Source organism: Oncorhynchus mykiss, chromosome 24, assembly GCF_013265735.2.
Source record: "Oncorhynchus mykiss isolate Arlee chromosome 24, USDA_OmykA_1.1, whole genome shotgun sequence".
NCBI classification, from domain to species: Eukaryota; Metazoa; Chordata; class Actinopteri; order Salmoniformes; family Salmonidae; genus Oncorhynchus; species Oncorhynchus mykiss.
This window is the reverse complement of record NC_048588.1, coordinates 7,314,163-7,385,847: the sequence shown is the minus strand read 5'-3', so window position 1 is coordinate 7,385,847 and position 71,685 is coordinate 7,314,163. Positions and strand designations below refer to the sequence as shown.

At 45.0% G+C, this 71,685-nt stretch overlaps 3 protein-coding genes across 10 annotated transcripts in view; all 3 read right to left on the bottom strand.

The window, feature by feature from the left end:
• Positions 1-12,485, bottom strand: part of LOC110503631 (ubiquitin carboxyl-terminal hydrolase 2) — a 28,373-nt gene extending 15,888 nt beyond the window's left edge. For 2 of the 3 annotated variants that reach the window (XM_036961962.1, XM_036961965.1), the window contains exons 1-3: positions 11,209-11,299; positions 10,159-10,276; positions 3,971-4,767 (exon numbers count right to left, since the gene is read on the bottom strand). In XM_036961962.1, coding sequence (XP_036817857.1) covers positions 3,971-4,723 — 753 coding nt within the window. In that variant the 5' untranslated portion in view covers positions 4,724-4,767; positions 10,159-10,276; positions 11,209-11,299. Of the gene's footprint in view, positions 1-3,970; positions 4,768-10,158; positions 10,277-11,208; positions 11,300-12,246 lie in introns of those variants that run through there. The other variant, XM_036961963.1, reaches the window with a different exon arrangement.
• Positions 12,486-17,108: 4,623 nt separating this feature from the next.
• LOC110503630 (tubulin-specific chaperone cofactor E-like protein) lies at positions 17,109-24,950 on the bottom strand. Of its 3 annotated transcripts, none has more exons than XM_036961961.1 (10): positions 24,839-24,950; positions 23,212-23,330; positions 22,690-22,751; positions 20,506-20,739; positions 20,154-20,293; positions 19,772-19,953; positions 19,233-19,489; positions 18,777-18,903; positions 17,933-18,049; positions 17,109-17,697 (listed from the first exon to the last, which is right to left on the bottom strand). In XM_036961961.1, the coding sequence occupies exons 2-10, from the start codon at positions 23,214-23,216 to the stop codon at positions 17,313-17,315; spliced, it is 1,509 nt and encodes a 502-aa protein (XP_036817856.1). In that variant the 5' UTR covers positions 23,217-23,330; positions 24,839-24,950; the 3' UTR covers positions 17,109-17,312. The 3 variants fall into 3 exon arrangements, with proteins under 3 accessions (XP_036817856.1, XP_021437738.1, XP_021437737.1); XM_021582063.2 differs by having other exon boundaries at positions 20,506-22,308; positions 24,839-24,949; XM_021582062.2 differs by having other exon boundaries at positions 20,506-20,679; positions 24,839-24,949.
• A 10,138-nt stretch (positions 24,951-35,088) lies between these two features.
• Positions 35,089-68,923, bottom strand: LOC110503629 (tumor necrosis factor alpha-induced protein 2). Of its 4 annotated transcripts, none has more exons than XM_036961519.1 (13): positions 68,777-68,923; positions 58,151-58,625; positions 57,478-57,689; positions 46,257-46,932; positions 45,767-45,881; positions 43,387-43,497; positions 42,856-42,956; positions 42,413-42,526; positions 41,842-41,977; positions 40,550-40,672; positions 40,155-40,310; positions 39,140-39,261; positions 35,089-36,480 (listed from the first exon to the last, which is right to left on the bottom strand). In XM_036961519.1, the coding sequence occupies exons 2-13, from the start codon at positions 58,603-58,605 to the stop codon at positions 36,198-36,200; spliced, it is 2,604 nt and encodes an 867-aa protein (XP_036817414.1). In that variant the 5' UTR covers positions 58,606-58,625; positions 68,777-68,923; the 3' UTR covers positions 35,089-36,197. The 4 variants fall into 4 exon arrangements, with proteins under 4 accessions (XP_036817414.1, XP_036817412.1, XP_036817413.1 ...); XM_036961517.1 differs by lacking the exon at positions 68,777-68,923 and adding an exon at positions 62,540-62,882; XM_036961518.1 differs by lacking the exon at positions 68,777-68,923 and adding an exon at positions 62,461-62,615.
• Between the last annotated feature and the right edge of the window lie 2,762 nt (positions 68,924-71,685).

Genomic DNA, 71,685 nt, shown 5'->3' with positions numbered 1-71,685 from the left:
GCTGTATTCTAAATGAGAAGTTGTTTTTTAGGGGCAGTTGCTCGTTAAGTGGTGTGGGGGCTGTGATTTGGCAAAGTGGGTGGGGTTATATCGGCATTTTTTGCCCCGTCCAGGGGTAACTTTGAACGGGGCTACGGTGTCCTCCGACCATTAGCACCCCTGTTTTCAATACTCTAGCACCTTCTTCCTTGCAAGGATAACGACACTGAGCCTTTTTCTAAAATGTTTTCTGAGATTGAAAGAACACACTGGGAAGGATCTTAGACCATTCCTCCATACCTAATCTTTCCTGATCCTTGATATCCTTCGTCAGCGTCTATGGACTGCCCTCTTCAATTCAAACCACAGGTTTTCAATGCAGTTCAAGTCCGGAAACTGAGACGGCCATTGCAAAACGTCGATTTTGTGGTCTATACATTTTTGTTGTTGTTGTGGAATTTGATGTGTGCTTGGGGTTATTGTCTTGCTGGAAGGTCCACTTGTGGCCAAGTTTCAGCCTCCTGACAGAGGCAACCAGGTTTTTGGCTAAAATGTCCTGGTAAAGGGGAAAGTTCATGATGTTATTGACCTTAACAAGAGAAAAGGTCTTTAAAAAATACATTTGATTGATTGGTATCATTAGCTAGGTTTCCCTCTACTTAGCGACAGATTTTCATGTGAATATAAAACATTTTCCCACAAGAGACATTTCCAACCAACTGTGCGTGATGACGTAGTGCACATGAAAATAACTTTTGCAGTTAAGATCTCATGTACTAAATAAAAAATGCATCGCATTTTCAACTCTACCGATGGTTTTGTCACAAAAACTGTTGCGTTATATACTGGTCTTGGCACCTGCTCTCTAGCCAGGAGCTTGCAGATACAGTGTGGGTAGGCTAGCCTACATGACGATGAGATTATCACTGATAAGAGCGAGACCATTTGTATTTGTCAAACGGCAGCCAAGCATCAATCATCATGTCACCAGAATAAGACTCTCGATATTTACTGGAAAGAAGCATCATGCTCATCACCATTCACTTTCACCACCCTGTGAAGTTCTTCAAAAAAGTTCATCTGTAGCCTAATAAACTGCATGCTTTCCCAAATCGTAGTGGGAGGAACACACAACATGCCATCGCGTAACTCCAGGTTTACTTTGACATGGTGCTTATTATATCAATATTTGCGCATAAAGGTGTGTCCACCTTAATTTCTCGCATAATTCATTTTACCTGACAAAAAGGTCCCACCATGTCGGGAGAACAAATTGTTTATCGACAATTATGAAACTGTAGCGAAATGTCCTGTTTCCATCCGCACTGTCGTGACTTTTTCCATGCGTCAGGCAATTCATAAATGGAAACCTCGTTAAAGAAAGCAGCTACGCCAGTTGCCTTCTGGTGCTTGTGTCAAACACAACAGCTTGTTTATCAATGAGAGAGAGGTGAATAATCAGATGTCTTCGAGAGAAAAATCATGTCTTCCTAGAACGATCAATACCACAGTGTACTTGACCTACACAACCTCCTTTCTCCCATCCTGACCTTCCATCACTCAGCCTGGGAGAGAGCTGCTCTGATGAGAAGCTGCTGGTCCGACTGGTTTCTCCGAGGCATGACCCAACACATTCCTCCAAACATGACTCCATAAAAACTCCTCCGGATCCATACCCGAGAACAAAGGCTTGCCTTGCACCACGTGGAGTGGATGAGCTGACAAACCGTTGTGACTCAGCCCACAGGGATGCCTGACAGTCGGGACGAAGATTCAACGCAGATATTTATTGATGCTAACCTTTATTTAACCAGGAAAGACCATTGCGGTTAGAAACCTCTTTTTGCAAGAGTAAGATTGAGTTGAGCCCCTATCTCCTAAATCAACCCCCCCCCCCCCCCCCCCCCCCCCCCCCCCCCCCTTCCCATAAAGCGCAATCACAGTTCTCAGACAAAGTTGGCACACATAGTCCTTACTTCACCTGCTCTGGGCACCTGCCTACTCTCCTGTCATGGTAAGGGGATTTACTGTATAAACTCCCTGCTCTAAACCGGTCCGGGTGGAACATTATACGAATTAGGAAGGATAATTAAAATGACTTGATGAGAACATTCGAGCCCAGGGCTCAGGAAATTCTCTCGTGACATTAAGAGAAAAATCTCAACCTCTTGGCCCCAATAGGCAACGCAGTTCCAATGTTCCACGTACAGGAGAGGCATTCCCTCATTGACTGGTGACTGTTAATTACAGAGAACATTCCGTACCACTTGCGAGTGGCTTCGGTAATTCAGAGATGGTGGCAAGCAACGGTTAGTCTCGATGCATCTTTCACTGAAGAGTTTCATTACAGCACATCAACAGCCTGTTTGCCTGCCTGATGCTGATTGTGATAGATGTTGCGAAAGCAGCTTCACACCAACAACAAAACAGCCTTGTCAAAGAGATCGGCTTGCCCGGTTGTGAAACAAATGTCCTCCTACTTCTCCTTCCCACAGTGGTCAGTAATCAGGGCTAATCCCGTAAGTGGGTTCATTCACACTCCGCTCTCTAAGGACAGGGAGAGGAGGATAGCCAGGCCAGCCACTCCCCCAGATGTCATTACTCTCCATGCGTCACAGAGGGAACACAAGGAGTCTAGTCAACGGTACACCTGCCTCTCTGACAGTCAGTATGCAGGTTTCCACTGACCCAGGTTTATTCAACAAAAGCAATGTCGGGGGAAAAAAATCCTTTCCACAGGGGTGTATTTTTATTTTGTCTACCTTTCTTTATTTTCGACCAAAATGATGATTCCTGAATACTTTTGAAGGTACATGTGATGTAATCATGTAACTAACTAATAAGCTCCGGTCCGCATTTCATTTTACATGCCTACTGTTTGCAAAATCGATTCATTCAACAACAAAAAATGTGTTTCTTTGCAGGGCAATGATTGTCCTGACTTTCAAGGCCTGAATTGCTTCGCCTTGTTTTTCTGGTTGCCTGGCAAGTTTCACCATTCAACTATTTCAGATATACAGGAGCGCCAGTTTCACTGTGACATGGACCATGGCAATACGTTGGCACATGAGAATTATTAGAATATGGCAAATATTTGTAAATGACTGCATTCTATCCATGCTGGCTTTCGCAGTCTACCTGAGACATGATAGGTGGGATGGCATACTGGCTGTCGCCAATTTATTAATGCTCAATTAGCCTAAAATGGGTAATTTGTGGTTGTTTGTGTGACATCATTACACAAGATAGTTAAATGGACACGCACCCTAGTAGCCTAGTAGGCAATTGTCGCATCTATTTTCTATGCCCACTTTCTAAATGTCAACAAAAGAAATCACTGGACAAGTTCATCGAAACATATATAGTGACACACAGACAGACGCACAGCCTCTTTGTCTAGCCTGTTCCCAGGGCCTTGCCAACCCATATGGTCATTGTCACATCAAACATGCAGGACCCATAGGAGTTGGCAATGCAGCACAAACAGATCTGGGACCAGGCTATAGCTACGGCCTCACTGAGGAACTTCCTGATTCATCATCATAGGGAGAAAATAAATTGCATTTCTGAGGACCTTATGGGAGCTATGGCAACAGGCATGTTTACAATCTTACATACAGGGGCATGGAGATTTCTTTAAGCATGTTGTCTCTGTAAGATGAATTTCCTTTTTTATGGAAAATATACCTAATATAGATAGCTGACATGGCTGCATTTTATACATCAATACTGTATGAATGAATGAATACTGAAACAATTGTCAAAATACCTACTTTATACTGTGCAGTGAGTGACAGTGTTCCCATCATATGAGCCTATTGTTGCCCTAAGCCAGTGAGTGACTGTGTTCCTCAACACAGGACCTTAGTGCAGAGCAGCTGTACTGACCATGAGCCCCCCCACATGGTGGCAGTAAGTCATGTCAGTGGCCTGAGATCTAAATCGGAGAACACAGCAAAACGTTAAGCAAACAGAAGAACACTGGTCTTACCGGGGAGTCCCTGGTGGGGGAGCTGGGTCGTCCGTTGCTGCTGTCGCTCCTCTCGTAGGAGGAGGTGAAGCGGCTACCACCACCGCTCTTCAGGCTGCTGCTGCTTAAGGCCTCCTGCGTGGCGCTGTGGGACAGGCCATAGCTGGAGCTCTGCAGGCTGCTGTTGTAGGAGTCGGCCACATCGCTGGCCCTGCTCCGGTAACCCCTCAGGGCGCTCGAGGAGGAGGAGGAGGAAGGGGACGTGGGCTCGTTGAGGCCCAGGGACGACAGGTCCCGCGTCAGGTCACTCTGGCTCGACGACCTCCGGCGGCTGAGGGAGATGCTGGAGGCGCCAGGCGACGAGGAGAGGTAGCTGGAGCGGCTGGGCGTGGTGGACGAGGAGTAGCTGCTGTAGCCAGTGTAACCGGAGCCGCCGCTCAGGCCCGACGAGCCATAGGTCTTCACCGGGGTGCGGCTCAGGCTCTCGCTGCGCCGGCTGCTGCTGCTCAGGAGGTCAGTGCGGGGGATGGGCCGGCCCCGGTCGAGCTCCAAGGAGGTGCTGTAGTTGCGGGCGCGGCTGGCAGCGCTGCTCAGGTAGCTGGAGGAGGAATAGCCCGAGGAGGAGGCAGCGTTGCTCCTGTAGGAGGGCAGCCTGTCCCGGTCGGAGGTGTAGGAGCTGAGGGAGGATGGCGTCAGGGAGGAGCCATAGGAACTATAGGTACTGGTATAGGAGGAGCCGGTGTAGCGCTTGGCGGTGGTGGAGACGCGAGACATGCTGGATTCTCAGCCACGGGTGATGCGGTGGAAGACCGCATCGACTGCAAGACAAGAGAGAGAGCAGAAATCAGTGTGTTTCTGTCTTCAGACTGTGAGCCGGAACAACTTGATTTCCAAAAATGAAAACTTATTTAGCAACATTTGAATCTTTATAAGCACTAAAAGCACTAAATGAAATGGTATATTTTATATCAGATCGGCTCCATCTTAGTTTTATGGGTTAGTCTCATCTGATCACGAAACAGGTAGGATGCCATAGGTCACTAGGTCAAAGTCCAACTCTTAACATATAGGTGCACTATTTATCAAAAGGCTGAATATAGAATGGCTCATTGCTCGAGACTGAGGTTTTACTCGTGTACAGGATGCAGATATTCGACAAGCAACGGCATGTGACCCTCCTTGGAACACATTACACAATATCAGCTGTGTCATCAGTATTCAAACTGAAGTAGCACACTGAAACACTGCTCACGCAACCAACTGGAAAGTCATGCTTGGTAATGTGATGTACTGTCGTAGCGATGGGTTGCAGAGCACAACGTTGTGGCCGGCTGAACGCACCCCTGGGCATCCTGTAACGGGAGAGTCCCCGTCAACGAAGCACCGAATGTTTCTGGTGGCACAGTCTGTTCCCGAGGAGAGACAGGGCTCTTGTTCACAAGGCAGTGCAGCATCTGAATAAATAAAAGTATCTGGTGTTGTCGATCCGTGTTGGGTTCAGTGGGGGAGGCTCCTGTTTCTTTAATCTCTCTCTCTCTCTCTCTCTCTCTCTCTCTCTCTCTCCCCTCCTCCTCTCTCTCTCTCATTCCAGGCCACAGGGGCATCAATAATTCAGCATATGGATCTGGAGAAGGCAGAGCACTGAAGTCAGGCAAAGACATACAGCTCTGTGCAGCTAGCTAAACCCAGCCGGGCTGCTCAGGCTCTGGAGCACTACTGCCGGGTTAGCTTAGCAAGGCCATGCCCAACCTTGCTTAGGCTCTCACCAAAACCCCACAGTGGATATGTGGGTATAACTGGCCTACCATTTCGCCATGTATCCTGCACAAAGATGGCTGAACTGTAGAAGGAACACCGCTGTAAACATGGGCCAGTACCTCAAGTCTGCCTCACTATTGTTTTGTCTCTTTTCTTCCTCCCCGCCGTCTCTAAATAAAACAGCAGTACTATGACAAAGCCTAGGTCCCGGACTAGGTTGACATACTGTACCTTGTTTGTGGTTCTCTGTTCTCCCTGGGATTCATGTTGGAAAGTCAACCTCTCTTCGTGTGTTGTTGAAATAGGCAACCCTGATCTAACGGATGTCCACGTGAGCAGACCTGGCATGTGGCGACAGGCCGCCTACAGGAGGGTCAGAATCCACTTTGGCCACGTAGAAATGTCTTCAAATACAAAAGAGAGCGGAGGGTAACAAACACAGAGCACTACCTCCACCACACGACCAAATAACTTGCACTGCGAGGCAAATCTGGACATGTCTATTTGAATAATAACCAGAGAGAGAGTGATTGTACTTGTGACCCCTGGCAACTACTTCCACACATTCCTAATTGCCCTCCCTATTAACATACACAACATCATTTAGGCTACTGCAAGTGTCTCGTCCAATAAATGAGGGCCCTGACTGAGGCAAGTTCAGGCGTGCCTGGCGGCCACTTGAAAAGAGAGTCGCGAACAACATCCATCCATGGGGAGTACAGCCTAAATGGACATGGGATTTGTAAGATGACGGCAGCATGGCACTATTACGTTATTCACTTCTGAAACCAGAAAACACACAAATCTGCTGGTTGCCCTCCATCTCAGCATCCCCAAAGGCTCTACTAAACGGTGGTTTCCATGACTACACGGCAACTAGCATCATTTGACCGCCACACAATCTGTGTCAAAGCCGGTGTTGCACTGATCCCATTGACTTCCTGATTCCCTTGCCCTGCAGTAATATAAGGTCCATCTAGCTATAGCCTAGGGCCCAGTAGATGAGCATACAGAAAGGGCGGATTGCCTTTTCAATCTATAGGCCTAATCCAAGTTTACTCCCCAAAGACGATATATTCCTGTTACCATCATTACCTGGAAAATCCAGTGATTCCCAAGCAGGTGTAGGCTATATAATTGAATAGGGCCTACACCCTGAAACCTCACACTGAGCCACTCTTTCACACATTCGGTCCATCCCTACTTCTCCCACTGATGACAGTGTAACTGTGTTATTCTGATCTCTCAGCCTAACAGGGGTTATAGAATGTGTGACGACGCAGGAACGCTCTGTTACACCCAGCGTGACATTGCATGTTAGAATGTCAGATCAGCGTGGACTCTCTGTGGAGTGCTGGGAGGGGAGGCAGGTGAAAAGTGTTGTGCTAACGCAAATTGTGGGTTCTGTGGACAGGGCGGTACCTAGCACTGCCTACCGCAGGTCTGTAGAGGGTTTCAAAATGCTCATGCTCTCATAGCGAAGTAGATCGCCTGACACTTACAAAAAACAGTCACAAGGCCTGCGCCTCAACTGAAACAAGTGAAAAAGTCCTGTCAGAGAGGGATCAAGACAGGCCACCATAACAGGACAGTGTGGCACAGTAACTCAAACAAGCTAGCTAGCTAGCAATATAATGCTCCTCACCTACTAGCCTATATTATTATCTACCTTAGCTATGGCACGTCACCGATATAGATACTGAAAGTCTACCGTGTGTTTTTCTACCTCCTAAAATGCACAATCCCTGTGAATCTGTGCCATAACAACATTTAATCATATATAATCTCAGCAAAAAAAGAAACGTCCTCCCACTGTCAACTGTGTTTATTTTCGGCAAACTTAACATGTAAAAATATTTGTATGAACATAACAAGATTCAACAACTGAGACATAAACTGAACAAGTTCCACAGACATGTGACTAACAGAAATTATATAATGTGTCCCTGAACAAAGGGGGACCTGCAAGTTCCCGGACATTTCTGGGGGGGATGGCCCTAGCCCTCACCCTCAGATCCAACAGGTCCCATAATTGCTCAATGGGATTGAGATCCGGGCTCTTCGTTGGCCATGGCAGAACACTGACATCCCTGTCTTGCAGGAAATCACGCACAGAACGAGCAGTACGGCCCCATTTCTTCAGGGACACATTATATCATTTCTGTTCGTCACATGTCTGTGGAACTTGTTCAATTTATGTCTCAGTTGTTGAATCTTGTTATGTTCATACAAATATTTACACATGTTAAATTTGCTGAAAATAAACACAGTTGACAGTGAGAGGACGTTTCTTTTTTTGCTGAGTTCATATAAGGTCACCAAATTCTCATAGGAATACTGTTAGAAATCAGTGCACGTAATGTACCTTGTTGGTTGGATCTTAGGGGGAGCTATATTTACCCTGAAATGTGAGCAGATAAAGAGACTCGTGTCTGTGAGGGCTGCACTGACGCCAAAGCCCTAACTCGGCCCAACGGCAATCGCACCAAACTGTCCATGCCAGCCGAGTCTACATCAGAACGCAATGCACAAAAAAAACTATGTTGATTCAATGTACAATTGCAAGGCAACCAGCTGCAATAGGATTGTGAGTTTGCTCAACATTTGGGCATATAGCTTGAACCAACAGACATTCCGAATTTGAATTGTAGGTACATTTTAGCTTGAGCAAACATACAATTCAACATAATATCCAACAATTGGAGCTTTTAATCACCTGCATTTAGAATGACTGCCAGGGTAGGGAAGACTGATTATTGAGACTACCTTAGTCAAATTACTGACAGATTCAATTTGTTTATATAAATGTATGATATTTATGTTTGTGTTGCATAATATTATTCAACCAATCAATGTACATGCAAAAATACAGGTATTGAAATAAACAATTCTGAAAAGCAACCTGCAATAGAGCATGATGGGAAATATGATAATGATGGTTATGGCTTTGAGTGATTTTGAGAAAACATACATTTGTAATTTTACTCAACAAGCTTGTTCAAATTCAGCTCACTTCAAGCTGAGTTTGTTGATTCAAAGTACAATTGTAAGGCAACCAGTTGCAATAGCATTGTGAGTTTGCTAAACATTTGGGCATATAGCCAAGCTGAACCAACATACCTTCCAAAGATGAATTTGTCATTTGACTCAACAAGTTTTTATACATTGACCTCACTGTGAGCAAACTTTCACACATTAGCTCCATTTCCTGTCCTTCGGAAGTCTACCCAACTCACAGAACAATGCTGATTGAGCAAATTGGTAAAGTTGGCTTTTTTACAGTGTACCATAGGCATGTAAAGATTCTACTCTGATATCAGCTGAGAGATAGGACTATTTAGTTATATCAACCGTTTCTTCTGTTTGTACCTCAGATGAGAGCATTAGCTAAAAGTGACCCACCAAAAGGGCAATATGTGTGCGTGATTGATGCTCCAATCTCTGCTGTAAGTGAATTCATTCCTTATTCATTTATTCATTGGCCTAAAGATTAGCTCAATTAGACATCATTACTATTTTAAACACCATCAATCTGTGCTCTATGCCACTGTGTAAAATGTTGTTCTGTACTGAATACTTATGGGAAAAGAGTCAACTCAAACGTTGTGTCTCCTTTAAAGCGGTAATCAGCAGTAGAAACAATAACAAAGTGTCTTCGCCACCCCTGTTTTGACAAAAAGCTGAGAAGTGGGGTTGGTTCATTGACAAAGCTATGGATGCAAGGTGCGACCACCAATTATATCAAAATGATAGTTTTAACCATGTTTTGGGGCTATATACTGTTTGTTTACATTTAATTTGTTTACAAACAAGCTTATATTTGGGGTCCTGATGAGGTACGACTGTTGAACTAAGCTCATGAGGCATTTAAGTAATATTCTTCACCATCCCGAGTGGCGCAGAGGTCTAAGGCACTGCCTCGCAGTGCTTGAGACGTCACTACAGACCCGGGTTCGATCCCAGGCTGTGTCACAGCCAGGTGTGACCGGGAGACCCCTTGGCCTGTGCACAATTGGTCTGCGTCGTCCGGGTTAGGGGAGCGTTTGGCTACCCGAGATTTCCTTGTCCCATCACGCTCTAGCAGCGTGATGGGACAAGGTGGAGGTGTTTCCTCAGACAACTTGGTGTGTTTGGCTTCCGGGTTAAGCGAGCAGTGTGTCAAGAAGCAGTGTGGCTTGGCAGGCTTGTGTTTCGGAGGTTGAGAGCCATGTGTCCTTCTCCTCTCCTGAGTCCGTAAGGGAGTTGCAGCGATGGGACAAAGTTGCAGCGAATAACAATCATTGTTATAAGTAAAAAAAATGGATGTAGCAACTGCCTTGTGAGCCTTTGAACATGTTTTCAGTACCAATGTACTCAGTACCATCAGTCCTTAAGAAAGGATTGCCTTTCATCGCATTTGTGAGATGCATGCTGATTGCTGACAGCGCGTGTATTTGTTCATTTATGATTACCTGCTGTGTATAGAGCGGTGTCTCTCAGTCCCCGCAGGCAGCGATAGAGTGGAGCCTGCTCATCCTAATGTACCTCACAGACACATTCACAGTCACAGGGACTTCTCACTGATCAGACCTGTGGGGAGACAGAGACACAATCCAATGAGAGACACACATCACATAGCCATGCGGACATTACCTGGGCGAAAATGACTAAGGTAATGGATTTGCAGTCTAGCTAATGTGGACTTTGTTGGATACCACTGCATTGAGGCTAGCAGATCGATATTGAGCCATTAGAACATGAATTGTATAACATTACTGATTTGATAATGTCCAATTATCCTCGTCAATATACACAGAATTCAATGAGTTGCATTAAAACAACACTGCTCTATGACTGCTTTATGGGAGGAGCAAAACATCCCATAACAAAACAATCTACCGGAAGCCTAAAGTAGCCTAGGCCACATCTCATGCCTCCTCATCAACTGCATCACTTGACAGGCACAGAAATAGGTCCAAGTGATCTTTCACCACAGGCCTCCAGTCAACAAGTTCTCAGTATTTTAGGTTCAGCTATAATACAAAAAAAAATGCATAATGACTGTAGACTATTCTTCAGTGCTTGTTATCAAATCCACAAAAATGATCTTCCTTGAAAATATGGTTTCAGGAAAAAAGATTTTGCCTTCCTATTTAAAGTCCTGTTTCAGACATTCTGTACTTGTTGAGTAGTTTAATAATCCAGCACTTGCATCGCAATATGGTCCAAACACACCATACCAACAGACCTGTGTCCCCACAACACTTGCACAGCCAGAGTTCAAGGAATAGGTCTAGTAACAGTCAACAGAAAATTGCCAATGAATAAATAGGTCTCAAGATGATTTTCGGAGAAACAATATCCCTTGTCTCTTCAACAAAACAAAAGATGGATAAGCAAAATTAACAAACAGTAGGCCTAGGCTACCAACAGCCAACAAAACACAATGATTGTCAGGGAAAATAACAGAAAGGTACCCTCGTAAAAAGGGAAACAAAGTGCAAATTGGTGAAGAGGCTCACCAGTGGCGTATCAAGCGGACAGGCAGGGTAGGGTGCTGCATAGGAGGCTGTGGCTCCAGAGTGAGAGGAGCCAGGGAGGGATTGTATGAGCACAGCGATCCAGAATGCCAGAGATCAAGTTACAGAGACGGTAAATATAGCAGTTGCCTATGACCTCCACAGGTCACTCAACACTCATTGGCATTCCAATTTGCTCTTAAAGGATTAGCATTAAGGTTTTTTATAGGCCACGAATAGGCCACGCTGTGTAGGCCAGCAGCAACCACTGGGATGTGCTCTCTCTGTTATCTAAAGGGGTTTTCATTGTACACCTACAAGGAATGGAAGTCAGTGAAATGTCCAGTTTCATCCAAAAGTGGAAAAAATACTAATTTACACATTGATTATCAACAACTAACCATGGCTAGTTTATATTAAAACTAGACATTATATTTATATTATAACGGGTGTATGACACCATTAGGATACAAACAGGCAGCTATTGTCATAACTTGTTTTAGGACTGTTTTAAGAATGGGGGTAGTTCTTCCGCAATATTACACTGTCCGGTTTGAAATGCATATCACATAATAGATAGTTGAGTGATGAAAACTGAAACCCTGGGCTGATGAGCTACTTTGAGTGCAGGGAAGGGCGTGGGTGTACTGTACGGGGGCACAGTTTATGGACTAACCGCCAATACACTAGGGGCTAGCAGGCTCCCGGAGTTTCTATACCGCAGCAGTTGGCTAGAACCACATATCACTCACTACCAGTCCCAGGGCAAGCAAGTTGGCTAGCTAGGCTAGCTAACGTGTTAGCAGAGTGTGCGCGCGAACGAGTCAGAGCGCGGGCGTGTATTTTTTATTACAAGGGACGGGTTTCTTTTTAGCTAAGCATCTGATTGTGACTCAAGACCACCCGTTTTTAGCTTAGCTGCATTCATACTACGAGATTGAAGCATACACATTTTAGATAAACTATCAGAGTGGCAAGAAATCAACTGTTCCAAGGTTTGCCTGCAGCCACTGGCCAGTGGCCACTGCATTCTTCACTCACCCCCAGTCTGAGATCATCCCGTCTGTTGTCAGTCCGACTGGCAGAGCGTCCCCAAAGTGGCTTCTAGCTGGCCTATCGGCGTCGTTAGACCGCAGTTCTGAATATCGGTATGCTGAACCGATAACATTTGACATAAAATAGCTATCACTGCCTTTGCATTTCAATAGTTTTTAGCTGACCAAGTAACAGACCTTTCTCTTTAACTGTGACGTTAGTTCAGCAAATAGCTGTCGTGGATTGGTTTATTCCTGTCCACGAACGTAAAAGCAGAGGACCGCCTCCCTCACGATCACCTTGGCGACGGATGTAAACAGCACACAGAGAAAAAGACCCCCACGCTAATTCAGGTCCACACACTCACGTTCACATCTGATCTGACATAGCCCACACAACTGCTTGCAAAACAATTTTCTCTTTATCATAAATCCCATTGCGTCCGTGGGGTTCTAGACCCCACTCTGACTCTCTTTGCTTGCCTTTCCTTGATTGCTGTTCGTGGCCAAGACCACACACGGCTCGGAAAAAATAATCAAGATAAAACTCGACAATCCAGAAGAGGGCAGCGTTGTGTCATAATGAGAGCCTGTTACGTCACAACAAAGATTTTCTAGTCTCTCTGGTCACATAACCACAGACATGTTCATAGATGTCATGGTTACCGATAAGCATAGTGGTTATGACATTTCAAAATGTTAGATTTGGAATTCAGTAATACCACATAATATACACCATTAAATATTGAAAAAATGTTTAATGCAATGTTCAATGACAAACATTGGGCTTGGGCACTGCATCTCAGTGCTAGAGGCATCACTACAGACACTATGGTTCAAATCCAGGCTGTATCACAACCGGCTGTGACTGGGAATCCCATAGGGCGTCATTGCAAATAAGAATTTGTTCTTAACTGACTTACCTAGGTAACATAAAAATAAAAATGAATTTAAAAGGTGCATGTGTATCCCTTGGTTATAAATCCTTTAGTTTGTTTCACAGCTACCAAAGCGGATAAGAATAATGTAGTTATTTGCAGTCTAGTTATTCACACTGCAGCGACCAATTGTCTTTTTTTTGGAATTTAGGAGGGGGACACAGGTAATTCACATAATACAAATCATTAATATAAAATTGTGTCATTGAATGTTTTTTCACCTCTTATCAAAAGAAAGGTTTAGAAGCCAACATAATCTTTAACATTATCATAGCAGCACCTCTATAAGTCCCATGCCCTAAAAAAAATGCCCCACATTTATTTGGATTTACATTGTTGTAATGTATTTGAGCTGAAATGGGGCCATTTGTTTTTGTAACTTCCATCAAGGCAATGGAAGGTAAGACAACTGGGACTGGCAACAATACCACAGACAACTTCATAATACGTCAGCTGTACAAAACAAAAGAGAGGCTGGTAGCAATGACTGCATCGACAGCATCGGTCTTCAACATCTCAGTCAAAGTAATAGTAGAATAATTGAATACTACACTGTAGAAAGAACACCACTGTTTATTCTTGTATGCATCTTTCTCTACACAGGTGACTAATATGGAGTTCAGAGGAATTACGTCAATCTGCTCATCTGCCATTTAAATTGCATTCAATCATACAAACTCATACAGCCATCATTGAATGATACATGTTCCATACTTATATTTATGCCACACAAATATACCTTTTCTAAACATTTGCATGTACTGTAGTAAACACATTTGGACAGCATTGTTACATCCAGGAGGCAGACAGTCAGAAAACAGTCTCTATACTGGTTGAACTCATGGAACACACATATATCAGGTGTTTAGAATCATGCTAATTTCAATGTAGCTAGCTGCCCGGTTTACCTAGCCTGTAATGTGGCTGAAATCCTCAGATTCTTTTGCCACATTTAAACCATTCCCTTCAATACAACAGTAAGTGGTACATTACTTTAGTATCCCTTTCTTCTTCCCACATTTTTACACAATGATGAGAATACACAAGGTTAGGTTGAATAAGCAGAAGGATTCATACCTACAACAGAACAGCAGGAGATATATGTACTGTACCTGATTATTGTGGAGCTGCATAATGGCTTTATAAATAATTTGCGGTTCAGGATAGGCACTAACCCACAACAGCGATAAATATTTGTACTACTCCGGAAAACAAATAACACATAAATGAAGTATAAAGCATTGGCTATTAAACTCAGACTAAAGTAAGGTGGTGACCTGAAATAGATGCTAAACAAATCCTTTACCCGAAAACATACTGATCATGAAAATAACTAGTGCATCAATTCAGTGTGTGCTGACACTACTAGGGAAAGCGTCACACAAAAATAAATAAATAAATATTATACATTAAAATTGCATTAAAATGACACATTTCTGCATGTCAAACTCTAGCAGATATAAGTTGATAACTTGATTCAGAATCCTTAAATGTGCTATGTTGATGATGATGAAACGGAAATAAAAGGCATCACTGCAGTATGAACTGGATGAACGGGCTCAGATGACTGTCGCATACCATTAGCCTATAGCGGATTCAATTTTCCTTTAATTACTGTACTGTGCCACTCTCAATTCTGTCACACATTGTTAGTAGTAGTGTCTACTGCCTACACTAAAACATTATTTCAGAAATCACGGGAAGCCATTACATCTAGGCATATGACATTATCTAAATGTACATTGAGCCATGGCTCCAGAATCAGATGAATGTTTTATTCCTTTATATTTGATTACATCTTTATCCCTTTAGACAGTGCCACTCTCAATATTCACATTAATGCATTAGTGTGCCTGCCAGTGGGTGGGGTTATATCCTGCCTGGTTGGCTCTGTCCGGGGGTATAGTCGGACAGGGCCACAGTGTCTCCCGACCCCTCCTGTCTCAGCCTCCAGTAATTATGCTGCAATACTTTATGTGTCTGGGGGCTAGGGTCAGTCTGTTATGTCTGGGGTATTTCCCCTGTCTTATCTGGTGTCCTGTGTGAATTTAAGTATGCTCACTCTAATTCTCTCTCTCTTTTTCTCTCGGCGGACCTGAGCCCTAAGACCATGCCTCAGGACTACCTGGCCTGAAGACCCCTTGCTGTCTCCAGTCCACCTGGCTGTGCTGCTGCTCCAGTTTCAACTGTTCTGCCTGCGGCTATAGAACCCTGACCTGTTCACCGGACGTGCTACCTTGTCCCGGACGTGCTGTTTTTCGACCCTCTCTCTCTACCGCACCTGCTGCGTCTAACTCTGAATGATCGGCTATGAAAAGCCAACTGACATGTACTCCTGAGGTGCTGACCTGTTGCACCCTCGACAACCACTGTGATTATTATTATTTGACCCTGCTGGTCATCTATGAACGAGGACTGGCCACCCCTCAGACCCTGGTTCCTCTCTAGGTTTCTTCCTAGGTTCCTGCCTTTCTAGGGAGTTTTTCCTAGCCACCGTGCTTCTACATCTGCATTGCTTGCTGTTTGGGGTCTTAGGTCGGGTTTCTGTATAGCACTTTGTGACATCGGCTGATGTAAAAAGGGCTTTATAAATACATTTGATTGATTGATTGATTGATTGATTGATTGCCAGTGCATACTGACTACATTAAAACATGGGTTCACTAACCAAGAGAAGCTGTCTAGAGTAACCGAGTAGCCATCTAAGCGACATAGAAATATTATGCCTACCAAAAATAACGGACCCTTACTGCTCATTACAATGTTGTAATGACTAAATGAATACAACAAGCGGTATGAAATATGCTGCTATTGTCTAGTTTCCAATCTTTAGAGAGATCTAGCTCTACTAAGCGCATCTTCCAATACTTTACTGTCTTCTAAATCAGACAATGACATAGTACAACAAATTATGTAAATTAAGATCCAACAGGGAAACAAACAGCCTGTAAATTGGGATTTAAAGTGGCGGTGTCCCTTGGCTGTGAAGTACCAAGCAATGCCTTAGTTCTGCTATCTCAGACAACCGCTACTGACATCGTGACCTTTGCCCTCGCAATGACAAAAATAACACCAAGCATGAGCCTCTTCACACACAAGGAAAATGCATCAACAATGCAATGAACAGTACACAGAGTTCATACAAATCTTTGGTGAACACACAAAGCCTCTGTCTGCAATAGACCTGAGATACTTTGGCTCTGGCACCGAAGCAAACGCGTCAATAGGTGTTCAAACGTAATTTAGGCTTAACATGTACGGACGGTCCCAGACAGTGGAAGGATCCACACAAACTACATAAAAACACACATAGGAAAGAACAGTCTCATGCAGCACTCTATGGTACATCAATGATTTCAGTCAGAGGCATCAATATCCTATAAACACTATGATACAACTGGCCAAAGGAAAAACCATTTGAAAGCTCAACACGATTTGAGTTTGAATATCAAGTATCCTCCAAAAATACTAATCTTACTGAATTCAACGTAGGAGAACTAAACCTAACTTAGAATAACCCATCAAAAACTATGGCTCGGTCTTGTGAGGAAGTGGAATGACACGGCGCGATGAAGACTATCGTTAGCTACAGTACAATCAACCTAGTACACTCAAAACAGAGTCTGTGGCACAGCAGTATACCATATCCTTTCATCAACATCCTCTGCACACCACAGGGTATGCAAATGGGAGATTGTCTTAAAGATAAAAGATACTGTGGTTGTACTCCGCAATATCTCCTGTGCTCCTTCCCCAAAAGATAGCCTTTTTAGGAGTCAAGGGCAGAGGCGTTACACCAAGACAAAGAGGGGACTCAGTCACACATAATACGCACACCTTTCGAGGGCAGCATACAAGACACATTTGTTCTGATAAATTGGTGTGTGTGTGCATGTGTGGTGCTGTGAGGTGAAACGCAAGCCAGTCAGAATCAGAGTCAGAGTCGCTGTTATTCCTGATAGTGTGTCCCACACTGAATGTAAAACATAGGATGGGCGTAAGGAGGGGTGCAGGGCATTCTTCAGACAAGAATAGGATGGGGAAGGGTATGAGCATAGAAATATAATTACTAGAACTGCATTACCCATTCAAGTCAATGTGCCATGATAGGTGGACCGTTCTAGTTATTCTATTTCTAAGGCGGGGGAGTTAAGGTTTTGGAGTTAAGGTTTGATATTGGTTTGGCAGTGGTGGTAGTCCCCCGGCCAGCCTTAGGCACCACCAGGAGTTCGTCCCCGTCCTGGATACTGTAGGAGTGGAGGGCTCTGGTGTGGTACTTCATCTCCTCCGGCCCAAAGACACACTCCTTGTCGATGTAGTAAAGACGCATCTGATTGGCCGACAGCTGCACCACTGTCCTCAGCTGTTTCTTCAGCTCGGCCACAGTCTGGTCCAGGCGGATACTCACCTCCTCCACTTTGTCCTCGCAGTGCACCTCCACCTTGGCGTGGCAGCGGGGTCGAAGGTCGATCTCAGCCAAGGGTTCCAGCTTCCCGTATTTAGTCACCAGGCAGTGATACCTAGGACGGCAGGTAAAAACGGGTTTAGCAATACACAAACACACTACATTTACATTACGGTTAGGTGAGGTTATTGTAATTATTTTTAATGAATGTGAAGATTCGATTTTTAATGTACACATTTTAATAGGCACCTGATACTACAATTAAGCCAGTTAAGTATGTGCCAAATCCTTTTGAATGGATATATGCAGTCTCACTGGATCAGTGAAAGGAGAAGCACAGTGTTGTACACCTGTAAGGTAGCTCCTCCTCTGGGTAGTCGACATGGTAACGAATGAAGAACCTCTCCGAGTCCTCTCTCTCCCCGTCCGTCACCACACTGCCATTGAGCGATGATACAGAGGGCAGGCTGCGAGGATGAAGGTTGAGCTTTTCACTATCTAGATATATGGCACTGTTGAAGTATTGTGTGTGTGTCTGTGTTAATGCAATGTCACAGTGAGTATGTTTACAGGCACAGTAATTATTTGATATTAAACTGATTATGGCAGTAGGAAGATTATGCAGTAGTCATGTAAACACCTCACTCTGCTTATCATAATCGGCGTACGGTCAAAATTGAAGTCAGCACACGCCGATTAAAACACCTGGTTTTCTGAATAATCTTTCAAATTATTAGGACATGTAAACACCTTAATCTGTGTTCCAGCGGTGTATTTGATCTGTGTACGTGCCGACACCAGCCGAGCGAGTCTCCCTCTTTAGCGCGAGTGAAGTGAGTTCGGAACAACTGAATGTATCCATCTTAGAAGTAGTTTTCACAGACAAACTTTATAATGTCCGAACTCTGAAAGAAAACTGCCTCCCAAAAATAACAAGGTGGCTGTGGTAGAATGTTTATTTTGATTGTCAAAAAAAAAAATTGCCATCGGGTAACCTGTGTCTTTATAAACACGGTTGTTAGGGAAATTGTTCTTCTTGCAAAGCATGTAAACGTTTTAATCAAACTACTACATTAAATCGCATTATTGTGTGCATGCAACCGCACTCAGTGAAAAATGAGATCTTTCAACTCATTTGTGTGTTGAGGTCTGTGTGGTTGCCTCACTCACCCAGTAGCTCCCAGAGAAACTTACTGTGATACCATGAGGCTCCGACGCTCTGTGTTGGTATAGGTCTGCAGTAAGGGAATCCCCTGCAGCCTCACATCTTCCAGTTTAGGAAACTGGTTCAGCTTCTCTATGTCCTCCCATCGGTTAAGACCTGGCACACACAGAGACGCATAGCAGACCGCACACCCACACACACCTTATTAGTCAATGAGATTAAAACTCATAACTTCCATAAGCAGTCAAAAAGAAGGATCTTTACATTTGTGCCCTGGCTCTGACACAAACGGTTGAGATAACTGATGGTCAAAGAGGATGGTGGGAATGGGAGAAGAGGGGGACAGACAGACAGACAGACAGACAGACAGACAGACAGACCAAGTAGAGGGGAGTGTTAGCGATAAGGATATTGGGTGCACTTAAAATATCCAAGGACAGTTGCCAGTGAAGGACACAACCCCAATATTCTGCTCTGGTTGATACCTGAGTTGTGCAGATTGATGCTGCGTAGGTTGGGGAAGAGGCGCCGCAGCATGTCTTCGGAGTCCTGAATGGAGCTCAGGTTACAGTTGGCCATAACCAGAGTTTCCAGGCCGGGGAACATGGGCCCAATCTTGCGCACCTCGGCCCAGTCCTGCAGGTTGTTGTCGGTGATGTGCAGCAGGCGCAGTGTGGGGCAGGGCACAGTAGAGGCTGACACGGTGGTGTACTCATTAAGGCACAGGAACAGCTCTTCCAGCCTGGCGGGCAGGGCAGGGAGCAACACAGACCATTATATATAGACCATTAACTTGTCTTAATGCTTCTACTCTAATGTACTGTTGGCTGCCTGCAACCTGGACCTCATGATAGATAACCACTCACTACTCTCTCCAGTCCACAATACTTGAGAAAGACACAAAATCCCTCTTGCTGACTTAGGAAAACAACATTTTCCGTCTTGAGAAGTGAACAATCAGAAGTTGCCTTTGCTAAATAAAAAAAGGTGTTTAAAAGCAGTGTAGCATCAAGGTTGATCTTACTCAGGCATCTCCCGTGTTAGTACGAGCACCGTGTTCCAGGACACTTGAGTGTTGTTGAGGACCAGGCGTCGGACTCGGGCAAAGGCCTTAGCACCGCTAGGCTCCAAGACAACCTCACTTAGCGGGTTGGAGCTCAGGTTGAGGAAGTCCAGGTTGGGGATGTTTGACACAATCTTACTGATCTGAAAGGAGTGGCTTCAAACTTAGTGTGACGTCCTCAATATAATTATTCACACATGTAACTAGCTACAAGGATATGGGTGAGATTGCATACTGGTATAGGAATTAATGTACAAAGTTACTATAAAATGTACCCAATTCTTATACTAAATGTACTCAATGTTTCCCATCTTGACAGAGTACCCTAGTTGAGCCCACCCACCTCATGCCAGTCCTGGAGCTTGTTCTGGGACAGGTCGAGCTCCATCACGTGGGCACAGAAGGCTGCGATCTCTCTCTGCTCTCCAGCATGGCTGATTCCACAGCCAGCCAGGACGAGCACACTGGGAAGGTTCAAACGATCTGGAGAGAGAGAGAGAGAGAGAGAGAGAGAGCAGAATGACTTGAGTAAACCTGGCCTCTCTCTACCATCGCTCAATCATCATAATCCTCATCCTCATCTTCATCTTAACTGAGCTGCTGAAGAGGAAGGAACCTACTCAGGGATGCCAATGGCGTTTTTAAAACAGGGTTCAATGGGTAAAACTGTGGATGGATCATATTGAAGTCCTCACCTTTCATGGGCGAGCCCTGTGGGAGAGTTGGCACTACCACCACGCCCATGCCGGGCCATCGGCGGTACGGGAAGTTCTCCGGGCTGTACTTCTCGCTGAGAACCTGCATGAAGGTGCGGCCCTCCTCCTCTGGTGGATCCACGGCCCCACTGTCCCACATCCCCTCTGGTTCGGCTGGGACGCCGAAGTGGTAAAAGAGCCAAACACTCATAGAGGTTAGCGTGGCAGGGTCAGCTGGCCGAGACAATAGTGGAAGTCATTCACCTTCACACTCACGTCCAATCACTTGGAGGGGCTCGCCCATCACTAACACTAGCCTAACCTGTTTCACCTTCTAAACAGCTATACAATTTACATACCAGTCTTCACTGGAAAGTAGGCTATTCACATACGACACATTCTATTTTCATCTACAGTATTTCAATGGGGCATGTTAACAGTTACTCTTTCACATGGTCATTCAGTTGATGCTGCTTGATATGAATACCTTGGAGACCAAACAGACAGAGCATAATAGCACATTCAGTCGTCTGTCCCGAAGTCCTTCTCAGTAAAACACAGGGAGACTTTCCCATATAGCCCTCTGAACGCCTGAGAAAAGGGCGGGCCTCTAATCGGTGATTCTCAAACTGTTTGTCTGGATTATGTTGTCGAAACCAAAAACAAATTAATTGAAAAAGTGGATAGACTTCTGCTCTTTGGACATACTATTTCATGTTTAACCAATTGAGGAAAGATTAAGAAACCCGCACACTGCTCTTGATAGTATTCACTGATATTTGATAAGCTTTACATATCGGGCCTCACGGCCTTCCTCAAATGAATGACATTATTACGTGCTCCACCACCTTTGTTATCTACATGATTAAATGTCCATGTGGGCTGTGCTATGTAGGAAAGACCTCTCGTTCACTCAAACAGAGATTCTGTGAACGCAAAAGTTCAATCGGGAGAAACAACAGGGATTATCCAGTCGCAGTACATTTTGTGGCATAGAGAAAGTTAAGATATCAGACAGGTGAGGTGATATCAATAGTACTCTGAGTAAAAGACAATTTTGGGGGGATTTTCACCCTCCAGACATTGTTTCCTAAAGGTCTTAATGATGAAATGCATGTTATGTTGTAAATGTGAACATGAATTATGCCCCTATTCCAGATTACTCTGACGTTTTTCTTGCGCTGTACCCATTGATTTATGAAAACTTGCTTGGTAGGTCGATGTCCTCATTGTGGTTTTACAGACGTGTTTAATACGTTTTATGTGCACACTTTATTCTAATATTTATGAAATGCATATTGTTACATTTGGTAGCACTTACTTGTTTTCCCTCGACTTCAACCCCATTCGATGAGTGGAGCGGATGTGGGCGGGGCTAGGTCTACATAAGGGTGCAATTATTATTTTTTTAACTCACAAAAGCTCTGACGAAGGCCGTGAGGCCGATACGTAAAGCTTATTAAAGAGCAGTGACACTAGCAAGAACTGTTTGCGAGTTTCTTCTTTTTTTCTCATTTTATTCAACTGTACCCAGGCACCTGCAAAAAAAAGATAGCTCAGATGTGTGAGTGCCTTTTGAATGTTTAACCAACTGAACAGGCAAAGTTTGACACAATCCGGAGACACTGATGACATTATCTGGTGTGCATCAGGTGATTTTAAACAACTATGAGCAGGCAAGCGTTAGTAGTGTTGGACAACAAAACAAAGAAACCCATCCTTTTCAAATATGTTGATATTGGGATGGTGCTGGAGAGGATGAATGAGGTCGTTAAGTGGCGAAATGTCTCTTTCGATATTCAACTGCGAAAAAAACACAACACATTTTTGAACGCCTCGCAGGTTGCCCTAGATAAACCACCATCTGCTGCTGGCTATATAAATAATGTATAGGTTTTACTGAAATGAAAGTAATAGTATTATATTAAAGTACTTCACCAGAATGTGTAGGTCACAGTAAACAGGGGATATGGCCTATATTTGTTATATTACGACAACAATAAAAGGAAATGATACATTACAGTATCCATAATATCCTTATACTTATCATTGTACAAAAGTTACACGTTACTATTAGGTTATTGACTAATATGAGCAAAATTATTTCATTAACATTATATGAGTGTGAGGAAAATCATAGGTCATATAAAGTACAATGATACTACAGTAACAAGAGTGTCTTACCTCCAGCTATGTTCCTCTCCACCAGTCCACTATCACAGCTCATTGTGGGTTTCTGCAGAGGTCTGTCAGAGGGATACAGTTTTTGGAATTGAGGGACATTCATGTGCTGGTGGGACGGATTTGCAAGTAACACCAGTATAAAAGGAAGTACAAATCTCTTCTTTGAACAGTGTGCAATAACTCAATTTGCCCTTGCACTCTTTGTAAACAATGCCATTTTTTGAAATATACCAAACTTAGTGCACTCTGTTTGCAATAGATTGTAGTTTTGGGAACAGAAAACTGTATTGAGGTCGGGCTTTTCATCGATGAGAAAAATCTGCAGAATTTCGGCCCAGTTCCATCTCGCTCCATACTCTCCCACTGCCGGCCACTGGCCTTCCTCTCCTCACCATACTTGATTTATACATATGATGAAACATCTGGCTTCTTGTTCTATCTGTGATGGCGCTGGCTGTGTGCTCACAGATGCCATAATGGGACATTTATAAAGATGATATCTCTATAATTCTCAATTCTTACTCCATAGTGGCTGGCTGGGCAGGGGAAGAGAGGCTGAGCCCTCCTCCTTCAGACTTCTCTCCAGTGAGGGGCTACTAGGTGAACAGGAGGGACACGCAGGCACCACGTGAGAGTAGACACTGGAATCAAAACAAACCATATGCAGTTATGCATGATATTCAAATGACCTTAAATAAATCTACATAAATGCTTTTGTATTTTTGACCCTGTTAAAGCATAACTTTGAGGGGCAGGTAAAATAAATATCAGCATGGAAATTAATTTCGATTGTAAATAGGCCTAGGTCTACTCATTATATTCGTTTGACTAGGCTATAGCCCTGTCCAGGGACGTTCAACTAGATTCAGCCGTGGGCTGATTTATTCTTGAACAGATGGTCAGGGGACCGGAAACACCATTACAAATCATTTGTAGGCTGCAAATTGACCGCAAGAACCCAAACAGATATAATATTTGACTAAAACATAATACTTTCAAACCTTGCTTACATTATATGATCACTTATACTATATCTCTCTATTATGCGTGAGAATACTTTGGAACAGATTTCCTAAATTAAAATCACTTGGCGCTGATAATCTGGTGTTTTCAGTCTTTTATGTCCGACATTTAAAACATTTTTGGACATTTTGCTGAGAAAACTTGGGGGGGGGGGGGGGGGGGGGGTCAAATAACAAAATCACCTGCGGGACCCAAGTTGGGGAACTCTGGCTAAGTTATGTCCCCGACGTTGTATTATGTTTTGTGAATAGCTTGGCTCTGATGAACATCAATAGGCACATAAACTGACCATAATATGGTGCTGTTAACTTCAGAATAGAAGGAATAAAAGGACCAAATGAAATATATTTTTTTCCTGAGGTTCAAATATGGTCATGAGATTGTGCGAATAATTAGCCTGGTTCATATCTGTTTGTGCTATTGCCAATTACATTTCTGTCAATGTCAAGCCAAACATTGTTTGTGCAATCCATGCCAAATCCTTGTCACAGCTATCTAGCTCATTTACAGGTCAGATATTGCTCAAATTAAGTATTTGATATACTAGTTAGTGCTCCAGTACAGCAAATGCACATAATGAGTAATTTACTGCAGAGAGCTAACGTTAGCTAAACATATGGCAATCATATCAGGGACAATTACGTGCAGATCAAACCGATCAAGAAAAAGAACACAAAACAATAAAAACAGTGAACGGACAACGCTACACTGGAAAAATAAATATGTCAAGCATGACATATTTAAGTATTTTATAGGATAAACCTCGAGGCTGATTACAACGTTGTTTCATAAACATTACACGTAAACATTCTGTACAATTTGACAGTAGCTTTCAGCTGCTAGTTATCTGCAGGATCAGTGGTTTGCTAGCTTGCAATGTATTACGATTACACTAGTACGATTAGCTAGCTAGATTAGCTATCTAAAACGTTACTGTACATTGCATATACTCTTCTACGAATGGTCAGAGATTGGTCCAGACTCCACAGTCAGCATCATTGAACGACCCATGCAAAGACAATGCATCAACATGACGCAACTACTATTGTCATAATACGATTGCATTAGCTAGATATAATCTAAAGTAATATATATACATTTCATATTTTCGCATTTCCAAACTCACCTTTATTGATCTGTTCTGTGTAAATGTCTTGTTGTTGATCAAGCTGTCATTGCCTCTCTATCATCCCGGAAATGACGTAGATTTATGAAACGTCTGCATATTTTCCCGATATCCTGCATGCGCAGCTTTGTATAGTATACAATACAATAATTTGTAATAATAACCCATTTACAATCATATGTAATGCTACTATAGCTGACATGACTGGTAAAGATGCGAAAGGTTGGAAAATCAGTTTGCTGACTAAATATGTTGCACATCGATATCTCTGCTAAAACGTTTTCAGGGATATACTTCCTGCCCCTCTTGCTGTTGCATACAAATACAAATTATGAATTAAATTTGATGACATTGACTGAAGGAGTGGTGGGCAAAACCGAGTACATCCACTTATACATGACAAGTGTCACTGAAATTCCCATGACTGTACGTCACTTTAATACCATGTCCTGCAGCGTCCTCTCCCGGTAGAGAAGCTTGTTGTTTTGGTTCAATTTGAAGAGGTGCTGTCCCCGCTGGTAAACTACTGTCACTGTGCTGGCGCCCTCTACTGAACATCCCAGCCTGGTCTCATTCGAAATCAAACCAAATAAAATTGTATTGGTCACATACACATGTTTAGCAGATGTTATTGCGGGTTTAGCGAAATTATTTTGTTTCTAGCTCCGACAGTGCAGTAAAATCGAACAAATAATATCTAACAAGTTCACAACAATACCCATAATACACACAAATCTAAAGTAAAGGAATGGAATTAAGAACATATAAATATTTGGATGAGCAATGTCAGAGTGGCATTGACTTAAATACAGTAGAATATAATATAATACAGTATATACATATGAGACGAGTAATGCAAAATATGTAAACATGATTAAAGTCACTAGTGTTCCATTATTAAAGTGGCCAGTGATGTCAAGTCTCTTTATATAGGGCAGCAGCCTCTAAGGTGCTAGTGATGGCTATTTAAGTCTGATGGCCTAGAGATAGAAGCTGTTTTTCAGTCACTCGGTCCCAGCTTTGATGTGACTGCACTGACCTTGCCTTCTGGATGATAGTGGGGTGAACAGGCAGTGGCTTGGAAAGTTGTTGTCCTTGATAATTTTTGTTGGCCTTCCTGTGACTTTGGGCGCTGTAGGTGTCCTGGATGGCAGGTAGTTTGGTTGCGGGTGGTGCAGTTTCTGTACCAGGCAGTGATACAGCACGACAGGATGCTCTCAATTGTGCATTTGTAAAAGTGTGTGAGGGTTTCAGGTGGCAAGCCACATTTCTTTAGCCTCCTGAGGTTGAAAAGGCTCTGTTGAGCCTTCTTCGCCACACTGCCTGTGTGGGCGGACCATTTCAGTTTGTCAGTAATGTGTACGCAGAGGAACTTGAAACTTTCCACCTTCTCCCCTGCGTCCCGTCGATATGGATAGGGACGTAACATAGTAAACGTAAATCCGAGACACTCAAATTAGTAAGTTACTTTTCATATAGTATGTTACCGTTGGTATGGTTACATAAGACAAAACTTTACTTAAGGCAGAAATGAAAGGAGGGTGGTTGGTCGGGGTGTCAGGTAGCCTAGAGCGTTGGACCTGTAACCGAAAGGTTTCTAGATCAAATCCCCGAGCTGACAAGGCAAAAATCTGTCGTTCTGCCCCTGAACAAGGCAGTTAACCCACTGTTCCTAGGCCATCATTGTAAATAAGAACGTGTTCTTAACTGACTTGCCTAGTTAAATAAAGGTGAAATAAATTGTTAAATAGATGTATAACGTGAATGCCTAGCAATCCAAAGGTTGCATGTTCAAATCTCATCACAGACAATTTTAGCTAATTAGCAACTAACAAATACTTCCTACTTTTATTTACTTTGCAACTAGTTAGTCTGTTAGCTAACCCTTCCACTAACTCTAACCACAGATAGAATAATGAGACATACAGTTGAAGTCGGAAATTTACATACACTTAGGTTGGAGTCATTAAAACTCATTCATCAACCACTCCACACATTTCTTGTTAACAAACTATAGTTTTGCCAACTCGGTTAGGACAACTACTTCGTGCATAACATAAGTAGATTTTTCCAGTAATTGTTTACAGATTACTTCACTTATAATTCATTGTATCACAATTCCAGTGGGTCAGAAGTGTACATACACTAAGTTGACTGTGCCTTTAAACAGCTTGGAAAATTCCAGAAAATGATGTCATGGCTTTAGAAACTTCTGATCGGCTAATTGACATAATTTTAGTCAATTGGAGGTTTACCTGTGTTACGGTGCGTGAATGAGGACCCAAAAGCGAATTAACGTAAACAGAACTTCTTTAATAACAAAACATAGGTAGGCTCAGATGGACCGGCAGATTCCGACAGGACAGGACAAGGTTGCAGCAAACATGACGATAGTCTGGTTCAGGCATGAAAAACACAAACAAGAATCCGACAAAGACAGGAACAAAAACAGAGAGAGATATAGAGGACTAATCAGAGGGAAAAAGGGAACAGGTGGGAAAAGGGGTGACGAGGTAGTTAGGAGGAGACAAGGAACAGCTGGGGGAAAGAGGGGGAGAAAAGGTAACCTAATAACGACCAGCAGAGGGAGACAGGGTGAAGGGAAAGGACAGAAACAAGACACAACATGACAATACATGACAGTACCCCCCCACTCACCGAGCGCCTCCTGGCGCACTCGAGGAGGAAACCTGGCGGCAACGGAGGAAATCATCGATCAGCGCACAGTCCAGCACGTCCCGAGAGGGAACCCAACTCCTCTCCTCAGGACCGTACCCCTCCCAATCTACTAGGTACTGATGACCACGGCCCCGAGGACGCATGTCCAAAATCCTACGGACCCTGTAGATGGGTGCGCCCTCGACAAGGATGGGGGGGGGGGGAGACGAGCGGGGGCGCGAAGAACGGGCTTGACACAGGAGACATGGAAGACCGGGTGGACGCGACGAAGATATCGCGGAAGAAGAAGTCGCACTGCGACAGGATTAATGATCCGAGAAATACGGAACGGACCAATGAACCGCGGGGTCAACTTGCGAGAAGCGGTCTTAAGGGGAAGGTTCTGAGTGGAGAGCCAAACTCTCTGACCGCGACAATATCTAGGACTCTTAGTTCTACGCTTATTAGCAGCTCTCACAGTCTGCGCCCTATAACGGCAAAGTGCAGACCTGACCCTCTTCCAGGTGCGCTCGCAACGTTGGACAAAAGCCTGAGCGGAGGGGACGCTGGACTCGGCGAACTGAGATGAGAACAGCGGAGGCTGGTACCCGAGGCTACTCTGAAAAGGAGATAGCCCGGTCGCAGACGAAGGAAGCGAGTTGTGGGCGTATTCTGCCCAGGGGAGCTGTTCTGACCAAGACGCAGGGTTGCGAAAAGAAAGACTGCGTAAGATGCGACCAATAGTCTGATTGGCCCGTTCTGCTTGACCGTTAGACTGGGGGTGAAAGCCGGAAGAGAGACTGACGGAAGCCCCAATCAAACGGCAAAACTCCCTCCAAAATTGAGACGTGAATTGCGGACCTCTGTCCGAAACGACGTCTGACGGAAGGCCATGAATTCTGAAAACATTCTCGATGATGATTTGTGCCGTCTCTTTAGCAGAAGGAAGCTTAGCAAGGGGAATAAAATGAGCCGCCTTAGAGAACCTGTCGACAACCGTAAGAATAACAGTCTTCCCCGCTGACGAAGGCAGTCCGGTGACAAAATCTAAGGCGATGTGAGACCACGGTCGAGAGGGAATGGGAAGCGGCCTGAGACGGCCGGCAGGAGGGGAGTTACCGGACTTAGTCTGCGCGCAGACCGAACAAGCAGCCACGAAGCGACGCGTGTCATGCTCCCGGGTGGGCCACCAAAAACGCTGGCGAATGGAAGCAAGCGTACCCCGAACGCCAGGATGGCCGGCTAACTTGGCAGAGTGAGCCCACTGAAGAACGGCCAGACGAGTAGGAACGGGAACGAAAAGAAGGTTCCTAGGACAAGCGCGCGGCGACGGAGTTTGAGTGAGTGCTTGCTTTACCTGCCTCTCAATTCCCCAGACAGTCAACCCGACAACACGCCCCTCAGGGAGAATCCCCTCGGGGTCAGTGGAGGCTACTGAAGAACTGAAGAGACGAGATAAAGCATCAGGCTTGGTGTTCTTAGAGCCCGGACGATAAGAAATCACGAACTCGAAACGAACGAAAAACAGCGCCCAGCGCGCCTGACGCGCATTAAGTCGTTTGGCAGAACGGATGTACTCAAGGTTCCTATGGTCAGTCCAAACGACAAAAGGAACGGTCGCCCCCTCCAACCACTGTCGCCATTCTTCTAGGGCTAAGCGGATGGCGAGCAGTTCGCGGTTTCCCACATCATAGTTACGTTCCGACGGCGACAGGCGATGAGAAAAATACGCGCAAGGGTGGACCTTGTCGTCAGAGAGGGAGCGCTGAGAAAGAATGGCTCCCACGCCCACCTCTGACGCGTCAACCTCGACAACGAACTGTCTAGTGACGTCAGGTGTAACAAGGATAGGTGCGGACGTAAAACGATTCTTGAGGAGATCAAAAGCTCCCTGGGCGGAAACGGACCACTTAAAGCACGTCTTGACAGAAGTAAGGGCTGTGAGAGGAGCTGCCACCTGACCGAAATTACGGATGAAACGACGATAGAAGTTCGCGAAGCCGAGAAAGCGCTGCAGCTCGACGCGTGACTTAGGGACGGGCCAATCAATGACAGCTTGGACCTTAGCGGGATCCATCTTAATGCCTTCAGCGGAAATAACAGAACCGAGAAATGTGACGGAGGAGGCATGAAAAGAGCACTTCTCAGCCTTCACAAAAAGACAATTCTCTAAAAGGCGCTGGAGGACACGTCGAACGTGCTGAACATGAATCTGGAGTGACGGTGAAAAAATCAGGATATCGTCAAGGTAAACGAAAACAAAGATGTTCAGCATGTCTCTCAGGACATCATTGACTAATGCCTGAAAGACAGCTGGAGCGTTAGCGAGGCCGAAAGGAAGAACCCGGTATTCAAAGTGCCCTAACGGAGTGTTAAACGCCGTCTTCCACTCGTCCCCCTCCCTGATGCGCACGAGATGGTAAGCGTTACGAAGGTCCAACTTAGTGAAAAACCTGGCTCCCTGCAGGATCTCGAAGGCTGAAGACATAAGAGGAAGCGGATAACGATTCTTCACTGTTATGTCATTCAGCCCTCGATAATCTATGCAGGGGCGCAGGGACCCGTCCTTCTTCTTAACAAAAAAAAACCCCGCTCCGGCGGGAGAGGAGGAGGGGACTATGGTACCGGCGGCAAGAGCTACAGACAAATAATCTTCGAGAGCCTTACGTTCGGGAGCCGACAGAGAGTATAGTCTACCCCGGGGGGGAGTGGTTCCCGGAAGGAGATCAATACTACAATCATACGACCGGTGTGGGGGAAGAGAGGTGGCCCTGGACCGACTGAACACCGTGCGCAGATCGTGATATTCCTCCGGCACCCCTGTCAAATCACCAGGCTCCTCCTGTGAAGAAGAGACAGAGGAAACAGGAGGGATAGCAGACATTAAACATTTCACATGACAAGAGACGTTCCAGGAGAGGATAGAATTACTAGACCAATTAATGGAAGGATTATGACAAACTAGCCAGGGATGGCCCAAAACAACAGGTGTAAAAGGTGAACGAAAAATTAAAAAAGAAATGGTTTCGCTATGATTACCAGAAACAGTGAGGGTTAAAGGTAGCGTCTCACGCTGAATCCTGGGGAGAGGACTACCATCCAGGGCGAACAAGGCCGTGGACTCCCTTAACTGTCTGAGAGGAATGTCATGTTCCCGAGCCCAGGTCTCGTCCATAAAACAGCCCTCCGCCCCAGAGTCTATTAAGGCACTGCAGGAAGCTGACGAACCGGTCCAGCGTAGATGGACCGACAAGGTAGTGCAGGATCTTGAAGGAGAGACAGGAGTAGTAGCGCTCACCAGTAGCCCTCCGCTTACTGATGAGCTCTGGCTTTTACTGGACATGAAGTGACAAAATGACCAGCAGAACCGCAATAGAGACAGAGGCGGTTGGTGATTCTCCGTTCCCTCTCCTTAGTCGAGATGCGGATACCTCCCAGCTGCATAGGCTCAGCACCCGAGCCGGCAGAGGAAGATGGTAGTGATGCGGAGAGGGGGGCAACGGAGAACGCGAGCTCCTTTCCACGAGCTCGGTGACGAAGATCAACCCGTCGCTCAATGCGAATAGCGAGTTCAATCAAGGAATCCACGCTGGAAGGAACCTCCCGGGAGAGAATCTCATCCTTTACCTCTGCGCGGAGACCCTCCAGAAAACGAGCGAGCAAAGCCGGCTCGTTCCAGCCACTGGAGGCAGCAAGAGTGCGAAACTCAATAGAGTAGTCTGTTATGGATCGATTACCTTGACATAGGGAAGACAGGGCCCTGGAAGCCTCCTCCCCAAAAACAGATCGATCAAAAACCCGTATCATCTCCTCCTTAAAGTCCTGATACTGGTTAGTACACTCAGCCCTTGCCTCCCAGATTGCCGTGCCCCACTCACGAGCCCGTCCAGTAAGGAGAGATATGACGTAGGCGACACGAGCAGTGCTCCTGGAGTAAGTGTTGGGCTGGAGAGAAAACACAATATCACACTGGGTGAGGAACGAGCGGCATTCAGTGGGCCCCCCAGAGTAACACGGCGGGTTATTGATTCTGGGCTCCGGAGATTCGAAAGCCCTGGAAGTGGCCGGTGGATCGAGGCGGAGATGGTGAACCTGTTCTGTGAGGTTGGAGACTTGGGTGGCCAGGGTCTCAACGGCATGTCGAGCAGCAGACAATTCCTGCTCGTGTCTGCCTAGCATCGCTCCCTGGATCTCGACGGCTGAGTGGAGAGGATCCGAAGTCGCTGGGTCCATTCTTGGTCGGATTCTTCTGTTACGGTGTGTGAATGAGGACCCAAAAGCGAATTAACGTAAACAGAACTTCTTTAATAACAAAACATAGGTAGGCTCAGATGGACCGGCAGATTCCGACAGGACAGGACAAGGTTGCAGCAAACATGACGATAGTCTGGTTCAGGCATGAAAAACACAAACAAGAATCCGACAAAGACAGGAACAAAAACAGAGAGAGATATAGAGGACTAATCAGAGGGAAAAAGGGAACAGGTGGGAAAAGGGGTGACGAGGTAGTTAGGAGGAGACAAGGAACAGCTGGGGGAAAGAGGGGGAGAAAAGGTAACCTAATAACGACCAGCAGAGGGAGACAGGGTGAAGGGAAAGGACAGAAACAAGACACAACATGACAATACATGACAACCTGTGAATGTATTTCAAGGCCTACCTTCAAACTCAGTACCTCTTTGCTTGACATCATGGGGAAATCAAAAGAAATGAGCCAAGACCTCAGAATAAAAAATTGTTGCCTGAAGGTTAATCTGTATAAACAATAGTATGCAAGTATAAACACCATGGGACCACGCAGCCGTCATACCGCTCAGGAAGGAGACGCGTTCTGTCTCCTAGAGACAGCGAAAAGTGCAAATCAATCCCAGAACAACAGCAAAGGACCTTGTGAAGATGCTGGAGGAAACAGGTACAAAAGTATCTATATCCACAGTAAAACGAGTCCTATATCGTCATAACCTGAAAGGCAGCTCAGTAAGGAAGAAGCCACTGCTCCAAAACGGCCATAAAAATGCCAGACTACGGTTTGCAACTGCACATGGGGACAAAGATTGTGCTTTTTGGGGAAATGTCCTCTTGTCTGATGAAACAAAAATAGAACTGTTTGGCCATAACCATCATTATGTTTGGAGGAAAAAGAGGGAGACTGGCAAGCCGAAGAACACCATCCTAACCGTGAAGCACGGGGGGTGGCAGCATCATGTTGTGGGGGTGCTTTGCGGGAGAGATTGGTGCAGGAGGGACTGGTGCACTTCACAAAATAGATGGCATCATGAGGTAGGAAAATTGTGTGGATATATTGAAGCAACATCTCAAGACATCAGTCAGGAAGTTGAAGCTTGGTCGCAAATGGGTCTTGCAAATAGACAATGTCCCCAAGCATACTTCCAAAGTTGTGGCAAAATGGCTTAAGGACAACAAAGTCAAGGTATTGGAGTGGCCATCACAAAGCGCTGACATCAATCCTATAGAAAATTTGTGGGCAGAACTGAAAAAGCGTGTGTGAGCAAGGAGGCCTTACAAACCTGACTCAGTTACACCAGCTCTGTCAGGAGGAATGGGCCAAAATTCACCCAACTTATTGTGGGAAGCTTGTGGAAGGCTACCTGAAACGTTTGACCCAAGTTAACCAATTTAAAGGCAATGCTACCAAATACTAATTGAGTGAATGTAAACTTCTGACCCACTGGGAATGTGAAATAAATTATTCTCTCTACTATTATTCTGACATTTCACATTCTTAAAATAAAGTGGTGATCCTAACTGACCTAAGACAGGGAATTTTTACTAGGATTAAATGTCAGGAATTGTGAAAAACAGAGTTTAAATGTATTTTGCTAAGGTGTATGTCAACTTCCGACTTCAACTGTATACACTACCGTTCAAAAGTTTGGGGTCATTTAGAAACGTCATTGTTTTTGAAAGAAAAGCACATTTTTGTCAATTAAAATAACATCAAATTGATCAAAAAATACAGTGTAGACATTGTTAATGTTGTACATGTTTTATGGAATATCTACATAGGCGTACAGAGGCCCATTATCAGCAACCATCACTCCTGTCTTCCAATTGCACGTTGTGTTAGCTAATCCAAGTTGATCATTTTAAAAGGCTAATTGATCGTTAGAAACCCTTTTTGCAATTATGTTAGCACAGCTGAAAACTGTTGTTCTGATTAAAGAAGCAATAAAACTGGTCTTCTTTAGACTAGTTGAGTATCTGGTGCATCAGCATTTGTGGGTTCGATTACAGGCTCAAAATGGCCAGAAACAAAGAACTTTCATCTGAAACCGGTCAGTCTATTCTTGTTCTGAAAAATGAAGGCTATTCCATGCAAGAAATTGCCAAGAAACTGAAGATAGAAGACCAGCATCCCAGAGTCGCCTCTTCACTGTTGACATTGGACTGGTGTTTTGTGGGTACTACTTAATAATGAAGCTGCCAGTTGAGGACTTGTGAGGCGTCTGTTTCTCAAACTAGACACTGTAATGTACTTGTAATCTTGCTCAGTTGTGCACCTGGGCCTCCCACTCCTCTTTCTATTCTGGTTAGAGACAGTTTGCGCTGTTCTGTGAAGGGAGTAGTACACAGCATTGTACGAGATCTTCAGTTTCTTGGCAATTTCTCGCATAGAATAGCCTTCATTTCTCAGACTCTTATGGTTGTTGTTTTTGTGGTAAATTACTGTTATCTTACATGAAAGTGTAAAAGAAAAGATTATTGGGAAAAACCGACTACAGGAAGTTTTCCCACTGAGTGGTGTACATTTGGCTCAACTAAACATATTAGTTTTCAACCTAGTTGGACAACAGCAAAACTCTGTTTACTGGAAAATAAGCTTATCTGTAAGCATTATTAGAAGTCCTATACTCCTGAACTGACCAATCCCTTTTTCCACATTGCCCAAATACACAACCTACCCCCATGCACCCGCCCTGCTGTTTTCCTTCAGAAACCAAGCTTGAGTCTCGTCTCTCTCACATCCCTGAGTAATGAGAGAGGGACTCTTTGCCAAGACGCTTTGGGTGGATGGGTGGAAAACAAAACAGAAAGAAATAGCATTGTAAAAGACACATAGATGTAGACCTACACACAACAGTTGTGCTGTAGCTTTCTGACCCTGTAGTTAGGGGCCAGAAAACAGCCATGCCAGATGACTCCATCCAGACAGCGCATGGTAAGATCTGTCTGTGAATCTTGTTTTCCATTCAGGTTGGTTACCCAGGAGTTGTCAGCTCAGCTCTGTCAAGGAAAACGTTACACGATTGGTTTAACCCTCTCTCATCAATTAATTAAAGGAAAGTGAACAGCAGTCCCTTCAAAACACAGAGATGATTTGGGAGCGAGGTCCCATCAATATCCCATCGTTAATGGTAATTTAAAACAAAGCCAAAATATTTGATCTCTGTTGTCGTTTATTCTCATTTAATTAGATGATTTATATACGATTTCAAAGATTATTACATCCAGCTGTTCAATTATGGAACATCAGGTGAACAGATGAAACGTTTTAAATCAGTGTGTGACCAAAAAACAGTTGAAGTTTCAGTCCAAAATGTCTGCTTCTTGATTTAAAAAAAAAATAATTATGCAGATTTTTTATTTATTTTTTTTATCAAAAAGTGCAAGTATCAGTCAAATTATCTGAGGATTAAAATATTTGTTATCAACAATCATGAAGAATAGTAATTATTCATTGTTTAATTTACATAGGTAAAAGTACACATCTGAAAATAATCTTTATCTTCATCTTCAATGATGGCTGTCGAATTATTTTAGTCAGGGTCTCAGCATTCGACAAAACCCGGAAACAACACAAGCTTGGAATGATCATACATTAATTAGACTGGGATTTACAGTTTGACATTGATTACAAGCAGCCATAATAAATAAATTCATTGGTTGGTACATAAATAGGCAGTTATGATTTCATCCACTCACACAGGCTTCCCTCACACAGGCTTCAATCATCTCTTGAGTTGCTCAACATACATTACCCCATATACTGTATATCACACAATGAAAATAAACTATGAATCATTATTTTAAATACAATGAAAATCACCACTGAGATGACAGATAATAAAAATGGTGTAGTACCTTAAATCGAACTTTTATCATGTGCAACTACAAAGCGGACTCCAACCTTACCCATATCAATGTCAGCACGTTATGGGATTGTGTGTGACATTTTGATTTATTCCAAACAGTGCTCTTGATCAGTAGAACTGATTTAAACCATAGTTCCTATCTAACCCTCATAGTCACCTAGGTGCAGTATTAAGAATCTTGCCCAATAGGTTGCTTGTGTCTCTTTCAACTGCCCTTTGTCAAAAGGAGTCAATACCAACAACCCACAGGGATTCAAGTCCAAAAGTCCTCTTAAATGGGTATTTTAATATTTTTCTCCGTATGGTTGCACTTATGAAAGCTCTTTCCAAGTCTTGCAAGGACTAGGCTTATCGCTCACAATGGAAACAGTCATCATACTTTCTTTACCAAGGTGGCTGTGAAGGGTGAAAGGTCACAACATGGCTATTCTTTCCATGTGTTGTTCCACTTCCTCAATGTGTAGTGCCGTCCGCCCCTGGTATCGCCACCATGTGCAGAACTTGACAACGAGCTCCATTGTGACTTGCTGTTGAACTACTGTCTGTCTGCTTGAGTCATCAGAACGTTTCCAGAGCAGTTAGGGCCGTTAGAGCATATCGTCGTACGCCTCTCTGACCGGGGCTCGCTTGGTACGCCGCCGTCTCAGGCTGGAGAAGCAGGAGGAGGCGGTGAGGGCGATACGGCTCAGGCCCAAGTTCAGGCAGTGCACCTCGGATGTGACGGGCACCTCGGAGAAGAGGGTGCGGTCGCGAGACAGCCGTGTCAGGGTGTCACTGTTCTCAATGTCCTTCACGATGTTCAGGATCTCCTGGCGCTCCGTCTGCCGAGTCATCCCACGGATGTTCAAGATGGCCGACACATGTTTCTTCCTGCAAACAGAGGAGGAGAAAGAGGGCTTAGTCTAGTTCATACTAATACAAATCGACATGGAACAAAGATGTCATATAGGCCACATCTAGCACATAAAGCCTTGATTGAGTTGATTTGAAAAGAGTGTATCTTGCATCACTGCAATGGCAGAGTCAACCATCACAAGGACATGATATGGTTAGGAATAAAGAGAATTATCAAAATACTGAGAAGGCAGTCAGCCCTGAGGCAAGTCACTAAGGAACATGGAAAGTTAGACAAAATAGTTAGCAAAATACAGTTAGTTAGAGAGCGTTCCCAAATGGTTCTGTCACACCCTTACATACAAACACAATTAGTAAAACATCTGTCCCTGTTTTAGGGTGGCCTCCGATTCAACACCTTGGCCTCTGGAAATCTCCCTGCGGGCAAGTACGAGCGGCTCTGAAGCCACTTCCTCTCTGTTGCGACTTCCACTTCCTCTCTGTTGGGCTGAGCAGCAGCACAAGGGTGAATGGCAAGCAGCCATAAACACTAACAGCAGCCCTAGCCCTGGGACGGTAGTAACTCCACCTTACCTGACACCCTAGACCCACACCAATTTGCATACCGCCCCAACAGATCCATGGATTACGCAATCGCCATTGTATTAAACACTGCCCTATCCTATCTGGACAAGAGGAATACCTATGTAAGAATGCTGTTCATTAACTACAGCTCAGCCTTCTACAGCTCAACACCAGAGTGCCCTCTAAGCTCAACACTAAGCATGGGGCCCTGGGTCTGAACCCCGTCCTGTGCAACTGGATCCTGGACTTCATGACGGGCCGCCCCCAGGTGGTGAAGGTAGGAAACAACACCTCCGCTACGCCGATCCTCAACACGGGGGCCCACAAGGGTGAGTGCTCAGCCCTTCCTGTACTCCCTGTTCACCCATGACTGTGTGGCCATGCACGTCTCCAAGTCAACCATCAAGTTTGCAGACGACACAAAAGTGGTGAGCCTGATTGCCAACAACGACGAGACAGCATACAGGGAGGAGATGAGGGCCCTGGCGGTGTGATGCCAGGAAAATAACCCTTCCCTCAACACCAACAAAACAAAGGAACTAATTGTGGACACCGTCCGCAACCACGGGGCTCTCCAGAGGGTGGCACGGTCAGCCCAACTTATCACCGGAGGCACACTGGCTGCCTTCCAGGACATCTACAGCACCAGCTGTCACAGGTAGGCCAAGAAGATCAACAAGGACCTCAGCCACCCGAGTCATGGCCTGTTCACCCCCGCTACCATCTAGAAAGAGGAGACAGTACAGGTGCTTCAAAGCTGGGACCGAGAGACAGAAAAACAGCTTCTATCTCCAGGCCATCGGACTGTTAAATAGTCACCACTAGCCGGCCTCCGCCCAGTACCCTGCCTTGACCTTTAGTCACTGTTACTAGCCGGCTGCTGCCCTATGTACATAGTCTTTGAACACTGGTCACTTTAATAATATTTTCATACTGTTTTACCCACTTCATATGTATATAGTGTATTCTAGTCAAGGGTCATCCTATATAACTACTGCTGTACACACCTTTCCTATTCATATACCGTCCACACTGTCTACAAACACTATCCTATACATATATATTTATATTCCGGACTCAGACACTGCTCGTTCTAATATTTATGAATTCCTTTCTTTCTTTAAAAAAGTGATTTGCGTGCATTGTTTTTCATCGTTAGGTATTACTGCACTGTTGAAGCTGGGAACACAAGCATTTCGCTACACCCGCGATAGCTTCTGCAAAACATGTGTATGTGACCAATAACATGGATTTGATTTTGATGATGGAGCCCAAACTCACTTCCCACCACGACCAGTGACTATCACCAAAAATAACACGCAGATAAAGTGGTGGGCAGCTTGGCTTCCGGGAAACCTTATTTTTCTGTTCGCTACTACGGAGGATTAACGAGCATTTCCATGCAACCAGGTGATAGATTGCAATTGGGATTTGGAGCAAATTATGCCATGAAACCAACTAGGATATTATTGTACATAGTGTACAGGATAGTACGAGGCCCTGAAGGGTCAATGCCCTGCACAGTTGCAAGCATCAGGTGTGTACTTTACAGAGGGATTTGTCATACTTGATGCAATATGTCAAGGATTGTACGGTGTAGTTTCTGTCAATGGTTAGCATTCTCCAGATTCAAGTCAAGATTCCAAACAATACATGCGAGTCTGTTATGAGTTACGGATGGAGACAAATCTTAATTTAGAGAAAAGATTCCATTGAGGACTGCCTGCCCACGCCAGGTTGTGCTACACAGCTACCATGTCACCCCTGGGCAGGAAGTACGTGTTTTTGCTTTGTTTTCGCCCAGGACCCGAGACGGACAAACGGACAAGACCCCCCCCCCCCCCCCCCCCCCCACACACACCCTTTAATGTGTGCCAGCGACGGCCAACAGCTCCCCATAAAAATAAGGAAACGACTCAGCTCTTGTTTGCTTTTAACAAGTCCCCCATTTGCCATCCACAATTAATGCAGAACAGTAGCCATGTTTCCTTTTGGGGTGTTTCAGTCCACCTAAGCTTTTGGAAATGTTGACGCTCATGTGGCTCGATGGAAGTCCTGAAAATATGGCTGTCATTCTGCATAGATGATCGCTGCCTCCCGTGCTCCTTACCGAATGTCTGGGAACTCCCTCACCAGGACCCCCACCTCCATTTGGATGGAGGGGATGTCTTCCAGGAGGATGATCTCAGAGAGGTGTGGGATAGCACTGTCCAGCCAGGAGGAGGGAGATTCCTAAAGGGGAGATAGAGAGAGGCGTGATCAGAACAGATCCTCTAAACAGCACAAATGAGGATACAGCCGTCTAAACAGGGCAATTCATGTTCAACTAGTTCTGCAGCGTCATGACAGGTCAACAGGCTATTCTCCGACTCAATGCCTTTGAATCTACTATCTTGGCAACGGCTCAAACCCAGAACTAGATGAAGTGATTTCAAGCCTTAATGGTTACAACTAGATTGGTGATGTACACACATTCGTTTGACCGGAGGGAACCATCTGATAACATAGACCCAAAACACCCAAGGTTAGAAGTACAGCGACAGTATTGAGCGTGCAAACTCAATCACCTGAGCATCAAAGTGACCCTGTTATTCTGAGGACTAAACCGTGTGGTCGACCAGAGGTTCATTCTGGTCCTCCACTCAACCCCAAAGGCTTGTCAGGGCTTCTAAGGCCCAGGGCAGGATGCCAGACCACTCGTCTGTAAACAACGCTATCCTGTTGTCCGGAGAGGTGACAAATGGATGTTTTATCTGGAGAAAGGGGCGGACGCCACAGAGGGAAGGATAGGGAGTGGGCTGGGGTGAAGGTTGAGGTGATTGCCCCCTTGTGCAAACGGCCTGCCTGGTAATCCATCTAGATCTAGGTTATAGTAGCCATTATTTTTTCTCTCTTTTCTTTTTAACCCCTCGTCTCCTTTGTTTGAACTCATCCGGAGTTGTTTCAGTAACTCTCACAGACAGGCCGCATACCAGTCAAACGTGATTAATGAGCACACACTCTTAAGTGCAAACAAACACACACACACACACATACACACGCTGTTCGTTGCGTCATGTCACAGGCAGCACTGTTGATCCGACTACGGTTCTCCAGTGTACCATAGTTGTTCTAGAATGACTCACCAGATCTTTGAAGAGCACTTTGACCTGCTTGCCCTCGTCACGCAGTCGTCCAGCCATCCTCTTCCTCATTCTGAGTGACGTGCAGATGATCCTCCCCCTCATGAGGGAGCGCAGGTATTCCATCAGAATCCGTCTATGCACCTCTCCCACCAGGACCTGGGAGAACGAGGGAAAGATAGAATGAATGAATCAACCAATTATCCATTCAGTCAATCAATTTAAAAAAAAAAACAGTTTTCTCTAGAACGTTCACTGTTTTGTTTTTTTTTGTTGCTTAGAATTAAAACCAATCAAATATCTTTGAGTTATTAGTGCACATTATGACGTTGTGCCAGAGGACCTTAGCGCCTCCCCATGTCTACATGGCTCCTACTTGCTGCGTCTCTGCCATGTACCTGATAGGGTGGGCTGTCCATCCTGCGAAACTTCTTGAAGTGTTCCTTAATATGGGACTCGATTTGCTCATAGGTCTCTGTGTTGTTCAGCCACTTCCTCTTCACCAGCTTCTCAAAGAAGGGCTAAATATGGCCAGGAGAGGGAAAATGTGAGTGAGCAAGAGAGAGAGAGACAGGAAAATGGTGAGAGAATGAAGAAGACAAGGAAGGGAGGGAGACAGAGAGATGTGGATGTGGCACCTGAGTCCGATCCGTGTTTTATCGCTAACTGAGTCACCCGACTGGGTTTGTGTCTTCCTATGAGGATGTGTGGGCCGTTTAGACCAATAATTTCACAGATTGTGACTTCCTACCCAACGACAACAGCATAAAAAGCCTCAGCTCGGTCAACTGTGCCCCTGGAAGACTGGCACTGCCCGTCTCTATGGCGGCTACTGAAGAGGAGCGGAACTGCATAGCCTGCCAGTAACTATGTGGCATGCTGCCAATCTAATCTTATTTAACCATGTTTGTCACATTGGAGCGGCTATTTTAGGGCCTCAGTTCTTCAGCACATCCCTGAGAACTTTGAGGGCAAGCCATGTGGAGAACACTGATAAGATGTGCTATATATTCTGGGACACATGGCAGACTGAGGGACGCTTGAGGGCGTGTGTGTGTGTGTGTGTGTGTGTGTGTGTGTGTGTGTGTGTGTGTGTGTGTGTGTGTGTGTGTGTGTGTGTGTGTGTGTGTGTGTGTGTGTGTGTGTGTGTGTGTGTTTTTACCATGTGTGTGTGTGTTTTTACATTTTACTATACTTGTGAGTACCAGAAATCATCATCAGAATAGTAAACCAACTAAAATTCTGAGAAGTGAGGACAGTCCTCACTTGTAAAAAAGGCTATTTTAGGTTTAGGGGTTAGGTTTAGGATATATGGTTAGGGGTTAAAGTTAGGGTAAGGGTTAGGTTGAGGTTTAGGGGTTAGGTTTAGGATATATGGTTAGGGGTTAAAGTTAGGGTAAGGGTTAGGTTGAGGTTTAGGGGTTAGGTTTAGGATATATGGTTAGGGGTTAAAGTTAGGGTAAGGGTTAGGTTGAGGTTTAGGGGTTAGGGAAAATATGATTTTGAATGGGAATTAATTGTTGGTTCCCAAAAAGTACACACAAGTATTGTAAGACATAGCAGTGTATGTGTGTGAGGTTGTTTACATGTTGTGTTAGAAAGCTGTGATCATGGGTGTGTTTAGGAATCCTGTGTGTGTGTGTTTACATGTGTGTGTGTGTGTGTGTGTGTGTGTGTTAAGAACACTCACCCTTATGCGCTCATACAGTCTGTCACTCAGCACCTTCACTCCCTGGTTGACTATTCGGTCCAGGGAAGTGTTTGCTCGCCTGGCTGAGTCCTCATTGATGGCAGGGTCACACTGCACACAGCGCTGGACAAAACCCCTGCACACACACACAGTCACAGCAGACTAATGAATACATTGTACACTTACATGATTTATGCATGTTTTAAGGAACATTCCGAAAACACACCAAGGCAGTTTTTGCTCTGTACTTGAGAACTTGAATGCTAACATGTACCATTTTTGGGGAATTGTTTTTGAGTATAGTATTTAAAGGGAAACTCCACCCAAAAACAATACTTTGGTATACATTTCAGTAGTCCATTGTGGCCCTAAAATGTTCTGCATGTCAGCAATCGAGTCTTCAAGATAAATACAGATATACAGCTGTTGTGATGCATTTTGCATCATACCGGCTGCAAAACAAATACCAAAATATATTTTTGGGGTGGAATTTCCATTTAAGGCGTTATTGGGGAAATGGACCGACTGTAACGCAATGCAGGCTAGCCTACTACTGCTACAACAGTCCTACCTGAAAGGGGGACAGCAGTTGACCAGGGCGATGGTCTTGGAGATATATCCATCCTCGTTATCCCCAACCATGTTGACCAGACACTCGTGGAACATCTCCACTTTCCTTTGGAAGCTGGAAGTGAAGCAGTTTTAACAGTATTAGAATGTCTCATAGAGATGTTCCTTTCCATATTCCAGTTGAACTGGTTGGTTACAGTTGATATATTCTAGCATTATTGCAAAATAAAATGCATTGGGCAGTGAGACAACTATAGGTTTGGCCCTGTGTAATACTCTTTTCATTCTAAGAATGATGACAGTGACTTTGTCCTAGGCCTTATTATGTAATATGTAATGATACAGTGTGCTCTAGGCCATATTATGTCATATGTAATGAGACAGTGTGTTCTAGGACTACTACAGTGTGTAAACATGTCATTCTGCAGTGTGTGGTCCTCTCACCTGTACAGGAAGTCGGCCAGACCATTCAGACTGCACTGAGCCACAAGGGAACCCAGGTTTCTGTTGATGGCAGCTGACTGCTCGAGATCTACCTGCAGCCTCTAAACACACACATACACACACACACATACCAGATGTAATGTTGGCAAACGTGTATTATGTGTGAAATGCTATTTGACTCTTTCTTTTTTTATTTTACTGCATCTGTGTAGAAGGTGCTGGTACCAATCAAGGCCACTAGAGGCCAGTGAAGGGACTCTAAAACAGTGAGCTGTGATGGAGTTCTAAGGGAAGGGTCTGTATTGACTTTGGCGGTTGCTTGAGGAATGTTTCCTCTGCTCCACCAGATGCATGAGCTTATCCTCAAAATACGAAGTGACCACATTTAGCGTGCAATACAAAACCATCATGACCGGCCTCATCAAAATCAGGAGGAGAAATCAATTACTTACTCCTGATATCTATCCCTGTGTGTGTGTGTGTGTGTGTGTGTGTGTGTGTGTGTGTGTGTGTGTGTGCGCGCGCGCTTACCTGGATGACGGTGCGAGCCAGCGTGATCTGATACTCCTCGATGTGCAGCGTCTCCATCCAACGCTTCACCTCCTCGTCCAGCACCTGAGACAGCTCCGTGGTCACCTTCTCCTGGAACGCAACCAGACCGCGCGGTCAGACACAACTCCGCCATGCACTGAACCACTGTGAGCTCTGCAGCCGCTAAGCATCAAAATATTCCCAACAGATGCCGTCAAGACATCAAGATGGAAACAGGCGTAGAATCACAGATAATACTGTAAATCCGGCTTCATTTGTTCTTATCAATATCCCCTTTGTAAACATTGCCCTTTTATTTTAGGTGAAGGTTTCCTCTCATTGGTGGGTGAACCCACAGGGGGCATGATTGATTGCCAGCCCACAAGCCACACTGCCATTAAACCCAGTGCTCTTTTTCCTCTGTAGGATTTACTTGTGGACTACTATTATGTCTACATACAGTGCCTTGCGAAAGAATTCGGCCCCCTTGAACTTTGCGACCTTTTGCCACATTTCAGGCTTCCAACATAAAGATATAAAACTGTATTTTTTTGTGAAGAATCAACAACAAGTGGGACACAATCATGAAGTGGAACGACATTTATTGGATATTTCAAACTTTTTTAACAAATCAAAAACTGAAAAATTGGGCGTGCAAAATTATTCAGCCCCCTTAAGTTAATACTTTGTAGCGATTACAGCTGTAAGTCGCTTGGGGTATGTCTCTATCAGTTTTGCACATCGAGAGACTGACATTTTTTCCCATTCCTCCTTGCAAAACAGCTCGAGCTCAGTGAGGTTGGATGGAGAGCATTTGTGAACAGCAGTTTTCAGTTCTTTCCACAGATTCTCGATTGGATTCAGGTCTGGACTTTGACTTGGCCATTCTAACACCTGGATATGTTTATTTTTTAACCATTCCATTGTAGATTTTGCTTTATGTTTTGGATCGTTGTCTTGTTGGAAGACAAATCTCTGTCCCAGTCTCAGGTCTTTTGCAGACTCCATCAGGTTTTCTTCCAGAATGGTCCTGTATTTGGCTCCATCCATCTTCCCATCAATTTTAACCATCTTCCCTGTCCCTGCTGAAGAAAAGCAGGCCCAAACCATGATGCTGCCACCACCATGTTTGACAGTGGGGATGGTGTGTTCAGCTGTGTTGCTTTTACCACAAACATAACGTTTTGCATTGTTGCCAAAAAGTTCAATTTTGGTTTCATCTGACCAGAGCACCTTCTTCCACATGTTTGGTGTGTCTCCCAGGTGGCTTGTGGCAAACTTTAAACAACACTTTTTAAGGATATCTTTAAGAAATGGCTTTCTTCTTGCCACTCTTCCATAAAGGCCAGATTTGTGCAATATACGACTGATTTTTGTCCTATGGACAGAGTCTCCCACCTCAGCTGTAGATCTCTGCAGTTCATCCAGAGTGATCATGGGCCTCTTGGCTGCATCTCTGATCAGTCTTCTCCTTGTATGAGCTGAAAGTTTAGAGGGACGGCCAGGTCTTGGTAGATTTGCAGTGGTCTGATACTCCTTCCATTTCAATATTATCGCTTGCACAGTGCTCCTTGGGATGTTTAAAGCTTGGGAAATCTTTTTGTATCCAAATCCGGCTTTAAACTTCTTCACAACAGTATCTCGGACCTGCCTGGTGTGTTCCTTGTTCTTCATGATGCTCTCTGCGCTTTTAACAGACCTCTGAGACTATTACAGTGCAGGTGCATTTATACGGAGACTTGATTACACACAGGTGGATTGTATTTATCATCATTAGTCATTTAGGTCAACATTGGATCATTCAGAGATCCTCACTGAACTTCTGGAGAGAGTTTGCTGCACTGAAAGTAAAGGGGCTGAATAATTTTGCACGCCCAATTTTTCAGTTTTTGATTTGTTAAAAAAGTTTTAAATATCCAATAAATGTCGTTCCACTTCATGATTGTGTCCCACTTGTTGTTGATTCTTCACAAAAAAATACAGTTTTATATCTTTATGTTGGAAGCCTGAAATGTGGCAAAAGGTTGCAAAGTTCAAGGGGGCCGAATACTTTCGCAAGGCACTGTACATGGGCCCTGGGCCCTGGAACTCCAACAGTGAACAGAGTACCACACACACAACAGTGCTCTAGCCTACCTGGACTTGACTCACAAGTGAGTTGCGTAATGACCTGAGCTAAATGGCCTGTTGTCTGGCTTCCATTGTGTGTTGTCCGTCGTAGACAGGAAAACCCACGAGCTGACCCTGAGACGGTGCGCACTGATTGGCTGCACTGGTCAGAGTGATATCCCTCCCTTTAGGTGGACAGGAAGGACCATAGGAGCACCCTTTCGGGGCTCACCAAATGAGGAGGGGTGAGGGGTGGATGGTCGGCCCTTACCCTGACAGAGTTGAGACAGTCCAGCTCCAGTTTGTCCACAGTCTCCGAGGGCAACAACGGCCCCAGCTGGGACCTGTTGAAGGGCGTCGTCATGCTGACTGTTCCAAGGACGTCCCTGGAGGGATTACAGTAGGAGGCCAGAGTCAGTGGCATACTCATACAGTAACTCTTAACTAATAAACAACTGTTTATGTACAGTATAATCAACAGTATTTATGCACAGTATTAAGTACAATAACATCACACCACTTTGTAACATGCTTTACCGTGAAAGCATAAAGTGAAATGAAACATTTCTGACAAGTTTGTGGTTCATGCAAGTTTGTTACAACCTGACATTTAGCTATATACTTTTGTTCATTCCTTTTTTTGTAATGCAACTCTGCTACTTACAAAATCTGATGTGTGTAAAATCACAAGTTGCAATACACAGTTATTGAATGAGCTATTCAATAGTCTACACTCAGTGACCTTTAAGATGGACACCCACTTGTTATAGATGTTGTAGAGCCAGTCCAGCAGAGAGTAGATATCTGTGATCAGCAGCTGGTCGTCAGTGATGCTCTGCAGTCTGCGGGCCACCGCCTGGTGGTAGCTCTGTAGGTACACCTGGAAGGGTTCATACTCCTCTGGGTACACTGGCACCACGTTCCTCTTGGCCGCCCCCAGGTCCTCCACCACCCGGGTCCGCACCCTGTCCAGGTAGTCCGCCAGCTCCCCGCCCCGGGCCTCGTTCCTCTGGGGAAGGCTCCCGTTTGCTGCCTCCGCCACCGCCTCCTTCCACCGCTGCTTCAGCTGCCTGGGTCTGGGGCCTCCGGGGAGCGCCCCCTCACCCTGCGCCCAGTCCCGGTCCGCCTGCTCCTCCTGCTGCAGAACCTGTACCACCAGCCCCAGGTTGGGCCCCGCCGTGGGGGAGCGCAGCGACTCACGCACCACCGCCCACAGCTCCTTCTGCAGGGCTTCGTACAGCAGCTCCACGTCTTTGGCTTTGCGCCTGCCGCCGTCTTTGCTCCCGGGGCTGTTGAGATCCTCTGGGACAGCACCGCCTGCTGGCGATGAGGGCAGGGTCGCTGCGGCCGCCTCGCTACACTCCTGCTCCAGCTCCAGGATGTGTGTGTCAGCCAGGAACAGGTCTCTCTTAGTCACCAGCTGCAGAATTTCTAGAACTAAAGTAGAGAGGAGGAAAATGCGTGATACAACTCCACATAACGCATGATAAATCATGTATAGGCAATACAGCTGCATTAAGTCAGAAGGCAGAATGGAGACACCATCCTAATGGAAAGATCTGGGCTCTTGCACCCTCACCTGTCTATCTGTTATGCCACACAACACATGACCTGGTCAACTGGATCAAGTCCCATGTAAATCCAAGACCTACTCAAGTAAACATGACTATGCTTTGCTTTGAACATGTTTCCGAGCTACGTTTGTTTTCGCGTCAAGCCAAAGGCTAAGCCAGGTTGTCGCCTCCTACACAGGTTCCCACATCAGGTCCTATCCATATCAGAGGCTCCAGGCCTGAGAGACAGATGTTGTTTGTCCCATTTTTGGCGTGTTGTTTTTGGGAAGATTGGACACGGTTAAACCGATCTCTCTGGAGGTGGGTTAGATTCATCTCGACTTCAGTTGCACATTTCAAAAGATCCCATCAGGGACATGTGGGTGCCAAACATAAAGCATCCTAGATTCCCACAGAATGTCCACTCACTTGTCCTCTCCTTAGACGCTTCTCTATCAGGTTGAGGTCTTTTATTCGGCTAGTATAGCTATGGAATAGTATATAATAAAAGTTCATTTTGCTTTGCATTAAAGTGGAGAAATTGTATTTCCTGTGGAACTCCACTTTGGCTTCAGAAAGTTCCCATAAGTGCATGTAGACTTTTAGAGCCCAGCCTCACCCATTGAGGTGATCTCATCATCTCTTACTCTGATGTGGTGTGACAGAACGTTTTTAAATTAGTACTAAAACCAGTGATGAAGTCGGCCATTTCCTATTGAAGTCACCAGACACTCCCCTCTGACATCACCCCTCACCCTCTGGGAGGAGCAACACAGCCCGGTAAAAATCCATGAAGTCTGTTGGTCAACTACAGGATAAGACCAAGTAAAGGAATGTGCACCCTCAGGCTTGTCCGTTTTTTTTTTTTTCATTTTTCAGACGTTAAATTAATGACAAAAAAAAAAGAAGATCTGTCAGCGGTATTTTTGCGGAGGGGGGGGACGCACTGACTGACCAGGCAAAGAGTACCCCCCCCCCCCCCCCCCCCCCCACACCGCCTATTCTCCCTAGTAAGTGGTTCCTTGAAAGGTGCACCACAGAGCAATGATTGATTCCTTAAAATGCTAATGTTTTGTTGTTTCTCTGCAATACTAGCCACCAAGCAATTCTATGAAGTTTACATTGGACTCCTCAGTGGCGCTGCGGTCTAAGGTACTCCATCTCAGTGCTAGAGGCGTCACTACAGACCCTGGTTTTATTCCAGGCTGTATCACAACCGGCCGTGATTGGGAGTCCCATAGGGCGGCGCACAATTGGCCCAGCGTCATCCGGGTTAGGGTTTGGCCGGGGTAAGCCGTCATTGTAAATTAGAATTAATAAGTAAAATAAAGGTAAAAAAAAAATAAAAAAATTACATTTGAGTCATTTAGTATACGCCCTTATCCAGAGCAACTTACAGTCAGTGCATTCATCTTAAGAAAGCTCGGTGAGACCACTTATAACAGTGGAAGTAAGTACATTTTTCCTCAATAAAGAAGTTATCAGCAAAGTAGATCTGGGGGGTGTCTTATTTAAGATGGGTAGGGTCTTACTTGACATTTTCGTAAGATGGGAGCGGGGACTGTCCTAGCATCAGAGGTTCCACCATTGGGGTTCCAGGACAGAGACAAGCTTTGACTGGGCTGAGCGGGAGCTGATCTCCCGTAGTGGTGGGACGGCCAAGAGACCAGAGGCGACTGCATGGAGTTCTCGGGTTGGGATGTAAGGTTTGAGCATAGCCTGAAGGTAGGGAGGGGCAGTTCCCCTTGCTGCTCCGTAAGCAAGCCCCACGGTCTGGTCCTGGATGCGAGCTTTGACTGGAAGCCAGTGGAGAGTTGCGGAGGAGCGGGTGACTTGGGAAGGTTGAACGCCAGGCGGGCTGTGGCATTCTGGATAAGTTGTAGGGGTTTGATAGCACATGCGGGGAGCCCAGGAAACAGAGAGTTGCAGTAATCCAGACGGGAGATGACAAGTGCCTGGATGAGGACCTGCGGCGCTTCCTGTGTTGGGAAAAGTCGTACTCTACGGATGTTGGAGAGCATGAACCTGCAGGGGCAGGTCACTGCTTTGATGTTTGCAGAGATCAACAGGGTATTGGTCACGCCAAGATTACTTGCGCTCTGGGAGGGGGACACCGTGGAGCTGTCCACGGTGATGGAGAGGTCTTAGAGCTGGTAGGCATTCCCCGGGAGGCAGGGCAGCTCCGTCTTGTCGAGGTTGAGCTTGAAGTTGTGGACCGACACCCAAGCTGAGACGTCTGCCAAGCACGCAGAGATTGTCACCCACATAGCAATGATAGGAGAGACCACGTGAGGATTTAACAGAGCCGAGTGACTTAGTATAGAGAGAAAAGAGTACACTCTTAGAAAAAAGGGTTTTTGGAAGGAAGGATTGTTTGATTATTCCTTGGAAGGCAAGAAGGGTTATTCACAGAACCATAGCTGCACATCCTATTTTCCCAGGATGCTCTATTGCAGGGTGATTTTCAGAATTGTTTGCTTTAATATCTGTGTTTTTGCATATACATTGATCGGTTGAATCATTTTATGCTACACAGAGATAAACAGGCTAAACTAATCCAATCGGTTAGTAGTTGGGCTTATTGCACCCGTTACTGAGATGGTTGTTCCAGTTTAGATGATTGAGAATTCAATCTTCCCTACCCTGGCAGTCATTCTGAATGCAGGTTGCGGATGGTTAAAAGGTAACAGTGTTGGATATCCTAACTCTGGCTGGATTCCGATAGGAATTACACGTCACTTTGCAAGCCAGCTTAACTTGCAGGCATGATGTGGCCTGTAAACCAGGAGTGTCCTAACACAGCTGTGTTAGGGTATAACTGGGCCATCCCAGAAAGGCCTTATGATATATGCAAAGGGTTCTACCTAGTACCTGAAAGTGTTCCTAGTACCTGAAAGTGTTCCAAGCACCAAAAAAGGGTTCCCCTATCGGGACAAACCCAAGAAACCTTTATGGTTCTACTTAGCATGTCTTGGTGCAGACACAGATTCTCTCCACGCCACCTGGTAGGAGCAGCCTGCCAGGTAGGATGCAATCCAAGAGTGTGCAGAGCCTGAGACGCCCAGCCCTGAGAGGGTGGAGAGGAGGACCTGACAGAGCCTGAGACGCCCAGCCCTGAGAGGGTGGAGAGGAGGACCTGACAGAGCCTGAGACGCCCAGCCCTGAGAGGGTGGAGAGGAGGACCTGACAGAGCCTGAGACTCCCAGCCCTGAGAGGGTGGAGAGGAGGACCTGATGGTTCACATTGTGGAAGGCAGCAGATAGATCTATGAGGATGAGAACAGAGGAGAGAGAGTCAACTGCTTTGGCAGTGTGGAGAGCATCCGTAACACAGAGGGAAGCAGTCTCGGTTGAGTGACCAGTCTTGAAGCCTGACTGATAGTGAGAGAGTTGGTCAGAGACAGCAGGCCCAGGTGTTTTGGAAAGAAAAAGAGAAGGGGAAAGGGGGATACCTAGTCAGTTGTACAACTGAATACATTCAACCCGAAATGTGTCTTCCGCATTTAACCCAACCCCTCTGAATCAGAGAGGTGCGGGGGGGATAATGGTCTGTAGTTTTCTGACGTCAGAGGGGTCGAGAGTTGGTTTCTTGAGGAGGGGAGAGACTCTGAAAAATGCAAAATTCTCCACCCATCCATCCTCACGTACTTCGTGACACCTCGAAAATAATGGGTGCATGACGTCCCTGAGACCAAGCCCTACTTCATGTCTTTGACTCAGTCCCTGGTTGTGCTGCCCTAATGTAATTGGCTAACATACTGTAAGGCTCCTGGAGTCCTTTTCACATGACCTCACTTACTGAAAGCAAATGCGAAATGAAACAGACTCATTTACATAGTTCATTCCAATGAACAGTCTTATGTGCTAAACAAAACCATCATTTTACAGGAATACACCCGTTTAGGTGTTGATGGTTTTTCTAGAGCAGAGAGCTTTGAAATGTTCTTCATGCCTGGGCCCCATGATGGCATTTCAGACCAAAGTTCAGTCAGCGTTTATCGGATGGTGAAGTACACTTGTTGATGAACTTATTGTGGTTATGGGAGTTGGCTGGCAAAAGTGCCTCTCTCCGCATGGTGGGATCTGGTGGGTAACAAAAGCATAGCAGAGGTTCAAGAGAACATTAGGACAAATGGGGAACGGTCTCCCATTCTAAGTTGCTCATTAACTGACCAATCCATAGATCAGCCATCAACAGTGTTCCTAGTACCTGAAAGTGTTCCCAGTACCTGAAAGTGTTCCCAGTACCTGAAAGTGTTCCTAGTACCTGAAAGTGTTCCCAGTACCTGAAAGTGTTCCCAGTACCTGAAAGTGTTCCCAGTACCTGAAAGTGTTCCCAGTACCTGAAAGTGTTCCCAGTACCTGAAAGTGTTCCTAGTACCTGAAAGTGTTCCTAGTACCTGAAAGTGTTCCTAGTACCTGAAAGTGTTCCCAGTACCTGAAAGTGTTCCCAGTACCTGAAAGTGTTCCTAGTACCTGAAAGTGTTCCCAGTACCTGAAAGTGTTCCCAGTACCTGAAAGTGTTCCCAGTACCTGAAACGGAATGGAGGATGGAGGAAGCTTTCCAATCACACCTGCAAAGCAATAAAGCTAGCTGGATGCATATTTCAATACGGACATATTTAAAGTTGCTAAGCTCTATACGCCAAGGAAGACGTCAAAGTATATATTACCAGGTTTTACCGCAACAACAAACCACTCAGTTTTATGAAGGTGAGCAAGTTGTGGGCCCAAGCTAATGGAGTACGGTACAACTACACCTTTATAAATCCAGCCCTTACACCCAAAGCAGCTGACTACAGTTTGACAAAAAAACATACATGCATTGAATGCTTGCTTGTGCAACATGCATGGAGCGCTATTGTGTAACAATAGTTTACACAAAAGAAAACTCAAAAGAGCTGTTTGCACATTCTGTGTGATAAGTGCAAGGGGGTAGATAGGGTTTTTACAGTAATCACACAATGTGATTAGAGGGGTCGGTGTAGTGAATCACTGTGTCCTAGAGTGTTTGGAGATGCTTGTCTCTGCATACTGCCCAGCCCAAGTGAGGTGACTGGGGCATGAGCATAGCACTGGGAGGAGAAGGTTAGCTGTCTGATGAGAAGCAGGAGGAGTCAGCCATGTCTGTTTACTGTATATGCTAGTGAATGGGCTGCTGTGTGTCTCAGCATCAGGTTTCAAACTCAATAAGGCTCCCAATCTGCTTGCATAAGTCATTTGTGTCTCTGGACAGCCGGATAGCAATTCACATGCTGTTGTCCTGCACAGCCCAGCAGCATGGCAGGAAATGATGTAATTTCCTCCTCCTACATTTAATTGGTGTGGTGACTGAACACAACGACCCTAGGAAAAGGGGCAGGGAGGTGTGGGGCTGGGGCGTTGACATGACACCACTTTGGGGACTCTCTCTTATTGGCCTAAGAAGCACATTGAACCACTGCTATGGTGCGTCACAGATCAGCTGTGTAAATAACCGCCCCTCTTGCTCTGTTCGGGGAACCTCACGGCTTCCACTACCGCGCTGAGTTGCCCGTTTTTTCTCCCTGTTCCCATAAAGGAACTAGAGGATGCGGGGGCGCGCCGCTGCCGGCCTATCGCCTTGCTCATCCTTCCCTGTCCCGCTTGAGGGAGAGAAGTGATGCCATGGCACCGCCCATACCCGTCCCCCCCAACATCACTCCATCATTTCCAAAGTTGCCTGCCAACGCAGCGAAAGGACATCTAAATATACATCACAATTCAGCCAGGCACATCTCCCTTAAAGAGAGTGGGAGGTGGAAAAGGACTGTTCATCTTCCCTTGTGATAGGAAGACGTCTTCCACATGATGCCCACAGACAGAGCATGGTGTGGCTGGTGGCGACGCGTCACAGAGAGGGAGTAACCGTCCGCCGTGGCTCGGCCTGATCACAATCACCACGTTAAGGTGAGAAGTCAGTGGCCCTCACTTTGAGTAGAGATGTTTTTTTGTGTTTTTTTTGTTGAGGCCCTATAACGTATCCCCTTGAAATAACACCAGCACTGGCATGCCAGATGTTTGAGGGCTTTGCACAGATTTGACGGCCTATTCGGGGATCATTAAAAGCACAGATTGGCCTGGAAGGGGCAGTTCCACAGACGCTTAGCTAAGCTAAACAGTACATGGGAACACTGGTCTTTTGTTCCAAGGCACTTGTCCCCTAAGCCTGCCATACAGAACATACCCAGCTAATGTATAGCAGTGACACCACCCTTCCTCAGTGCAAACCACAAAAGTTATAATGCTGCCAGGGCCGCCTATGGGATCTCTATGAAGGCAGATATTATGGAACTTTACCTTGAGGAATTTAGGGGGAAATTGCAGAGTTGCAGAGATGGGACAAGACTGTAACTACCAATTGGATATCACGAAATTGGGGAGAAAAAGGGGTCAAAGTAAAAAAAAAATATATATATATATATATATATATAAATAAATAAATTACTGTATCTCTAAAATCTAAGACCAGCATCTACGCCCACCACCTCCTCAGTCCTCTGCAGGCTTTCTATGGGAACTGTATGTGGACACCTGAGCTGTAGAAACTCAACCTCTCCCATTCTCTGGTACCCATTCAGCCTTTATCTAAAACAGAAGTAGCCTAGCCTGCCTGGTCCCAGATCTGTAAGTGCTTTAGTAGAGCCAACTGCTATGGTAGTTGTCTATGCTAAACAGATCTGGGACCAGGCTAGAGGCAGCCTGCCTGTCTTCACATCTCAGCGTGTGCAAGGTAGATAAATATTTTCTTCCAAAAGCTAAAAATCTAATAAGCAGGGGAGCATCCAACAACCTCCCCACAGCTCCACCAAACTCCCCCATACTCCTGCAGGCACAGCTGGGTCAAATCTGTTCCCCCCTTCCCTTCCCACCCTCTCATTCCATCCCTTTCTCCACAATCCCAAGCTCAGCCACAACAAAGCGAGCCAGGCCCTGTCCTAGCCCTGTCCTGAGAAAGCCTCTGGTCCCAGGCCAGCCCTCCAGGCCTTGGTTGTCCCTCCGGATGGAGAGTGACATGGCGTCTATGCGAAGTGAGCGGAGGCCCAGAGACAGAGAGGCCTCCTCCCCAGTCACTCCCTCCCGTCAGCACACATCCCAGCAGGGCTGGGACTGATCACATTAACTCATCCTGGGAGTCGGTAGTGCACTGCACTCAGATTCCCCTTTCTCCTCATTGCTCTGGACGTTCGACCGACAGTAACAAAACAAACACTAATCAGATGATAGGACAAGTTCACTCCCTGGGTTGTCACTCTGGCAGAAAAGGCAGCTCTGCCCAGCTTCATTTCTTCGTCTTTTATTTCCCTAACTGATTGCTTGTTATACTGCATTTCTATTTGCCCCAGTGAGGTATGAAAACACCTGTTACTTTTGGCACGCGGACACTTTAAACTGACAGTGTTACAACTGCTGTGTTTCAAGGTCATATATTGAATATGAGAGGAAGCAGCATGCGTTTCATCATGGCTAATATAGCCATTAGTTGCTAGGATCCCGACAGTTTTCACAGCAGGTATTGCAGGACATGAGCCAGCGCTAGCTAGAGTTTTATGGTCCAGTGGCCTTGGGGTTGTCATTTGGCAAGGCCTGGAATTCATTCACAAGGCAGTGGCCTGCACCTCCTATGATGCCCTGTTATCAAGGAGCTCTTGGATGCTATGAACTCAATCCAATGTGGACCCACCCAGCCAATCAGAGGGGTATGACGCATTGAGATCACGGCTACCATGTTAGCTGGTTCACCAGCTAGGGCTGACAATGATGGGGGAGCTGGGTTGGGGCAGGGGGCTGTGGGCTGAAGGCTTGGTCAGAATATGTTGTAATCCGACTCTAGCTTTCTGAATACCTGAGGCCAGGTTGGTGGCCACAGTCATCTGATTGGAAGAAGACTGAAGGGAAAATCCCATGTGGAGGTACAGGGAGCAGTGTTGAGGTTGCTATAGCTTTGTGCTCTTTCAGGCTACACAGATTGAACTGCTTTACTTTCAAGGCTCGGATGGGTTGCAAGATGTACTGCGGTTTCGCATATCAATACATGTGTCCTTAGTTTCAATGTAGTTTATGTCTGTATTCTCTTGTCTATATCCTGTCTTGAATCATTTAATATCAGCACACTCCATATTCGGTTGGCGGATGATGAACATTTTTCTTTCAAGACGTCTGAAACAGTTGGCAAAGAGTCTGAATAGTCACTCACTCTCCATTACTGAGGTATTTCCTGACACTTGAGCACAGTCACACAGTCTACTTAGCCGAGCACATACTGGTTTCTTTTTGTAATGAACACCACAATACCGATGTCCACAAACATAAACTGTCCGTCCCGTTTTCCTTCGCTCCTGGCTCTTTTACAAGGACCAGTCCAGAAACAAACAGCCTCAAGGAACAAAGGCTTTTTCCATGTCTTTTCCATGTCTTTTTCCATGTCTCTTTACAGAGGGATGGCCTGGTGAGAATGTTACTGCTACTGCTATTGAACCCTCTTGTCTTAATAAGAAAATGATGGTGTTAAATATTTACCAGCCTCAACACAACCCTGAAAATAACTTTAAAATAGGAGAAGTTTCAGTTTTGTGGCATGAGGAAATTAATGAAAGAAGCCTTCAGTTCCCTACTGGTCATGTCTTTGTGATTTAAGGGGGGGGGGGGGGGGGGGCTAACAACCACCAACAGTTTGTGCTGACAGCTGAGAGAACAATGCCAGAAAGCTCTGTGTTTTTCCCCTAACAAACACATTCAAATATACAAAAAAAAAAGGCCTGTTCGCTGTGCGTCAGCTAGGGGGTTCACCCAAGAAATAACACACATGGTTGAAATGCAGTGGAGCACGCATCCCATTCCTCCTCCGTGGATCCCTCTTTCATCACTCTCTCCGTACGGCACTCATGCATGGATCCCCGGTGCGAGGTGTAATGGTGTAGAGCTTCGACGTGACAGCCTGTATGGCTGAACTCCTAAGGCGATAAGGCCATTCTGTCCCGCTTCACTAGTCTCAGATACGTCATGGGGCCCAGTGGTGCAGGTGAAATGGCATGAGCACGGAGAAGCAGCATCGACACAAAGCCTCCAAACGCGCGACGTGTCCTCTGGGTCTTAGCAATGGAGGCATGAAGTCAACAGCCTGTAAACAACACATCTCAGTGATATGTTGAGCGTGATAAGATGGTATTTGGACTGCTTGCTTACTGAAAGGCCAGGACAAAGAGTGGACATGTCTGATCCTGAGCTCTCAGCAGTTTCTGTGCTCTTCGTAAAGCTGGCTAACTGGCCCTCTGCATTCTTGATCATAAAAAAAAAAAAATGCGGGGCTGTTGCTGCCACCATAAGCTTTGTCTTTACTCCTCACACAGAGAGACAGGCACAACCTGCTGGTATTAAACATGAAAGCTGATCTCTAGCAGGGCTGACATAGGGGGGGGAACACCATTACTGAGTGCTCACACACTATCCCGACCATTAAGCTCTGGATTAAGTTGAGACTCGCGGAATCAAGTTCTGTGCTTTACAAATATTTAACAGACCTATCATCAGACAATGATTAGTGTACAATAATTATTCAATTAAACCCTTTTTTCTTCTTCTTCCAACATGGGATATTCTAAGCATAATGGAGTACCTTTTCAAGCAACCCCGTAGCGTGGTTTGTGGGCTAATTATACTCTTTCATACCGGAGATGCCATTTAATGAACAAAGGTGGGTAACGGAACAGCACATATTTAATGGCGAGGAAGGCCAGCGTAATAGTGAATAAGGTCCCAACAGCACCACAACACCACCCTACATCAAACATTTCTGTGGGAAATCCTTTTGGCTGGTCCTCCTGCATGGGGATGACCGCATCTCTCAGCCGTGGTCTAGTTGGACCTGGTCTCCTCTATCCCAGTGACATCTTTCTCCCATTGTTTCCAAAGTGTCCAAAAATAGCTCAGACATTGATAGCATCATCCCCGTGGTGAAAATAGTAACATACTGCAGGGATTATGGCGGGAATGATTGTTTACTGGAAGGCAGGCTGACACTGTTTCATCATAGACCTGTGACACATGGAACGCCCAGCTGAACTGAAGTAAACCTTGGCCATAACTATCAACTAACTTTGCGCATAGAGTGCGTCTCTGTCTGTTGTGGTTGACCTGAGTGGTTTTACTCATTGGTTAAAATGTGATTTAGTGATATATTCCAAGGCAAAATAACAGTTGAAATGTTTGGGTTATTATTAGCCACGATCTCCATTAATTTGACCAGTATCTTAACTCCTCAAATGTAATGGTGAGCTAGCATGACCTTACTGTTACCAATCAACAGTCATTGACAGTCATCATGTGACCCCCGTTGGAGTCCTTCGGAGTGGATCCCAGTGCACACTGGCTGACTCTTAGTAACCCAGTGCTCCACTGAGGGCTGTCCTTACCTGAGAGGGGCTCCCTTGGCTTCACCTCCTCCACCACTTCCTCTTCATGAGATGAGTGGTCGGCCATGGACCCCCTATTCAGCTTGCCCAGGCCCACCATCTTCATGAAGGAGAGCCGTCGGCTGGAAGAGTCGCCCCCCTCGCTCTCTGAGCACAGCTCCCCGTTGGGCAGGCTTTCCTTGCGAAGGCTCTCCCTGCACTTCCCTGCAAATCTGTGCGGAGAAGAGGGGGAGTTAAGGGTTAATTTTTTATTTTATTTAACCTTTATTTATCTTAAGGGGGTTAGGTTATAGGAGACGTGGGCTGAGCTCAACATCCTCTACTAAACCACTCCTCAACAGCTTTCCTCTACACCTCTCGTACCTGAGTAAGCTTCCCTCTACACCTCTCGTACCTGAGTAAGCTTCCCTCTACACCTCTCGTACCTGAGTAAGCTTCCCTCTATACCTCTCGTACCTGAGTAAGCTTCCCTCTACACCTCTCGTACCTGAGTAAGCTTCCCTCTACACCTCTCGTACCTGAGTAAGCTTCCCTCTACACCTCTCGTACCTGAGTAAGCTTACCTCTACACCTCTCGTACCTGAGTAAGCTTTCCTCTACACCTCTCGTACCTGAGTAAGCTTCCCTCTATACCTCTCGTACCTGAGTAAGCTTCCCTCTATACCTCTCGTACCTGAGTAAGCTTCCCTCTGAGCTCCGTCGGCCCTTCTTCTTCTTCTCTGAGGTGGGGGTGCTTGCAACGGACCCCTGAGGGGAAGGGGTGGCAGTGCCCTTACTGCGTCCTGACATGCGGAGCCCCTTGCCCAGCTTGCCCAGAGTCTTTAGTGGGGAGGCGCCTCGGATCCGGTCCAGGGTGCCCTTGAACGAACTCCTCCCTGAGCCGCCACGTCTCTCCTCATTTGCCTCATTCTCATCCTCCTCGTCCTCGAAGGGGTTACGGTCTCGGGGTGTGCCCCCGTCCAGTAGTGAGTGTGCCTGAGCCCATTCCTCATTGTCACTGGGCACCTCAAAGGGGCTCAGCTTCAGGCTCATCTTGCGAAGGATCAGCTCGCCACGAGTGTTCTCCAACTCCCCGTTCACCCTGCTGCCTCCCTTCAGCCGCGCTGGGAGGTTCTTGAGGATGGGCATGCTTCCACTTGGGGGTTCAACTAAGGAACAGAGAGAGAGAGAGAGAGAGATGTAGAATGATTACAGGGGACCTTTTCCAAGAGATGCTTCCATAAAATTTGGCCTGAATGGAACTGATAAATGCAGTGTCACACATCTTTCTTTGTTCATTATACTAGGCTACCTGATAAGATTTCTTCTGACACAGCTAATAAAGACAGTTACTTAAGTAACTCAGATATACAGTTTAAGATAAGTCATCTGTTCACCCAATGTTACTGCTCCACCCTTGTGTCGGGTAACGGGAGAGTTCATATATTGGATGGTTAACAACAATCATTCTCTATAAAGAGTCTATCTGGTAAAACATTAACATGTAACCTTCCGCCTTACCACCCAAACAGGAATCACCATGGAAACTCTAACCCTGCTTCCATTTGGGTGGGAAGGCGGTTATGAATAGATGTGCTACGTTATTATGGTCATGTGGCTAAGATCCCGGATCTGGGGCTATTTTATTAGGTTTCAGATCATTGTTCTACTTGTTTATGCGCTATAGTCTTTGATGCCCTTTGACCCTTTTCAAGAAAACCTATTTGTTCCTCTCTATGGGCTTCCTGCCACACCGAGAGCCCTGTGGTATTTACGGCTGGTGACAAGAGGAAGGGACAACGCTGAATCACTTCCTCTGTGTGTGTGTTCAAAAGCTTTAGGATAATGATGGAGGCCGCTAGTTCCGTGCCCTTATTTGGGGGGAAATGAAAGTGGCATTTGAGAACATTTGAGTGGGAAGTCCTGAATTTATCAATTGAAAATCCTGAGACCTCCTTCGCTCACCAATTTACGATGCTCTCCTACCTACTCCTACCGATACTTGAGACAAACAAAAAAAGGATTGATTTTGTTCTAATCAATGGAAATTCCTTGATGAATTCTGGGTAAAGTAAAAACTAAGTCAAACATGATGAATGATTAGCTTGGATATAACATATTCTAAAACACGTTCCATGTCAGATTTGAAAAAATACTTGATTCATGATGTTTCACAATAACATGAATGGCTTTACACAAATTATTACGGTCAGGGTGTTTTAAATTCCTAAAGAGGACCTATTGTTTTCTGGCTTCCCTAAGTGTTTTAGAATGACAATGCGTCTGGATGCTTTTTCCATGTGGTGGCTAAGCGTTTAAGGTTTCCCTGTGCAATTAGAGAGCCAACCTCCAGGGGAACCACACTGAGAATATTGTGATACCATATAAGAGCGATATACACAGCTGTACTTGTTTAGACCAGGTCGCCAGCTTGGAAAAATACCCACCTGTCTAGGGAGGGGATGTTAACCATGGGGCAAAGGAAACTTCTACGACTGAGACAGACAACTGATGACCGGTTTGTGGAAAGGGATATTATGTAACAGTGAACCATTTAATTTGTCTTTACACAACATGGGCTATATAAGTGATGTGACAGAATAAGCCTGCATATGACTCTGGTTATAAATGTGTTATTACACACCCTTACTAATGAAGTTATATTTTACCCATTTGGTTCAAGGTCATGACATGCAGAAAATGCATATGAGCAAACATCAGGAAGCAAGCCCAACTAGTGGCATGACAACAAGGAAACTAAAAAGATACGGAATAGTTCTGCAAAGCAAATGATAGGCCTATCTTTGACTTCTGGTAGAAAACACAAAGTCTCATGAACAATGGCTTGCTAAATGCACAGATATTCACGGAGGGACGTCAACAGGAAGCATGATGTTGACAAACCGAGTTATGTGAGCATGTGGCACTGGCGACAGTTGGTGACACTAGTAACACAGATGTCTGATAAGCTTTTTTTGAGAGTGGATGTAACAAGTGGTCCCGTGGACAGCCCTCCTTGTTATCCATCCCGCTCTCCCACACCTCCTCATCTATTTAGCTACTAAAGCCACACTGTAATTCCTGCTCTAATTATAACCTAATCAGAGGAGCCATTATGAAAGCAGCAGTTAGATCACTGGGGGAGATACGGGGACCACTTTCCCAGACTAACTCTACTTCCTGTCTCGTCCAGGACCAAGTAGCAGACAAAAGGGACAGGTCCCCCTTGGTCCCCTCCCCTCCACCTCTGCAACGGGCCAACGGCACAACTCACCAGCCAGGCCAGGCATTTCTGTTTTGTTTATCACACACTATCGAGGGTCTCATCTCTCTTGACACAGATAAACTTCAAAAGCTTGTACACCATGTCCTTCTGGATTGGCTGGATATGTATGACGCCAATGTGTTGTTTGTTAGCCAAATCAACAAACAACCCTCTTTACTCTCATGTCTTGAATAGGCCGACACTCAGGCTTGACCTCCAGCTATTTAACATTTTAGAGACGGAGAAAAAGGCTTAGAATAAGTTTGAACTGTCGCACTGAACACGATAGTGTGTAATTAAAGACTTCACTGGGTCCAAAGTCCCCTCTCTGAAGACATCTTGTCTCTTCTCTGAAGGTCAGAAGGGAGAGAGCGGGCATCGAGCTACTGCAGAGAGGCCAGGCCTGCCGTCAAGATGTGTCAGATATGAGGGGCTCCTCTCCGTCTCCATCCTGGCCTAAGGCCACTCAACGAAGACAGTGGTTAGAGGAGAGGCCCAATAATGTTGGAAGGGCCCCAAAAACATACAGTTTTGTGTAACTTTCTTTGAGGACAGAAACTGTCCTGAGAGCGAGGGTGTTATGGAGACTGGCGACATGGGAATGTGAATCCAATAAAACATATTAGCAGCATAGGAAATACCTGTACGAGTAAGTATGATTACTTTGGAAAGGCTGTTTTTTTCCCCCTCAATTATTTCCTAATCTACGAGGAAAAATGAAACAACAGGTGATTTCGCCCTTCGGTGTCCTTGATGGGCCAGGTTTCATCTCAATCAAGGCTTCCAATCTCAGTGTTGGCTTTGAACAATGAGCTCTAATACCTTATCTGTCATCAGGATCATATTAAGGGATGAAGCAAAACAGCTCACTATCACATCAGCATTGCTCAGTAGTTGCAACAGCTAACACAACACTATAAGACTTCGGCAAAGATTGTGTTTTTTCCATGACAGGTCCCTTATTTCAACATATTTAGGACAGTAAATTGTTAACCGTTCTCTGGTAGACCCATGTCTAAATCCACAGTGCTGGCTGTGAGCAGATCTAAAAGAGGGGGGGGGGGGGGGGGGGGGGTCAAAGAAGTGGACTTTCTGGATTTTCTTCTGCAGGAAGAAAATATGTCACAGTCAGCTCATTTCGAGTTAAAATTCTCCCGAGAGTGCAGAGGAATACATCATGAATCTCTTGAAAATGCTTGAGTTCATAAAGAGAGTCAAGCTCAGCGTTCAGCATTAGAGACTTTTCTGATCAATAGTTATTCTACAAAGGTTGTTATTTATGAACTAATCAGATTAGTCTCTAATGCAGAACCCTGAGCTTGACTCTTTATAAACTCAATAAACTCAATAATTTCAAGAGATTCAGGAATCTCAAACTAGCTACAGATTGTAACACCAGATAATGTGATTTAACATTTGTTGGGGTTAAATTGTATAGTTTTACAAACTGTAGTTTGTCATAGTCTACTGCCACCAAAATATAACACAAAAACTGAAAATCGGAGATGATCTCTGCAAATATCTTTAAATTAAAATATAGCACTTTATGTTTCATCATACACAACACTGAAAAATAATGAATACAATTACAACGTGTAAATGTATCACATTTCCCTAGACACTACTGTTTGTAGGTTTATGCCATTTGTCAATGTCATCAGTGTCAGTCCATTAGTGACCAAATCATAATGAATATCCAATAACAGTCAGAGAAACACACAACAGATCAATCTACTTACATGATTCATGATTGCTCGCTTATTAAAAACATGCACCAAAAATACAACTAAAAGTGAAATCCAAGAACTAGTCACAAACCAAGATAACGTTGTCTCGTCAGGTGAGAGACTGCTGCGCTCAGTGCGCTGCTGAAAGTCCCGTAAAGCGTCCTCCCTTTATTTTCTGTGGGCTGGCTTCTGGACGAGGAGCCTATCGCCGTGACGCGGAGCAGCAACCCATGCATCGCGCAAAGGCATTGACAGCTGTGCGACTGAGGTCTCTAGAGTTGCTGTCAGAATCAAGTTAATAAGTTCTCTCTTACAGACGTGTAATGCCACGCTGTCTTGTCCGCACGTTTCCAGTAAAACAGCATACTTCTGCTAAATGGAAGGGAAAAAAACCAGACGGGATTCCCCTGGAATTTCCAGTCAGGTTTACAGTGCTACGGTAGGCTACCTCACCTGTTACATTATGACCCTGGATCAGCCAATGGCTTGAGCTTCTGGCAGTCATCCTGACTGATGATTTATTAGGAATGTAGACAGTTTAAACACAAAACATCGCATTATTGTGTTATTCGAGCCTACCTTTGTCCGTTCTGTGAGAGTGACACCCTCTGCAGTCTACATAAATAGGATGCTATCATTAATGAGCACTGATGGCAATATTCCATGATGGAATATTGTGGGGTAGGTGGTGCTATAGAGTTAAAATTGAATCCTAACAGGCTCCCTACACATATTTTGCCAAAAGAAAATGTCCATTAAGATTGAACTCAAAAGTCCACCTTGTGCCTTGTGAACGAAGGGAGCACATCCCTCAAAAGGTCAATGTCCTGTCTCTGCCCTTCTCTCTGCCCTTCTCTCTGCCCTTCTCTCTGGCCTGTAAGTTGTCCAGAGCAAACCGGCCTCAGCACGCGCGCTGAAAGGAAGTCACTCAAATACATATCAGTTCACTCTCAAAAAAAGACAATAGGAGTTGTGTACGAGTGCGTCACGGCGGGGTACATTTCATTTTTGACAGCCAATAAGGACACCATTGTTTGGAGCCGTGTTGGACGAAGCACCCCAGACTACACAAACTCCCGTTTTCTTCTCAATTCCTCTCAATTCTGGCGCTCAGTAAAAACATTGAGAAATCCGTTTGAGCCTGGGAGGCTGAGAGTACAGTAAACAATTGGGAAAAGCTTAGCCGCGGATGTATTGATGCATAAACAAAGGATGGTCCCGAGAGTGCCCTTTCAGCCTGGCTGACCTCAAAAACCATCTTAAAAAGTTCTACAAGGTTAAGTCATGGGGACAAGTGAAAGAGTCTAATACACATTAATTATAAATATTTACGCTCCATAGTCGGTGGACACTTTAGAATAGCAATGGTTTCTCGTGTGTTTTTTTTTTTTTTTTTTTTGCACAGCACTCACACAGCACGCACAGCACTCACAACAAGCATCAAGCTTTTAGTGATTTTGACTTTGAAAATGGATGGTGATACTGATTAACCTGGGCTGCCGCTGGACACAGACTCTGAACCGGAAGAGCGAGTGGCCACCACCAGTCACCTTGGCTAACGCAGTTGGCCTGCAGTTCTTTAAGGGCAGTTGAGTACTCAGTTACCCCACCTCGCATAGTGCTAAGTCATGCTGGAATGCCAAAACTTATTTGTCAGAGACAACGAGTTGCATGAAGACACAGTACACCAGGGGTGTCAAACTTATTCAATGAAGCCATACACAACCAGGTGAGGGGAGTTCCTTACTAATTAGTGACCTTGATTCTTCAATCAGGTACAAGGGAGGAGCGGAAAAACCTGCAGCCACTCAGACCTCAGTGGAATGAGTTTGACACCTGTGCATTCGAGCAGGGATTTACCCTCGCTGAGATCATTTGAGAATGATTTGCAATCCATCACTAAATGGATACACACCATATACGGCAGGTAGCCTAGCAGTTAAGCGTGTTGGGCTAGTAACCGAAAGATTGCTGGTTCGAATCTCAGAGTTAACTAGGTGAAAAGTCTGCCGATGTGCCCTTGAGCAAGGCACTTAATCCTAATTGCTTAGGTAAGTCGCTCTGGGTAAGAGTGCCTGCTAACTGACTAAAATGTCAAGGTAATACAGTTCTGAATAGCCTCCCCTGGCCAGAATCAGGGTGCTCTGTATGCTCCAGTGTCTGGGAGTAGAGACCAAGTACTGCATGGATATGAGAGTTGGAATTAACTTTGCCACCTTTCAGCATCCCGTTGAGTGAGTCCTCCAATGTCCTGTCCCAAACAAATGAATTACAGAGCAGTGATTGGATCTGTCTGAGTGGAAACACTTTGAGCACACCACTAGTTGGGTCTGTTCCTGTTGATTGGCATGTGGGTGATGAGAGGGACAGGAAACACAGCCACTGGCAGCACATCTAAGGCATGCTGTGAATACAGAGTGGCTATTTGTGTGCCTTGGCTTCTATAAAGAGGAGCCACGCAATTGGAGTGTATTTCAGGCTTTAGGGAACAGGAAATAGCGCTGCATAAGATTGCCTTCTTCATTGTCAAGTACAACATTTTCTCTCTGTCTCTCTATCCTTTTCCCCAAGCTGTCACTACAGTTCATCTTGGCAGTGTTTCGGCGGTTTCGTAACGGCCCCCAAGTGTTATTTTGGTTTTAGACAGTGAGTTATCTTTAGGTCATCTTCATGACTGTGGAATGGATTCCATATCTCTATCATCTCAGCGTCTTTCACTCTAGGATTGAAAAGATAGGCAAAAGAATGAGGGTAGTTCTAGTAGCTCAATATTTCTTGAGGTAGAGGCTCTGCCACTGAGGTTCTGGAATTCCTGAACGAACAAGATTGTATGCTATTAGAAAAGGGTTCTGTCTTCTGCGATAACGTTTGTATTCTCAACCCATGCATATTGTGCAGTGGCATCTGCATTCACATGGGCAGGTGACATTTTTCTTCAGGATAAGCTAAAAGATACTAAAAACAAATCTTCATAGACCACTCTGTCCACACAACCCCTCTCTGTGTGTGTTTCTCCAAAACCACAGACCGCTGGTACGGCCCTGGAACCACTGCCAAACCACTCCAGGCTGGATGACACTAGGCGCAGACGTCAGTTCAATGTCTAGTTTTGATTTACATTTTTGTGAAGTTGTCAACTAACATGAATTTCATGTGAATTCAACAAAAATATTCACTGTGCCACCCTCTCTGGCCAATCAGGACATTTTCCTTGTTTGTCGTCATGGTTATGTAACCTTCCACAATGTAGCACCTGTGTGTGGGAACAGCGGGGGGCGCTCCAATCATAGCCTGCCTGCATCCTGCACTGATCGCCCCACACAGGCCACGGGAAGCCCCCTCGGAGCACCTCTACCAACCCACACTGAGTGAAGGGCCCCTATTGAATGCCCTCTCGGTTCATCAGTCTCAGTGCATCAATCTGTCTCCTGTCCCACTCAAACAAACGCAGCCAAACAGCACATGAGGAATTACGGTTATCCTTTATTCGCGCTGACTGCAGTAGGTAGCATCCGGGTGCCTTCACGATTCACCCATCTGGGGAGCGGATAGACGTCAAACTCGTTCCCTGACCTGAAGAGGTTCAGAGCGTTCTAATTCAATGCTAATTCAGGTGGACGGCAGAGGGATGCAGCTAGCTCATCACTCAGCAGGCGAGTCAATTGTAATGTAGACTGTAGGAAAAAGAGGATACAAAAAGGATCCCACAGAACCATTTTGGTTCTCAAAGGGTGTGCTGTAATGGCTTGGTGACAAATGTAATTATGTACAGTATACTCCCACACATCCCATGTTTCTCTCTCGGTCTCTGTCTCTGTCTCTCTCTGCCTCAGCTTTTCCTTCCTGAGTTAAACTCTTTTGCAATCATGGCATTGGTACCACTGACCTTGGCAACATGACCACGATGTCCTCAGTTTGGCAGGCAGTTCTGTCCCTGATGTTGAGAATGAAGTTGCTCTTTTTTTTTTGTCAAGTTTCGTATTGCTTGCGGTTGTTTACTGGATATATGACACTGTAAAAATAGAACGTCCCAAAACGCTATGATTGTGTAATGAAACCATGAAAAGTAGTGCACCTAAGCTGATATCTGGTGATTGGAGGGTGTTTGAATGTAAACCCAATGGAAGTGTTCTGACACACTGAATGGGTTTTTAAAAATGAATAGAAGCACTCTGAAACAGCCAAAGTGGTTCTTCAATCTGAATATTGGCGTTTTTAAGAGTGTTGTGAAAACCCTTTTTTGTTGTTTCCGTGCTATTTGAATTTTACACACTCAACCACACAGTAAAATATTATTCAGAGGCGAATGTTATTTTACCTAAACAACTAAGAATAAATCCAACTTAACCTGTTGCTCAAAATGTAAGTGTATTTTATGAGGATAACCAAAGATAGAGAAAATGGAGCTATTGAACTCATTGGAAGTCTCTGGTTTAATCTCCTTGCACTTCCTATCTTGCAACGTGGCTCTGTTTTTAGAGGATTGTGGGTAATATTTTTTTTGACATTATCATATACACAATGTTGCATGCATGTTTGAAAAAATAAATATGTGTTTCTTTATTAGTATTAATAAGCAGCTTGTTGTGCCATGAGGTGTAATGAATCACGATGAATGGATATCAGAACTGTCAGGAAAGTTGACTTTCAATAATGAGAGAACCCATTCCCACATTTCCAACTTCAAATGGTGGTGGCAAATACAGTATCCTGCAATACTCGCTGTAAAAACTCTAGCCAGTGCTAGTGGTTTGAATACTGTACTTGACAACGCCTAATGGCAAATTATCAAATATATAAAACAATATTAAACATGAAGACATTTCATATAAAAGTATCCAATTCTGCAATATACAGGATTCAAAACATCATCGGGATTATGGGTTTAAAAACTCCATCAAAGTTAAGGTTTCATCTCCTTCAAGTTGGTGGCAACTCAGTTGTCACTAGTTTTGTTGTTGCAAAGCACACCTTTTTTAACAGTGTACTTATCCACTTAACACACTTTATAGCCTGAAAACATTGTACTATCTCTCATAAGGTACTGTGACTGCTATGACTACTATAGTATGTTATATCACACCATGTAGCATCATTAAGGCCAGACAGAAACTCTTTACGTTATGCGTTTTGAAGTACAGGCCAGATCGTTCAACATTGAAATCCCTAGTGGGAACAGGTCTTGTTCCTTTGAACTGTCCAAACTTGAATTGCCTAGGTGTACCTGTGCCCACAGTTGTATATAGGAGTGAATAATGGGGGCCCTGGTTACATAGCGCCTCACTGTAAGACATCTCACAAGAAGGCTTATACTGGCCACTTGAAAAAGAGCCTCTGAGTCTCAATGGGCTTTTCCTGGTTAAATAAAGGTTAAATAAATACAAAAATAGGACTGAAGGATTATATTAAGCTACTGTTCATATGATTCATCTTTAGACTTTGTCATTGTTGCTCTAATGTTTCTAGAAAAAGTGACTTTGAATTTCCCGTGACCGTGCATGCGTCACAAACACGCAGGAACAAACAGTGCAGACAACAACAGAGATTCCCTGACGGACTCTCAGATAATCATCAATGAATCATCAGACGGCTGCTCCCTCAACACTGGACATGTGGTCAGCGGGTCAGTGTAGTTGAAATGCACTACACCGCAACGAACAAGGCATTCCTACCATTGAAACATTGGTTAAAACGGCACCAACGTTACAGCTTCACCCACGGAATTCAGTTGCGTTGTTTTGCGTAGCCAATGTACTCTTCACTTTTCACCCGGAGAAAACATGATCAAAACATCCAACAGATGAACAGCTGTGGCTAGTCCACTATGTGGGATGTTTCTAGAAGGACTCAAAATTAAGCAAATCTGCTCTTTGTGTATATTCATGTAGTTATCTATGCATGGCTTTTCCTGATCCACAAGGCTTTGGAGCCCTGTATGTATTTATTATACAGTGCTGTGATACATGCTAACAAAATACTGATCTTGGAGGAAGCTATATTTAAATGATGTTATTCCATAGTCTATAGTACAGACACAACAACAGATGCATCAACATACCATACAGACTATACATGAAACAGCAGTGACATACTGAATGACTCTAAAGAAAAAAAAGAAAGCATCCACTGAATACCGCCGCTCACTGGTCTCTCATTGGTCTCCGCTCTGACCAATACGGAGCCCTGCTCTCTATGAGTGGGTGAGGACACTTGCCTCCGAGGAGAGCTCTGACTGGAGCCCAGCCGGACCAGGGGCACCTGGACAACATGAAACTGAGATGAAAAGTGTAATATGGCATCACCCGGGGGCCCAGAGTCCAGCTCTTACCTTGTTATGCTGTTAAGAAGAGGATCCCTGTGGTTCTCACAGCAGTGGCATCCCTGGGCCACACGGACAAGGTAACTGGTCGAAGTGGGTGTGTGAGCTGCTGTGTCCTCGTAGGTCCGACAGCTCAGAAGCAATGCCTGCTCCTCTGTTCCAGAGGCTCGTCTGGACTCCAGGGCTGGCGTTGGCCATTTCCTGGCTATAGCGCAAGATGCTTTTTCCTGAGGAAGTGGGCCATCCCATTTTGCCCCCCCACCCCCACCCCACACACACACCGCTTCCCCCTCCATAGCGAGCTACAGGCCCCTCAGGGAGAGAGGCTGATTATACTAATTGCCGTTTGGTTATTGTGGCTAGACTTTCATTTAGTATATTCATTTGTTTGTTTGTTTTAGACCCATATGCATGTTGAAACACCCCTTTCATAGAGCTGATCTATTTTCAGTCAATAACCTTAGGCCACCCCCTAAGCCCTATCCGCTAAACATCAGGATGGAAGCGAGCCCACATGGAGCTGAAACGGATCTGTTTTGGAGTATTCTCCCGTTACCGCGTCGTCTTGCACTTTGTTTATGAACGTATTCTGCAATGAACACACCTACACACGGATGTGGTCATCGAGTTCATGTGTAAAAGCTCTTTGTTTGAGGCCCATGTTTGTTTATGTGCTTTGAGCATCTGTGCGACTTTGGGATGTATTGATGCTGTGGAACAATGCACTTGGAGTTCTAACCCTTTACTGTATACTGTTTGTCCAGCCTACATAACAGCCTCAGTCTGTAGGAGCATGAACCGTCAACCAATAACTCATTGATCCTTGGTTCATGATACAGTTGAAGTCGGAAGTTCCACAATTCCTGACATTTAATCCTAGTAAAAAAAATCCCTGTCTTGGGTCAGTTAGGATCACCACTTTATTTTAATAATGTGAAATGTCAGAATAATAGTAGAGAGAATGATTTATTTCAGCTTTTATTTCTTTCATCACATTCCCAGTGGGCCAGAGGTTTACATACACTCAATTAGTGTGTCACGACTTCTGCCGAAGTCGTTGCCTCTCCTTGTTCGGGCGGTGCTCGGCGGTCGACGTCACCGGTCTTCTAGCCATCATTGATCCATTTTTCATTTTCCATTGGTTTTGTCTTGTCTTCCCACACACCTGTTTTCAATCCAATTCATTACCTGTTGTGTATTTAACCCTCTGTTTCCCCTCATGTCTTTGTCAGAGATTGTTTATTGTCAGTGTTGTGTTTGTTGTATAGGTGCGTGACGGGTCCTCGTCATGTTTGTTTATATCTGTTCTTATTAGTGTTATGGAGCATGTTACGTGGACATTCATTAAAAGACTCCATTTTACACTCCGTTTGACTCCTGCGCCTGACTTCCCTGCCACCTATACACAGGACTCTGACATAGTATTTGGTAGCACTGCCTATAAATTGTTTAACTTCGGTCAAACGTTTCGGGCAGCCTTTCACAAGCTCCACAATAAGTTGGGTGAATTTTTTGGCTTTGTAGCTTTTTTTTTAGTTCTGCCCACAACTTTTCTATAGTATTGAGATCAGGACTTTGTGATGGCCACTCGAATACCTTGACTTTGTTGTCCTTAAGCCATTTTGCCACAAATTTGGAAGTATGCTTGGGGTCATTGTCCATTTGGAAGACTCATTTGTGACCAAACTTTACCTTCCTGACTGATGTCTTGAGATGTTGCTTCAATATATCCACATAATTTTCCTGCCTCATGATGCCATCTATTTTGTGAAGTGTACCAGTCCCTCCCGCAGTAAAGCACCCCACAACATGATGCTGCCACCCCCGTGCTTCACAGTTTGGATGGTGTTCTTCGGCTTGCAAGCACCCCCTTTTTTTCCTCCAAACATAACCATGGTCATTATGGCCAAACGGTTCTGTTTTTGTTTAATCAGACCAGAGGACATTTCTCCAAAAAGTACAATCTTTGTCCCCACGTGCAGTTTCAAACCGTAGTCTGGCTTTTTTATGGCGGTTTTGGAGCAGTGGCTTCTTCCTTGCTGAGCGGCCTTTCAGGTTATGTCGATATAGTACTCGTTTTACTGTGGATATAGATACTTTTGTACCTGTTTCCTACAGCATCTTCACAAGGTCATTTGCTGTTGTTCTGGGATTGATTTGCACTTTTCGCACCAAAGTACGTTCATCTCTAGGAGACAGAACGTGTCTCCTTCCTGAGCAGTGTGACGCCTGGGTGGTCCCATGGTGTTTATACATACGTACTATTTTTGTACAGATGAACGTGGTACCTTCAGGGGTCTGGAAATTTCTCCCAAGGATGAACCAGACTTGTGGAGGTCTACAATTTTTTTCTGAGGTCTTGACTGATTTCTTTTGATTTTCCCATGATGTCAAGCAAAGAGACACTGAGTTTGAAGGTAGACCTTGAAATACATCCACAGGTACAACTCCAATTGACTCAAATTATGTCATTTTAGCCTATCAGAAGCTTCTAAAGCCATGACATCATTTTCTGGAATTTCCCAAGCTGTTTAAAGGCACAGTCAACTTTGTTGTAAACTTCTGACCCACTGGAATTGTGATACAGTGAGTTATAAGTGAAATAATCTGTCTGTAAACTATTGTTGGAAAAATTACTTGTCATGCACAAAGTAGATGTCCTAACCGACTTGCCAAAACTATAGTTTGTTAACAAGAAAAAAACGAGTTTTAATGACTCCAACATAAGTGTATGTAAACTTCCGACTTCAACTGTACAATGGTTTATCAGTTGTTCCACCAATTGGGTGCCTTTTGAGTAGTCACCTATTGTTAACATTCTGTCATAAAGAGCACAGACAAAATGTGTTTCCCCATTTCAAGAGGTAAAAAATGTTTAAAAAATGACTATATTAAGTGCCTATTAAGTAACAAGATTG

Coding starts and splice junctions, on each gene's coding strand:
- LOC110503629 (XM_036961517.1), bottom strand. CDS start 62,684: ATGCATGGGTTGCTGCTCCGCGTCACGGCGATAGGCTCCTCGTCCAGA. Junction 46,933..57,477: donor GCCAAGGGAGCCCCTCTCAG/GTAAGGACAGCC, acceptor TCTCTACTTTAG/TTCTAGAAATTCTGCAGCTG. Junction 36,481..39,139: donor AGGGAGTTCCCAGACATTCG/GTAAGGAGCACG, acceptor CTCTGTTTGCAG/GAAGAAACATGTGTCGGCCA.
- LOC110503630 (XM_036961961.1), bottom strand. Junction 19,490..19,771: donor CTAACACGGGAGATGCCTGA/GTAAGATCAACC, acceptor CCTGCCCGCCAG/GCTGGAAGAGCTGTTCCTGT. Junction 18,904..19,232: donor CATCAATCTGCACAACTCAG/GTATCAACCAGA, acceptor TGTGTGTGCCAG/GTCTTAACCGATGGGAGGAC.